Genomic DNA, 72,089 nt, shown 5'->3' on the forward strand with positions numbered 1-72,089 from the left:
AATTAAAATCTGTAGGTGGAACTCCAGCAATCAGACAGGAAACCTAAAAGCTTTTTGTTTTGGGTTTTTAAAAAATTCTTTATTTAAATTCAATGTAGTTAACATATACTATATTATTAGTCTCAAGGGCAAAATTTAGTTAATTATCAGTTGCATATAACACCTAATGCTCATTCTATCAAGTGCCCTCCTTAATGCCCATCACCCAGTTACCCCATCTCCTAACCCACTTCCCCTCCAGCGACCCTCAGTTTGTTTCCTACAGTTAAGAGTCTCTTATGGTGTCTCTCTCTCTCTCTCTCTCTCTCTCTCTCATTTCATCTTATTTTATTTTTCCTTCCCTTCTCCTATGTTCATGTTTTGTATCTTAAATTTCACATGAGTGAAATCAAAGCTTTTTAAATGAACTATTCTATTTATTTTGATCCTGTTGTTCCTACAGCTGTATGAAATAATATTGTACTTATCTTCTGTAGTTAATATCTGTAACCCTTTAAGCTGTATCAGAATTCTCTCAGATCAAACCCCAATGTCTTACCCTGGAAAGTGCATGTTTCCACACTCTAAACCATGTTTTCACATTTCAACTGCTTTCCAAAAACTCTGTGCTACCCGAATAACAACTGCTTTATTACCATGCTCCACCTCTGACCACATGCTAACTTCACATAATTGTGCTGTACTTTTCTAAAAATTTTTATGGTCAAGTGAAATCTCAACTGCCTCCTGGAATTCTTCCCTTCTAATGTGTAACTCTCTCGGCCCATTTTCTCTCCATCCAAAATGCAATCAACTGCATTATCTCCTGATCTAGCCACTAAGCTAACACTATATGTACATAAAATGTAAATAAAATTCATTATATGAAATCTTTCAGCAGGTAGAAATAAAGAACAGGAGGGAAGATGTGTTTTGTATTTCCTTATATTCCCTGTAACGAAATTTACTGCACCTGTCTCCTCCCAACACATAGACAAGAAAGAATATGAAGTCATTGAAAAAGCAAAATACATGAAGAACAGTTCAAATGATCTCAAGCATGTTAAAATTATTCCTTAAAAAGATAAGAAACCAAACTTTTCTAAATAGTTGGTTCCCTGTCTTCAAGACCTACTAAAAAGAAAGCTCCTACTTTTAACAATGTAACATTTTTTGTCCCTTCTCTCCTTTTCTTATCTCTGCTTATTTTTGATTATCCTCACCTTTCTCAAAGCAAAGGCAAATTTAAAAGTTCAAAACTATAATGGGATGGGTAAAGCAAACCATAATTTATATCAATAAATTAACTAAGTAGAGCAGCTCTGAAACTCCACTGAGTTGCTCTTTTTTCTGCACAGAAGCTAAAGGCTAGATTTATAGCAGTAAGATTGATAGAACATCTACATATAACTGATAAAATTGAAGGCTCCGTGTTTGGTCTCTGTTCGATTGTTTCTCATCGGACAGAAGTTTTTTGTTTTTTTTCCTCTAGTCCCTGATCTGCAGCCTCTCCGTACTCTGTCCAGGTTTCAAATGCTCTTCACTGAGCATCAGTTTTATTCAGCGCCCAGGATTCTCTTATCTACCGATTAAGACTAACTTACTTAGCTGCATTTTTTTTTTCTGGAAGAAGCATATCATTAAGGGGGAGAATATAGTTTTTTCGGTTTCCTGTTGGGAAGATAAAACTCAGTAATCTTTTTGCATAGCAGAGATAAAAACAGACAAATGTAGTCAAGACAGAACAATACACAGGAGAATTCAATTTGATGTCCCATGAGGGCCATGGAAGAGAGATGCATGCATTCTCTTTGCTCAATAATTTAGATCCAATCAAGACAAACTGTACATTTACATGAAAAGACATACAAGATAAAACAGAGTATTTACTTTTACTTTTCGGATGCTCCTGATGCAGGGATAACAGGAATATTAGTCACAATATACTTCAAAATACAATCCATTTAACAAACCCTTACCGTAACACACTGAGGCCTCTCAAAGAAGAAGTACTGCAGGTTTTGAAAAATGAAATTGCATCATGCCTTTCATGTAACTCCTACGTTTTATCAACTGCATAGTCCATCACTGACCTTCAGTACTAAAAAACCATGAGTGTCACTACACATCTAACAATATCCTTCCTCCGTCAACCCCGACCCACCTGTAAGTTAAACCATAGCAGAATCATTAACTCATCTGGAGAAAAACAGACCTTTCATGTTTCTTTTATTCCAGATGGGTAGGATCTGAAAAATGTCCATCTCCTCTGCAAGCTTTCTTCCAGGGCTCCTGTAAAGGAAATTACCATAAAAGCCAAACCTGCATGAATCAATAGGCTTTACCCAACATACCAAAAGTGCTGAAATGGAGACAAATAAAAAAGCATCACAAGTCATCAATAATAAATTAGTTTGTCTGCAGTAGTGACATCAGGCCAATGTGAGAAAGAACTTACTTCTGAGCTATTTAGCAGTTCTAGCGTAAGACAATTCCACTGATGCAAGAGATGATTGAAATAACAATAAAACGTTTTCATTTACCCACTGAAACTTTCCTCTTACCTTCATCAACTTACTAATTAAAAAAAAATCTTTAAGTTGTTTCTTCCACTTGACTTTGTTTTGTAGGCACTTCTGACAAAATCAGTAAGACTACACGTGAGAAAAGGATTGTGACACAGTTTCCTACATGAATTTCATCCAAGGTTCCGTGAACCCACAGAACAAATACTGAAGTTAGGGGGAGATTTTGGATTTCAAAATGAAGTAAGGTCTTCAGGAAATGGTGGGTAGAGGGGTGATTTCAAAACTATAAAACAAGCTGTAGGGATCCATGAGTCAGAGATGGGCAATTAAAAGACATTGCTTTGAATGAATTATAATTTTAATAGTTTCTCAGCTGCTAGTCACTCTTTTCACCCTTGTCAGAGATTTTCATTGGCGTTCTATTTAATACTCTGAACACAAGCAGAACGACAGCCAACATAGTTAGGCCTCTGGCACACGGCAGGCACGGACACAGAATCAAGTTGATTAAGTTCCCTTTGGATATGACATCTTCACATGCTTCACATCCATGTAATTTTTTCAACCACAAACAAATCCAAGTCTTTCAGGCCTCCTTGCTAATCATAGCTACTGTCTCCACAAATGTTCATCAGATTTGCCTTCTGTAACCTGTCTCCAGGGTCCGTGAATATCTATTCCACAGCAAAAAAAAAAAAAAAAAAAAAGGCTTGCATACCATAATTTCTAGAATGCTCCTTCCCTCATTGCTTTAACTGACTCTAGTGTTCCCAGAAGACACAACTTTTCCAAGTGTCCCTCAAAAGTAGAGGCTGCCTCCCGCATACCTCACTCCCATAGGACTGTGGTTCTTCTATTGCTAAACTTCTTAATGTCTATTTTCTATTATTATTCATACACCTTCATATAAAAAACCTTAAGACCTTGATCACACCATGTGACAATTCTGTTCATTCTCATTTTACTTTCACCTTTAGAACTTCTTGTTACTCCATTTTTATCTAGGGCTTGTGACCCTTAATGGTAGCCTTTCCACCAACTTGAAATCTTTCCATCAAAACAGAGAATTTCTTTGTTTTTAATTTAAATCAAAGAAAGTTTGTCTGCATTCCAATTTGCCAACATAGAGTATAATACCCAGTGCTCACCTCATCGTGTGCCCTCCTTACTGCTTGCCACCCAGTATTTTATTCACTGGATCCACGTTATCAACTCATTCAGTCCTCACTCAATCCCTTAGAACCTGTCTGGCCAAGGTCACATGCCAAGCGCTTACTGTGATACCCGTGCTTTAGTTACTGTTCTATTCAACTTCTCTGCTCTGTGGATACTGCAGGCCACTCCTGGCTCCTTCAAACTCTCCCATGTGAGCTGCGGAGACATCCTTCTTCTGATTTCTTTCCTTTCCCTCTGAACCCATCTTCTCTTTTGCATTAGTTGACTCTGGTGGCTCCCTATCAACCATAATGCCCAAGCATTCCATCATCATACCTCATCTTTCTCAACCTATGCATTCTTTTTGTTGTTGTTGTTTAATTTATACCCAAGGCTGCAACAATCACCATTATGCTTGCTGTTCCTAAAATATAGCAATAGTCTTTACCTTTTGCTGAGCCTCAGACATACACAGGTACCTCTTCGGTTTTCAAAAGTTTGCATTATGCCACTTTACTTTTATAAAAGACCTACGTTAGTACGTTTTTCCTAATGAAAAGAAATCTGCAAGGGATTTTCACTTTAAGAGAAAAAGCAGAAATAGCATTCAGCATTCATTTTTGTAGTGAGCCCTTCTAGAGGCAGCATACAGCCCAAGTAGCAACAGTGGCAAGGGGTAGCTCCGTCACACACTTAAGGAACCATACTCTGTGTCTCAGCATCGAGTCGCCATAGCTTTGGACTGTGTGTGCATCTGTGCAGTATCTTATTTTGTGCATCCATTTGCAGGACGTGTCCTAAGGTACCAGAAAAGCCTAGGAGAAGTTATTTTTGGGGTCTAGGAATGCTCAATTTTTTCCATTATAAATTAATTCTAATTGTTTCTCCATTTTACACTTTTTTGGCTTATAAAAAGAATGCTCTGGGGGCACCTGGGTGGCTCAGCCAGTTAAGCGTCTGCCTACAGCTCGGGTCATGATTCTAGGTTCCTGATCAAGCCCTACTTAGGGCTCCATGCTCAGTGGGGAGTCTGCTTCTCCTTCTCCCTCTGCCTGTTGCTCCCCTTGCTTGTGCTCTGTTTCTGTCTGATAAATAAATAAAATCTTTTAAAAAAAGGAAAAGGAATGTTCTACTTTTGGAGAGTGGGGGAAACCTGTTTAACTTTTCAAGAGGGCATCTCTATTTGAAGGGATCATGGGAATATAGAAATCAACATATCCAAAACTGAATTCAGCAGCCCGGACTACTATTTCAGAATAATTACTCTGGGAGTGCTAAGCTCATTGAACCATAACATCTTCTAGTAATGAAATAATATGGAAAATTTTGGCAAAACATTGTAGAAATTAGATTTATGCAGTGCTATGTGCACATCATTTCTTAATCGACAGAATAGTAGTCCATTACAAGGAAAAGCAGTTAAATGTTGACCTTCATCAGTAAAACCATTACAGACTTTGACTAACAAAGTCTTAATTAAGTAAATTAAATATAAGAAATACAATGTCTAAATCACAACCAACTCCAGTCTCATTCCCAGAACCAATCACCTATATCTACAAAAGTACCTTCAGATTTATTTTGGCCGCCACTTTAGAAGTGTGGATAGAATGATGACTAGCCTAGTGTGTAAGCAGTTGAAAGATGGGTATTAAAATAGAAAATCTCAAACATGGAGGGGGGTTATTTTGCTTCTGAATGAAGAGAGGGGACCCTAAGGACTAAGGTTAGGAATAGATAATAATATTTTATCAGAAATAATTCTTCCACAAAGTGTACTGCCTTCTACAATGCCATCATCCACCTCATCTCCTACAATTCTCTCTCTCTGAGGTCTTTCAAACAAGGCTAGTTATCACGTGCAAAGCTCACTGTGGAGGAATTTGCCTTTCTCTGTATGAGTCGGACTAAATGGCTTTAACATCATTTCGTAAACAGAGATTTTGCTTCAATTTTGCACATGAAGCAGTATCATTTTACTACTATACTTCCTACCAAATTTAAACAAAATAGGCTTAACTAAACATTTTCCAGAGACTTTTTAAAAAGCTTTCCTTTAAAATTAGAAAATAACTTCGTTTGAACTAAATGCTAGCTATAATTCATGATACTTTTTTTCCCCCTAGCATGTCCAACTTCCCTCAGCAAGACTTTAAAACAGCTGAGAGTCCCTAAATCCAGACTTGGTAATTCCCTCACTTTACTGGGAAAGGTAGAACAATAACAGCTTCGAAAACAGGAAGAAGTACCCTTGCATCTAGTCATCCACTCTATCAGCAATTCCAATATTTCATCAGTACCTATGAACACAACAGAATGCTCAGAGACAGCTGCCCATTTCACCCACTCCCTTTGCACTAAGGCAGAAATGGCTTAACTGAGAGAGACCCCCCGGATACAGTTACAGCCCCACTTTACTGAAACAGTAACTGTTTCATGGCCTTCCTTGACTTTAATCCTCCGTTTCTTATGTACAGTACTTCCTGCACTGTTTACTGGACAGAGAGTTCTGGTTTTGTTTTTCACATTGTTTTTCTTTGCTAATCCAGCATACCTTGCATTTCAAGGTCTGTGGGAAGAACCGCAGCATGTTTTAGAAAGAGGAGCCTAAGTCTTTGGTTGCATATCCTTTTGCCAAATGCATAGCTTTGTCGCCCCCCTGTTTGGGTTACAACTAAAAAAAAAAAATCATTCTCTTACTTTACAAGCCACAGTTTTAAAAGGCCTTCTTTTGTCTTGCGCGAGTTCAACAAACATGAATATTGTCACAGTTCTTACTGTTGATTCAGATAATTCATAGCTAGAGTGGCGGCCACAACATTTTAGCTTCCTCCCATCAGCTCTGTCTTTTTTTTTTTTAGTACAAGGTCTGTTATGAGGCATCAAATATAAATTCTTATATACAAGGAGGAAAGAAGACAATGCCTGAACCCCAGCTCCTCTCCATACAGCCCCTCTGGCTGCTGCCCTCCCCTGCCCCCAAGCCCCTGGGTCCCTGGATCTTCAAACAGCCAGGGTTTGTCTGTCTGTACTGCAGCTCATGGTGGAACAGAGAGAGAGAGGCAGGAGCTGAGAAAGGAGCTGGATATACGGGGCAAGAAGAGGAGCTGGGGCTTGTAAAAAATAGATTTATAATAAATAAACAGGGCTGTAAAGGGGCTGGAGATGCAGCAGACGTTTTGACGGACAGAAGGACTCAGGCATCCTGGCTCCCAACCCCTGCTCTGATGGCTTCAATCTGCCTCAGGAAGGCACATCATGGGCTTATGGTGACCCTCTAGGAGCCTCTCCCTCCAGGGCCGATGCAGGGTGCCCTGCCCCAGTGAGCTGTATGTGGGCAAGATCTGTAAAGTGTATTGTCTTCAGTTGTAGGTGGGGAAGGTTTAAGGGAATGGGGGGGGCATGCAACATGGGTGAGGGAGGGATCTATGGATCTAATCAAGTCCCACCTTTCTTAACGTGTTTCAGTAGCTTTGTATCCCTCAGAGGATCCAAACCAACTGCGGCTTTACCTACCCCACCAGTCTTAACTCAAAGCAACCTTGGCACTTCTGCCATGGTGGCAGGAATTCCTTTTTCCTCCAACCAGTAGCCCTTCTGTTTTGAATCCTCCTTCCAAGATGCCACCCATCCCCTGTTATCTACACAAAAACCACTTAAACCTTGAGAGAAACTGCAGATAACTTCCTCAGAGAGGACTACATTGACCCCAGCTTAGGTCCAGTTTCTTCGCTATGGGCTTGCCTCCTTTCTTTCAAAGTACTTATCTTGGAAGTAACTCATGCATTCAATAGTGGAACTGTTTAATCTATGCCATTTTTATACACCAGTAATGTTTCTCAACTGTGACATCATTGGCATTTTGGGCTCTATAATGCTTTGTTGTGAGTGGCTACTCTGTGCAACATAGGATATGTAGTAGCAGCCCTGCTCTCTATTCATGAGATTCTAATAGCATACTGCTCCCCCCAACGCAAGATTTGACAACCATAATGACTCCAGACACACCAGTGTACATTGGATTAAGGTACAGCTACCAAACCATTAACTCTATGAAAAATACTGACATATGTTTTTGATCACCATTTTATCTCTATGCCAAGCATAGTGCTGGGTTTTAGTGGGTACTTAATATTTCTAAATAAATGTTAGGCCATGAAGTGGTTTTTATAGCAGATTCTGAAAAAAAAAACATTTTACCAAAAGAGGAGAGCCATGAGAAATGCATCTAATATTTTAAAAGCTTTCAAATACTAAGGTAAATATACATTAAATACACAAAAAGAAGCTAATTTAACTCTGCTTTAAGTACTTTCCAAGAATCCAAGTATTTCTAAAAGTGAGATATAAGATATAAAAATAATCTACAATTTAACAATGTTTCCCCCTTTCAAATTACACTACCTCTGCTTGAAAGAGGACCTATACAAGTGCTCAGGTTGATAAAGGTAAAATATTATACTCAACTCCTGCATATTCCTTGGCCCAATCTGATTTTAAAGTAATAAACTGAAACTTATTTTCTACATGACTGCATACAGAGATTAAGTTTGGGCTACTAAAATTAGTAGCTGGTCTTGCCAGTGTTTAATGACTTTAAACATTTAACCACTGAACAAAAGATTGATATTATAGCTCAAGGGAATTATGCCTTTATATATCTCTGCTCTTTTAATTCAAAATAGAAACTCAGCTAATGTCCATAAAAATATTAATAAAAATTCAAATGGCTTAAACCAAAAGATTGTGTTATGATAAGAACAAATTTAGCATCCTATCTTTAATTCATCACACAGGACTCAGCGTTCTGGAGTTGTGTTCCTGGGTACATTATAATTAAGTTAATCGTAGTTATAATGATTGTGACTTATTTGAATGCATCCAAACTATTCTCCCAAGCCTGGAATACCTATAAGAAATTTACCTGTTCTTAGACTTGTTTGGTATTCACAATAGGATTATCACTTCAGATGAGACAAGACAGTTTTTATAAAGGTTACATGAAGCATTCTGGAATAAAACATAGAAACCACATATTTTACCGTATACACTTAACACCAGCCTTTGAAAGGATGATTTCCTAAAATTAAATAATTCACCAATATTTTCTGGGTGTGTTTCTCTAAGTTAGGTAGAGTACTGAAGAAAAGACAAAAGTCAGAAATTATCTTTTTCTTTCCCTGTTCAATGCTTTAACATTTCCTTCCCGAACATTATTTTTCAGTTAAAGTATGCTAACTACCAAAAAATGATCTCTGATATAACTCAACACATGTGTAATGCCCTTTGGAAAGTAAAATATAAAGTAACTGGGTCTAAGGAAATCAAGCTGATTACCAAATGCACTTTTAGCTACACTCCCATAGATAGGTCTATGACAAACTATATACACTACTATAATTATTTTCACTATGAAAATGCAGCTCAATCTTAAAAAAGCAGTGTTCTGAAATTAAAAGAAAAAATATACATACTGAAAATTACCAATAAAAATTCCTTAGGAATGTATCACACTGGGAACCAACATCGTTCAATTATGGCACTCTATTGGGGACAAACATATCACATTAACTGCTACCAGACAAATTTTCCTTCACAATGAGTAGAGACAGCTAATTTATTCAGTGGGGTTCCAAAAGAAATAGTCATTAGGTTTGGTCTTAGGGGCCATGCTGCATATGCCTCACACTCAGAAAAGCTAAGTACTTCCCTTCTGAGGTGCACATAGAAATTCAGAGTTCTGAGCAAACAGCAGATTCACATCTCTTGCCTCAGTTTCCTATAAAGCATGTGCTCAAAAATGGGAAGATGATACAAGGCCCATAATAATATTTCATCTCTGGCTCTGTCCCACAGAATTTTTTTTCATTAAATTCATATTCAGCCTGACTCCAGAGTCACAGAAATGAGTTTATATTCACTTATATCCTCCAATCTAAAACTAAATTGGCAAACTATTTACAAATCATTTACCAAGGTAAGAGTTTAATATAAGTTTTAGGATTTTGGTCTTTTAAAACGTGGCTTCATAAAGTATAACAATCAATTCATTATAAGATTGTAAAATACAACAATCCTACATATTTGGGTTGATTACATTTTTTTCCCCTGGCTTCTGATCTGTGTTCCCTGTAAATCTTACTCCAACTACCTCTGTTATCCAGTAACTTATATATGCTCTCTACCACCCATGGAATCGTGTCTAAACTAGGCCCTGTGGCTTTTTGCCTTCTACAATCTGATCCTCTTTAACTTTTTTTTAAAGATTTTATTTATTTATTCATGAGGGACAGAGAGAGGCAGAGACATAGGCAGAGGGAGAAGCAAGCTCCATGCAGGGAACCTGATATGGGACTGGATCTTGGCACCCAAGGATTACACCCTGAGTCGAAGGCACATGCTTAACCGCTGAGCCACCCAGGCATCCCTGAATCTCGTTAACTTTTAACTATGCATACCACTAGCTCTATATATGTAATAGCTCAGCTTGTTCTAGTCATCAAAGAATGTCATTTCATTTCTTGCATTTTTGCAGTGTGCTTATGACATGCTTTTGATCCCAAATGTCTTCCTATCATTAATTTCCCATCTAGTCCTTACTGACTCTATTATAAGTCATATGTTCTCTAATTTTACAATACTTTTCTTAGCTCGTATGATGACAACTATTAATGGCCCTTCCTTTTTTTTTAAAGATGTATTTATGTTAGAGAGAAAGCACACACATGCACAAGCAGGAGGAGCAGCAGAGAGAGAGGGAGAGAATCCTTGAGCCGACTCACCTCCGAGCTTGGAGTCCGACACAGAGCTCACCCCAGGACCCTGAAATTATGACCTAAGCGGAAATCAAGTCAGACACTTAACCAACTGGGCCACCCAGGTGCCCTGACCCTTCCTTTTATTAAGAATCTGTATTCCAGATAGAGTCAGATATATTTTATATTTTATTCAATGCTTAAAACAGTGGAATGTAAAGATGACTCTTCTTATGCTAATGAATGAAACAGGCCAAGTTAAGAAACCTACTCAAGGTCAAAAAGCTCTAGTATAGAGGAGCTTTGACATGACCCATGAATACTCTGGTCCTAAAAGTATGCTCTTTCCATATATAACATGAGGTCTCACACTCACCCTGTGCCTTCCACTGTGATTTGTTCAATTTGCTTTGTTATTAATTTATTTTATGTGGGCAATCTCTCACAGCTACATTTTGATCAATCAAAGGAATTTTCTAACACTCTTAATCATGGTTCCAAGAGCATGGAAAGTGTTTTAAAAATAACTGAACCATCAACTTTTAAGAAGAAGATATTGAGTTGGTAAGTCTTTTTTTTTTCTTATTTCTCTGATGCCACCAGTAACAAAGTATGGCAATTTATCAAGAAAAAAAAATAGATGGGAAAATTGATACAGAAATGGTTTTACACCATAGTGTGAGAAAAGTTCATTTTTCCCCCTCTAGGCCTCAGGTTCCTTATTGGTAAAATGAACTTAACCCTAAAATCATTTTTACTTTCAACATTCTGAGCCAAAATCTAGAATTATTGGGTATTTCAAATGAGATAAAAATAGTTTAATAGAAAATATCATAAAAAAATAATGAACTAATCATTTTGGTGTAGCTCTAATAAGTAAAAAAATTTCATTTGCAATATGTACTTATAAGTCAGTGGCTTGCTTTATTTAGTAACTCTTTAGTGGCTCTAATTCTCAAAATGCCAGAAATTTCAAGGATTCAAAGCTATTTTTTATACTTAAATGCCCTAAAATTGTATCCCAATCAGATTAAAAGCCAAGAAATTATTACTACATAATAAACTATTATCGATTTATTTTAAATATTTAAAAAATGCATTACACTAAGTACTTAAAATAGTTATTTTTTGCATTGTTTTAATTGTGTATGTAACATTTTGCACATTGACAGAGGTTTGGCTTTTCATATTTCCAATAAGTTTTCATAGTTAGTTTTGGTTTCTGTGTTGTATTTATTTCATAATTTCCTATGGTGGAAAAGGTCCCAAGCCTTCATTGAGATCTTGACTTTTCCCTTTGATTTCTTTTGTTTATGAGAAAAAGAACTACTTCTGGAAATGCGGTATTTCATATTTCAGTAATCAATCAAAAGCAATAAATACTGCACAACCAGCATCTTAAGAATGCACTTAGGTATCTTATTAATCCCCAGAACATTAAACCTCTTACCAGAGTTATGACTCTCTTCTGCTCTTAGATGTATATGCTGTTCCCAGTGATTTGATTTTATGGAGAACTGTGTTCATACAGGCAAGGGTAAAAGTATACCTAAAGATGAACTCTGTAAGTGCATTTTAGGAATTTTTTATTACCTTCATGAGACATAACATATATACTATATATCTCACTTTAGGAACCTTACCACTTTAAAAAAATGAACTTGTAATTCAATATACACGTTTGCTTCTACTACTCTCTTTGAAGTAGCCAAATTTGGTTAATATGAATTATCTGAAAGCAAAATAAAGTACAATAGCCTATACGGATCCTGCAGAGCTATTTCAAATATTATGCATTAAATTTATGTTATTTAGATTTTATACAAGTTTACACATAGTATTCCACTGGAAATATAAATGTAAGTAAAGCATACTCGGTGAATTGCATTTGAAATCTCTCAATATTCAGGAGGGAAAAAGGGAGTTACAATAAGTTCTATTCTAACACTTGTTCTGAGAACATGAATTTGTTTCAGTGCAATTGTAATGTTAGGGAACAATATAAGCATAACACAAATTATTCGCTGCATTTGTGCAATTTTTTCCATGAGAACTACTGGGTAAACTCAGAAAACTGCATCTCACTGAATGGAACAATGCAGAAGCATATAAAACATATGCACACACCTCAGTAATATACCAGCTGCATTAGTTCACCACCATTCACATCTCGTATTATACCTTTACTTCTGCTTTCAGCTAGCTCATCCTCTATCACTTCACAATAACTAACAAATACAAACCCTTCCTACACCCATGTCCACAAGCAAATGTCAGGTCTTTTACAAGGAAAAGTATCTTATTTACTGAAGTATTTATATACATATTAACCATCTAACATGTATAAAATTGTGGTATCATTTTTATTACATCCCTGTGTATTTTATGGGACAATAACAGAGTATTTTTAGTGCTTTTCCTTTATCTTCATTTTCTCTAAGCCCTATGGCTTTTTATTCCACTGTTTTGCACAATGCAATGATTTTTAGAAACACATGTTGTATAATAGCAAAATTGAGTGTACTATGAAACTATAGAAAAATAACTTGATAGCATATAGTGATCTGATAAAGAAAATTATAATTTCAAAAAATATTAATTATTATATATATGTGGCATAAGTTTATGTATAGAAATCCACTGATACTCTGGGTTTTAGGAAAGCATAATTATGAAATGAGTGATCAGCTGAAAATGAATTATAGTAACATTTCAGTCCATCCAATGTAGTAACATTTTTTTACATTCATATTAAGAAACAACAAATGGAAACATTCCATGAATTGGTTTCGTTAAAAATTAATTCTATTGTTGTAGAATAACAACACTTAACATCTACACTCTTAAATAATTTTTAGCATATATTACTATTGACGAGAGATACAATGTTAAAAATAAATTTCTGGATCTTATTTATTGTGACCCAGGGATCTCGATCTGAGCCAAAGGAAGATGCTCACCACTGAGCCACCCAGGTTCCCCTGATTCTGCTTCTTTCACTGGAGAACTTTCTACCTTCAGAATAGAACTCAGATTTTTTTCACACTTGTTAATGCATACATGTTGCCTCCTACTTGGACATCTACCATGTCTGTTTCTGAAAGCAGTGTCCTCACTGAGAAGTGGCATCCCTGCCCTCACTTTACTCTGTAAAAGAAGACTTTTGCTACAGTGAATCTGAATGGAGCTGTTCTAATACATGGCCACTGATGCTCTAGCTTCAGAGGAGGCTGCAAGGTAATTTGCTTCAACCTTGAGGGGATGGGATTCATGTGTGAAGTTCCTCAATTCAGGAGGTTTGATTAAGGAGTGATGGACAGCTACTATTGTGACAAATCACTGCAAAAAGACAAATTAAAAATGTACAGTACTAGTAAGGAATATCACAGGATTCTAAAATCTGGGTTTGTAATACATTGCATTCTAAAAACACAGTTCCTCATATAAAATACTGTTAACAGAGACAAAAAGATACCTGGGAAGAGCACATCCTGGGATGCAGAGTGTTTATATGTAACAACCAGTTAAAGCAGAGCTGAAATTACTCCAATAGTCTTACCCACTCAGTGATTTAAAGTGTGATCTACAGAGATGTGGCATCATCGTCACCTAGGAGATTGTTAGAAATGTGGAATTCTAACCTAGTCAGATGTACAGATAAGAGCCTGAATGAATGAATGAATGAATGAGAGCCTGAATTAAAAAGTTAATTAGGTGATTGATTGAGCTTTGGGGCAGTACTGCTCCATTAGATACTGTTGTCAAGTAGCAGAACACTTTCACCAAATCTTACATGTAAATCAAATACATCAACCAGAGATGTTCTACATCTATATATTCTAAATGAGGCCATACTAATCAAGACCTCTGCTTGTTCCTTGGGGTGGGCCAGAGCATCTTTAACAATTCCTACAGATTCACAGCGCACAGTGTAAAAAATCACTTTTCTAGTGTTAGACCTTTCAGGGTAAGTCTACCTCAGGTCCACAAAATCATGGTGATAAACCTCTGAGACCCTAGTTGATCTAGAAGATGTGTACATCCACCTACATTTCAGCTTTCAATTAAAGACAGGATAATATCAACTCACTGTTGGACAGCAAGTGCCACCAAGGGCATTCCTAAGATCGCGGAACAATATGTCTGGATATTTTCCACTGTTTCATAGGAAAGGATGGATAGAGAAAAGACAGTCTAGTGTCCATGAAAAAGTCTTGAAGGCTTAGGAAACTAATACATTTTAGATATTCAAAAATAAAACTTGTAAGAAGATCAAACTTTTTAAATATACCTAAACCTGGGTTCCATGGATAAATTTTAAAATGGTATTTAGAGATCCTATGTCGAAAACATAATCACGCAAAATATAAGTGGAGAGTAAAGAAACTTCCATAAAATTAAGACTGGAAGGGAGCTAACAACATAATAGTGAAATTAAGAACTATGTCGAGTGCTTATGAAAAAAATAACACCGAGAAAATTCAATATGTAGAGAATAGAATTGAGGAACTAATCCTTTAGCAATGCAGACAAAAAAGGAATATAAACCTGAAAGTAGTGTGGGGGAGAAAAAAAAACCTCAGTGTTTCATTGTACAGTTGTACTTGCCTGAGACAAAACTATAACCAGTTGAAGAGAGGAAAACTAAATTGAGCTGGAAAAAAAAAAAAAAACCCTGTTTCAAAATGTTTTGAAGAATTATCCTGGTATTTAAAAAATTTCAATTTCTGCAAACATCTAACTAGAACAAATCAATAATATTGTGTACTCGAGGACAAAAATCAGCAGGTCTTAGACTTCTCCATAACAGTAGCAGTGTTTGAAGTTTAATTGGTAAATAATCATAAAATTAGGGCAGCCCGGGTGGCTCAGTGGTTTAGCGCCACCTTCAGCCCAGGTTGTGGTCCTGGAGACCCGGGATTGAGTCCCACGTCGGGCTCCCTGCAGGGAGCTTGCTTCTCCCTCCGCCTGTGTCTCTGCCTCTCTCTCTCTCTCTGGTCTCTCATGAATAAATAAATAAAATAAAAAAAATAATTGGTAAATAATCATAAAAATAATTAAAATAAAATAATCATAAAATTAATCGTAAAATTAAAATTAAAGCAGTTATCTGTTTATAAAGGTTGTAAACTTTGTCAGGTACTTAGTGACTCAACTACTATGGAATCAATCCACAGAAATCACAATGCATTGAAGATGATTACAAGATAAATCAAAATGAGTGTTATTTGTAAAAAAAAAAAAAACTACACTAATCAATGCCTTTATAATATAAAATACTCCCCACCAATCAGAAAGTAAAGTACTATGCAGCAATAATGCTGACAAATTTGTTTAGCTAATTGGTAGAATATTAGACATTTTTATACTAAAATCATTTTCAAACAGCTTAAAAAGAGAAAAAAGAACTAAATAAAACTGGGATAAAAGTACATATAAAATTTGAGGCTTGGGGCACTTGGGTGGCTCAGTCACTTGAGCTGTTGAGCAAATGACTCTTAATTTCAGCTCAAGTCATGATCTCAGGCTCCTGTGATTGATCCTCATGGGACTTAGCACTCAGGATTCTGCTTGTCCCTCTCCTTCCCCCTCTGCCACTCCCCTCCCCTCCTGTACTCTCTAAAATAGATAAATCTTTTAAAAAAAATCGAGGCTGACAAAATGGAATTTATTCCAGGAAAATGACTTTAAAAATTAAAAAGTGACAAAATTTTGAATAATGTTTGAGTGCAAAGTACATGATGTTTATATACGTACATATAATCAGTAAGGAAATCAATGTCTAATAAAGCAATCGGATACCAGTTATCTGTTAAAAAGAGGGTTAATAGGTGCCACCTTTACAAAAAAGGATTGAATAATAGATGTGAAATGCCCAACAATTCAAATTACAGAAGCAAGTTAGACACCAAGGTGTTCATCATTGCTTCATTAACACAAGTGAAAATTAGAAAAGGTTCAAATAGGGGAATGTTTTAGAACTATAGTTTTTAAAATGTTTCAATGTTTCTTAAGCTCCTCATTATAAAAAAATAGATTTAAAATAATGAAACTAATTACATTTGGCTAGTCATTTCTGAATTCCTAAACAGGCAGATTTTTTTTTGACACTTCATTATTGTGAAATGCTTTCAAGTTTATAAATAACTTTCCCAAACATATCATTTTAGTCTGAAACCTCCCTTGTAAGCCAAGAAATGCAGGGAATTATTATTTCTACTTTTCAGATGGCAGAATTAATTTATTAGGCAAGATTTTTTTTTTTTTGCTTCCCCTTCCAATTTTATACTCTGCCTTTCTTCACTCTGCTTGGCTTAATACTGGAGAGCCTGATCTCCATGGGCTCTGTCCAAGAGTCTCTGTGCTCCAGTTTCTGGATGTGGCGACCAGCAGGAAATCACTAGTAAGAGAGGAGGGGATTGGAGAAGAAAGGAGTACTTATTGCTCTGGCTCATGCCATCCTGATACAGGGTAATAGTGGCTGAATTTGCTCTCTGTGGCCACAACTGCTGTTATACAGACCCTCATCCGAAGCTCAGCTCTCACCGGGTCCAGTATTAACATTCCTTCCCATTATCCCTTCAGGCTTGGGAGCAGGATAAGGATGTTCTAGTAGTAGTAGTAGTAGTAGTAGTAGTAGTAGTAGTAGTAGTAGTAATGTTCTAGTATTATTAGACCCTGTGTGCTTCACAATCCTTATTGGTTCATTTGACCCTTCCCATCTCACTTGACCTAACCCACTGTGTGGTGTGCCATCTGCATACTGTCAGGGCCGGAAGGATATGGAGACCCAGAGAGTTAATGGCTCTTTCAGTTCTATCCTAGAAGAACATGTCACAGCTAGGTTAGAGACTCTGTGCTCTCTTTCAGGGGGAATTTTTGCTTTAGACACTAAAGATAGGATATCTTATTATGAGACAAAAATATGGTTTGGCTGTTTAAAATCTCTCTGCGGACAGACAGGATTTATTATATACACCTACTAGTACAGAAGTTCTTCTTACCAAGTATGTGACTCAAATTATGTTGTCATGTCACTAGTTCTTTTATAATGAAATATTATGTCAGTTGAGTGCAGCAGAAAGCCTTTGTAAAGGTGGACAACATGAAAAGCAGGGAAATCAGTGACAGGGAACTTTGGTCCGATACTAATAAAAATGAACCCATCTGTAGGAAAGAGCCCAGAACAAAACAAAAACCTTGACTGACAGAATTCCTAAAAAAAGAACAAAAAATTGGACACTACATCAGACATGAGACAAATCTTTGAGCAAATCCAGTGGAAATTATCTGTGATCATCCTTATTTTTAAGTTCTGTATTTAGTATATTTTGTTTGTCCCAGGAGATATGTCCTAGGTGGAGAGATTGTGGGGTACATTTTGTGAAATAATTTGGCTTTTGACCAAACCTGTAAGTTGGCAGACCCATTGGGTTGCGCAATAAAAACGTTAGTATCATAATCACGGATAGTTTATAAGTCAGAATTCAGTTTAATATTTAACTTAGAAGAAACCAATGTGGACATAACTGGTAGGGGTCCAAGGGCAGAGTGAAGAGGCGTCTGGACACAGAATAACACAAATAACTATGAAATTCAGAAGATCACATCATGGCCAATGGGAGGCCATAACATCTAAATACTGTTTGTGAAGTCTAATTGTATGGAAGAGTGATTTTTTTAAAAAGCATGGTCCCCTTTATGAAGGGTAAAATTGTATTATCGTCTTTTCTTGACTAAAGGGTATTTGTACAGGGAGCTGTGGCTTGCCACTGTGTTCACAAAATTTAAGGTCTTTTGGGGAGACTTCAGGACTACAATCAGGGATGGAGGGGCAGTATAGGCAGCAGAGTCAAGCGTTTTGTCCCCAGCATGAGAGTTTGATTTTCAACTTTTATAAATATCTCACAGATAGAGGATGAATGTATGATGCTTCAGAAATGCAACTATCAACTGGGCTGAGCAACCCGTTTGAGGTTGTGTTCCTTGTCAAGTTCAAGTCTAGGATACTGTGAACAGGGAAACCAGATGGGCTGATAGGAAAATTAGCTTTACTCTGCGAAAGTTAAGATGATTCTAAGAATCTGTTTTCAATGGATGAACTTCTCATCAGTACACAGATGAACAGTGGGAGTCCCTAAGTGCAAAGACAAGGCTTTGATCAAAAACATCATAAGAGAAAAGAAGCCTGGAGAAGAATTTTCTGGCAAGGAAATGAAGAGCAAATAGAATTAGGAATTGTGGTGGAAAAAAAATACTGCTGTAAGAGACTGAGACCCAGAATGCAAGTAATTTTCACCTTACATGCTAACAGGAATGTGGTATGGATTTGGATACAGGAAGTTGCAAAAGATAGTGAGTTTTTATCTAGTGTTTCCAGAGAATGTCATGATTCACCAATGGCGGGACCTCTGAGCATGTAGGACATCAGTGCCAGCAAATACGCACTAGCTGTTCCTATGGCAGACTTTTTATCATTCAAGTTTCAGTCCAAATGCTTTGTCATATCCTCAGTAAGCGTTTCCTACTGGAAAACTTACTTAAAAGGATGCCCAACTAGCTTTTCTTCTTTATTATGTAACTTTGATCATTTTATTCTTACCATTTACTAAAATTACTATTTAAAATTTTTAAAAAGTTTATTTATTCATGAGACACACACAAAGAGGCAGAGACATAGACAGAGGGAGAAGCAGGCTCCATGCAGGGAGCCTGATGCAGGACTCGATCCCAGGACCCCAGGATCACAACCTGCGCTGAAGGCAGATGCTCAACCACTGAGACACCCAGGTGCCCCTAAAATTACTATTAAATTATTTTGTCTACTTGGTGTTTGCTTGTTTACTGCCTACCTACTCTCCATGAGGAAAGATATCCCATCAACCCTTTTCTTTTAGATATCTGATACTAACTGGTCAGCAGGAGCTTAACAGTATTACTTGAATGAAGGAACAAATGAATGAATGTTGTATATTTACCAACACTGTTTCAAGTGCTACCATGGTGTCCCTTACTTTGACCAATTCTATTACTTCTTGTGAAGCTTGAATGAAACCTTGTCAGCTATATTCTCTAATAAGCTGCCATTAGTTAAAATAGTGACTCAAAAGTCAGAGAGAGCTTTTCCCTCAAGATGTTCTCTCACTTCTAGAAGGCCCTCATCATCTTTATTATTGTTTATGTACTTTGATATCTTGGTGTGACTCAAAATACCATGTATGATTTCTGCATCATTAATGCAATAGACCATTTCCCTCCATAATTTGTTTTTTTATATGACTGGCATTAAATTTGTTGATGATCATGAAGGGATGATTCTTTTGAGGAGAACTTTCTTCATAACCTGGGAATTCTTTATAAGACACAGAAAGTTACCATTTTAAAGGCAAAACACCAAACATTGCTATTCTTAAAGCTATTTTATACAAGATTTTAACAAGATTGAAAATCCTGTAATATGTCTGTATGATGAACTAAAGCTTTCATTAATACATGAGTTATAGATTTTGTAGTAAAGGGTAGATGCAGAGATAAGATTTAAAAAACCAATTCCTGGGGATCCCTGGGTGGCTCAGTGGTTTAGCGCCTGCCTTTGGCCCAGGGCGCGATCCTGGAGTCCCGGAATCGAGTCCCACGTCGGGCTCCCGGCATGGAGCTTGCTTCTCCCTCCTCCTGTGTCTCTGCCTCTCTCTCTCTCTATGTCTATCATAAAGAAATTTAAAATAAATAAATAATAAATAAATAAATAAATAATAAATAAATAAATAAATAAATCTTAAAAAAACAATTCCTATTTAAATCTGATTTTCTAGGATGGACATTATATACTAGTAATCTAAATAGCACGACCTTAACTATTAATTAGATAAGACTATAGGTTTACATTGCCTGTAGAAATGGGTAGTAAAATATCAATAATAGGTCTCATCCACATATTAGGCAGTACTCTTAAAGTAGAAAGAAAATATATATTATAACTCACATTTTTTTAGCATTTCCTATTAACAGGGTCTTTGCCAAGCACTTGATATACTTAATATACATAATCTTTAGAGTTCTGTAAAAGTGCACCAGGGTGGCTCAGTTTAAGTGTCTGACATCAGCTCAGGCTGTGATCTCATGGTCGTGGGATCGAGCCCCACTTCAGGTTCCACACTCAGTGGGAGCTTGCTTGTCCCTCTTCCTCTGCCCCTTCCCCTGCTCATGCATGCTCTCTCTCTTTCTCTCTTTTTCTCTCATAAATAAAATCTTTTAAGAGAAAATGGTTCTGTGAGGATACTTCTGGTATTTTAATAGAGGAGGAAACTGATGTACAGAGGAGCTATGACCAGAGTCCTAGCCATTAACTGAAAGATCTGGAGTTCACACCCAGGCATTCTGTCAACAGTGTATATGCTTTTTATCCTTGAAAGATACAAGTTCCTGGAGTTTATTTGAATATTTTAATGTTATTTTTATTCACCAAGGGTTTTAAAAGATAGGACAAAGTTAGAACTTGACAAAAATCACTTAATAATTATTCAGTCCCATTCACCTAATAGGGTTGACAGTAGAGAACTTCATTAAACTGGATCAGTGTTTCCAGTAGTACCCAAGTAGGTTGTAGGAATTGAGTGTACCCAGGTATTCATTCTTTGAAAATAGTAAAGCATTGTTATCCCTGCCTGCTGACTTTATCATTTTCCATAGCTGGCATCTTAAAACCATACATCTGTGGTTTTTATATGCTTTAAATACTTGGTAATGCACAATATTAATAATTTAAGGAAACCATATGATTATCTCTAAAATATAACAGTAACAATTTAATAAATTTCATTCAGGGTAAAATTTTTTAGTAAACTGGGATGAAAAGAATATTTTTATCTGAATTATTATGGCAAAACTGAGATGGGGAATATAAGGAAGATGACTTATTACTACCTCTCTTCATCATGATACTAGAAGTACTAATCAGTGCAAAAAGGCTGAAAAAATGAAATTATAGAATTGGAAAGACAGTAACATAATCATCTTTATTTGTAGTGTATAGCATTATATTGCTATAAAAACAAAATAATCCTCAAAGAAACAACTTTAGTTTAAAAACCTTAGCAAGGTTTTTGGGCTTAAAAAATCAATATAGTAAAATTAGGTAGTGACTTCAGTGAAAATTGCAGATTAGGCACTTCCATAAATTCTCTCCTCCATAAAAGCAGTGAGAACATGGAAAACATTCTCAGCATCCAATTTATTTCAAACTCTGAAAATTATGCAAAGGCCTTCAGCAATCCAGATAGTGTTTATTGAAAAACAATGACTGCACTCTTGGGTGTCGACTCAGGTAGTGATCTCAGGGCCACATGATCCAGCTCCATGTTGGGCTCCACACTCAATATGGAGTCTGCTTGAGATTCACTCTCCCTTTCCCTCTGCCCTCTCATGTTCACGCCCTCTCCTCTCCCCCCTTTCTCTCTAAAATAAATAAATCTAAAAAAAAAAAAAACAGTGATTGAATCTTGGTAAGAACAATGACCCTCCACTCCTTTTTCTGAGGTAACTCTAAAAACCAGCAACCTGGGGGTAGGAGTATAGGAGTAAGTTTGGAACTCCTTCAAAGCCCCATTCCCAGGAATTGTCATTGTTTTCTCTGTCTAGTTGGTTCAAGGAAGACCTTACTCTTAATACTGTCCTTGTTTGAGCTGATTCAGAGTTCACAATGTGTTAACAGACTTCTATGAGGATGATTCTTGAAAACAATAAAAGGCAATGTATTTAACATTGCAATTGCCTATAGTAGAAGATAAAAGTTGAAAAAAAAAACAATAGGCTCATCGGCAAGCTTGAAAGTGAAATCCAGGAAGCAGGATGTATATGCAATGATTTGAAAAGCTCCAATCTTTCTCAGAGTCAAAAAGGCCATGTGCATGCACAGAGCTTTGTACATACCCAAAACTGTACACAGCATAAGAGAGCCCTGAGAACATTCTAGTCTCTAACCTCAGGCTGAACTTAAGGTTTTGTCAACACAGGAAGCAAAGGTAAGAGTTATACAGTACCTTGCTGAGTTTGGTATCACCACATGCACACACAGCCCCTTAGGAAAGAATGGAAGATTTATTGGTTCCAGAAATTTAAGGAATTCTCCATCCAATCACTAGCTGGCCTGTTAGACCCTGAGGGGAGACCTCAGTGGCCACATGTGACAAAGACTATGAGCTGTCTTGAATTCAGAAAAGCAACTAAACAAACAAAATAATAACAATGAGGCATAACAACAGACTTTGGAGAGAGAATACAATCTAATTTCCAGAGTTGCCACATTATGTTAGTTATAATGCCCAGTTTATCTTTTAAAAAGATTTAATTATTCATGAGAGACACACAGAGAGAGAAGCAGAGACATAGGCAGAAGGAGAAGCAGACTCCCTGTGAGGAGCCTGATGCAGGATGCAATCCCAGGACCCCGGGATCATGACCTGAGCTAAAGGCAGATACTCAACCACGGAGCCACCCAGGAGTCTCTAATGCCCAGTTAAAAAGAAAAATACTAGTACTTGCTTTGACAGCTCATATACTAAAATTGGAATGATAAAGAGAAGATTAGCATGGCCCCTGCACAATGATGACCTGCAAATTTATGAAGCATTCCATAAAACAAAAACTACCTTGTGGAGGAAAAAAAAAAGAATGTATGGTCCATGCTCTAGGAAGAAGAAATAAAAGCCAACAATTGTCTCTAAAGCCCATGTGTCAGACTTAAAGGAAAAAAAATTAAATCCGATATTTCAACTATTTTCAAAGAACTGAAAAAAATGTTTAAAGAACTAAAGTATGTGTCTCACCAAAACAGAATATTAAAAATGTGACAGAAATCACATGAAAATGAATAAAATTTAGAATTTCTGGAGTAGAAAAATAAGATAAAAATATTAAATATTGGGTTCTACATGTAAGGAGCTTGGAAGTCACTGTTCTGTCCTAACATCCAGTAAGAAAAAAATGAACAGATTGAAAAATGAACAATTCTCCTGGGATCTGTAAAGGAGGAAAGGGCAAAAAGAAAACTATAATTTCTTAGATCGAAGAAACATAGACAGATAATGGGGGTCATAGCTCCTCAGAGTTGACCTGTAATTGTTGGAGGCTCAGTGTGACACCCCCCACACCCAATTTTGTGGGATTTACCTTCAGGAGCTTTACCAGTTTCCCACAGTAAACATCACAGAAAATTGCCTTTTTGCTTTTGGTAGACTGATGGAAAAGTAACCTTTTGATATCTGCCAGAGACATATTGTTTTTAAATAACACCTGCCTTCAGGAGAAACTATTTAACCAGAGCCTAACTAACTTGAAGGAAGAGAAATAACCAATCCAGTCAGTTCCAGACTGGCATATGGAGGAAGGGAAATGCTCAACTCCAGCCCCCTAGAGCCATCCTGTTATACTTAAGGAAGGCTACATACTGTATAATTTCAACTTATGTGACATTCTGCAAATGGCAAAACTATGAAGACAGTAAAAAATTCAGTGGTTGCCAGTGGGTGGGGTGGGGTCAGGGGATGAATACATAGAGCAAAGAGGATTTTTAGGGCAGTGAAAATACTTCTTATGATACTAAAATGACGGATACATATCATCATACATTTGTCAAAACACATAGAATGTCCAATAGCAAGAATGAACATAAACATAAACCATGGACTTTGCATGCTAATGATCTGTCAAATATAGGTTCATTATTTGTAACAGATGTACCACTCTGGTGGAGGACTTGATAATGGGAGAGCCTGTACATGTAGGGGCAGGAGGTACATGAGAAATATATGTATATTCCACTCAGTTTTCCTGTGAACCTAAAATTGTTTTTTAAAGTCTTAAAAATACTAACTGTAGATGATCAATATGCTTTTTGAGTGGGCAAAAAAAAAAAAACATTAGCCAACTTGAAGATAGAGCAATTGAGATAATAAGGTCTGAACAGCAAAAAGACAAAAGAGTGAAGAAAATTGAAATGAGTTTCACAAATCTCTGAGACACCCTCAAGTGTACTGAGATATGCATAATGGACATTCCAGAAGAGATAAATAAAAGGACAAAAAACCAATATTGAAAGAGATAATATCTGAAAAATTTCACATTTGATGAAAATATTAATCTATACATTCAAGAATCTCAAAAAATTCCAAGTAAGATAAACTGAAAGAGATGCATACAGGGACACATCTTGAGAGAGTTAGAGAAGCTCTCATAAACCTCATCTACAAATGGTCCTCAATCTGATTAGCAGCTGTTTACTCTTCAAAAACCATGATGATCAGAAGGCAGTGGGAGAACAGAACTAAAAATGGTGATGGAAAAGTGAAGTCAACCAAGAATTTTATATCCAAGAAAACTATACTTCCAAAAAGTGGGAGAAATTAATATATTGACAGATAAATAGTTAGAGAATTCATGGCTAATAGATCAGCCCTACAAAATACATTATAGGAAGTTCTCCAGGATGAAATGAAAGGGAAATTAGACAATAACCTGTGAGAAGGAAGGAAGAGTAGTGGTTGGTCTATCTAAATGGATAAACAAAAATGACAGTATAAAGATTTGTTATTCTGTATGTTGGTAAATTGAACACCAATAAAAATTAATTTATTAAAAAATAAAAAATAAAATAATAAAGACACTAATTTGAAAAGATATATATACCCCCATGTTAAATTGCAGCATTATTTACAACAATCAAGATACAAAAGCAACCTAAGTGTCCATTGATGGATAAATGTATAAAGAACATGTAATATTATTCAACCATAAAAAAATGAAATCTTGACATTTGTGACAACATGCATGTTCCTTGAGGGCATTATGCTAAGTGAAATAATTCAGACAGTAAAAGATAAATCCCATATATCTTTCTTATTTGTGAAATCTTTAAAAAAAGCTGAAAATAGATTGGTGGTTGCAAGGGAGTGGGAGAAATGGGTGAACTGGTTTTTGTTTTTTAGTTTAATAATTTAAAAAAAAAGATTTTGAAAAAATCCTTCACGAGACACTTGACAAGTGAAGGCACTAACATTAAAAAAAGGAATTATAGATAATGATCAAGTGGAATTTATTTCAGGAAGGCAAAGTTGGTTCAAAACATGAGAACCAGTGATCTAAATCACTTTGTTAGTAAAGATTCAGAAAACACATGTCAAAACAAATGCCAAAAAAAGCAACTGACAAAATCCAACTTTGTATGATAAAAAAAAATACTCAACAAACTGGAAAGAGAAAGTGCATTGCCTTTCTATAGCTGTTGGAACAAATTTTAACTTTAGTGGCTCTTAGAATACAACTTTTTTCATACTTTACAGTTCCATAATATAGAAGTCCAAAATGGGCCTCCCTGAAATAAGCTGAAGGTAGCAGTTGTGCTGCATTTATTTCTGGAGGCTTGAGAGGAGAATCCCCTTTCCAGAGTAATGGGAAAGATACCCCATAATCATAAATTGGAAGACTTAACGTTTTTTTAAAGATTTATTTATTCACGAGAGAGACACACAGAGAGAGACAGAGACAGAGAGAGACACAGGCTCCATGCAGGGAACCCGACGTGGGACTGGATCCTGGGTCTCCAGGATCACGCCCTGGGCCGAAGGCGGCGCTAAACTGCTGGGCCACCGGGCCTGCCCCCAAGTCTTGACGTTTCTAAGATGGTAATCTCCCCAAAGTGCATCTACTGATTCAACACCTTCTCTATCAGAACTCTGTCTTTGCTGTTGCAGAAATTGACAAGCTGATCCTAAATTTCATAGGGAAATTCAAGTGATGCAGGATAAGCAAAACAATGTTGAGAAAGAATAGCAAAGTTGGAGGATTTACTTTCCATTTAAAAGTAACCACAAATTTTCATAATCAAGACTATTCTGAGTACAGACATATAATGGAATAGAATTGAGAGTAGAAAAATAAACCCATAAATTCATAATTGATTTTTTGTTGTTGTTGTTGGAGCTCCAAGGTTTTGTGAGGGAAGAGTATTAATCTTTTCACCAAATTTGGTGGAAACACAACTAGATATGAAACTGAGATGCCGTCTCTCACCATTTACAAGAATTAATAATACTGTATGAATTCACTGATGTGGAATTTAAGGAAGAGAAGGAAAAATAAAATAAGATGAAAATTGAGAGGGAGGCAGACTGTAATAGATGCTGAACTTTAGGAAACAATCTGAAGGTTGCTGAAAGGGAAGTGGGTAGGAGAAGGGGTAACTGGATGATTGGCAATAAGGAGGGCACTTGATGTAATGAGAACTGGGTGTTATGCAACAGATGAATCACTAAATTCTACCTCTGAGGCTAATGAAAAAAATAAATAAAAATGAGCTCAATAATACACTGACACAAAATAAGGTTATTTTTTCTCCTTGTTAAAATGACAGTTTTTTTAGGTTATTGGTCTGCTTTTAATAAGATAATATTAAGGGTTTTCTTTATCTTTTGTATTATCTGCCAAGGAAATAAAGATTCTATGTCTTACCCTCCCCCCAAAATATAAAAAATGGATCCAAAAAAAGTGTAAGAACTGAAATTATAATATTTCTATCAGAAAACAAAGACCCAAATCTTGCTTATGCTAGATTAGGCTATAGTTTCTTAAATGTGACCCCAAAACCACAAAGAGCTAAAGAAAAAAATAGATAACTACACTAAAATAGAAAACATTTTTGATATATTGAGAAAAGTGAACATACAAACCACAGAATGGGAGATAATATTAGTAAATTGTATATTTGATCAGAGTCTAGAATCTAGAATTAATAAACAAGTCTCATAACGTAATAATATGAAGGAAATTAACCTAATCAAAAATGAGGATATACTTTGAATAAATATTTTTCTAAAGAAGATCTAAAAAGAGCCAATAAGCACATGAAAAATTCCTCAACATTATTAACTATTAGGGAAATGCAAATCAAAATAAGAGAGACCACTTCACACTCCCTACAGTAGGTAGAATAACAAATCACAAATTAGTAAATTTGGCATGGATGTGGAGAAATTGGAACCCTCTTAACTTGATGGTAGGGATGTAAAATGGTGCAACTCTTGTAGAAGGCTGTTTGGTCATTCCTCAAAAAGGTCATTGTATAGTTACAATATGGCTCAGCAATTTCACTCCTAGATACTGAAAAAAATTGAAAGCAAAAAATAATTGTATATGAATGTTTATGACAGTGTTGGTCATAATAGCTGGAAACTGGAAACTGTAAATATGTCCATCAGTTGGTAAATGGTTAGACAAAATCGTATATCCCTACAATAGGATATTCCATCATGAAAAGTAAAGAAGTACTGGCACGTGCTACAATATGGATGAATCTTTAAAATATGCTGATTGAAAGAAGCCAAACACAAAACTATACATATAATTTCAATTATAAGGTATCTAGAATAGAGAAATTTATGGAAGCAGAAAGTAGGTTAGTGGTTTTCAAGAGTTGTGGGTGGGCATGGGAAGTCTTTCTTTTTGAAGTGGTCAAAGCGTTCTGGAATTACATAATGGTGACAGTTGCCCAACTTTGTGAATATACTAAAAATTAGTCATTGTACACTTGAAAGGGGTAAATTTAATGGTATGTGAATTAAAGCTCAATAAAAATTAAACACATACTAGTAATGAATATCTAGAAAGTGAAGTTTTAAAGAGCCATTTACAATAGCATCAGAATCAAGTACCTAGAAGAGAATTGAACGATGTATACAACCATCACAGAGGAAATAATAAAACTTTATAGAGAGATAAAAGACTTTAAAAAGGACAAACCTCTCCTGTTCATGAATTGGAATGTTCAGTATTAAAAAGGTGAAAATTCCCTGAAAACTGACTGTAAAACAATCAAAATAAAAATCACAACAGGTGTTTTGTTTTATTATGTTTTGCTTTGCAATTCAGCTAGCCAATTCTAAAATTTATAGGAAGCTGTAAATGGCTAAGGAAAGCAAAGACATCCTTAACGGGATACAAAAACGTAGAGCTTATATATATATATATATATATATATATATATATATATATATATATATATATAAGCCTATATATATATATATATATATATATATATATATATATCATGGCATATAAAACTGTGGTAAACAAGACCGTGTATTACATGCACAAGGATAGACAAGTAGACCAATGGAGCAGCATAGAAAGCATGGAAACAGATCTTGGCAGGATACTAGAGGTGAAGAAATAAACTGTGATCACAGCAAGGTTTAGAACCAATTCTGTAGAGGGGCACCTGGGTGGCTCAGTGGCCAATTCTGTAGAGGGGCACCTGGGTGGCTCAGTGGCCTTTGGCTCAGGTTGTGATCCTGGGGTCCTGGGATGGAGTCCTGCATCACACTCCTTGCAGGGAGCCTGCTTCTCCCTCTGCCTCTCTGTCTCTCATGAATCAATAAATAAAATCTTAAAAAAAGAAAGAAACAGAATCATAATTTGCATACTGCCCCATACTACACATCCTCAAAGCCTCTCTGTCCTGTTCCTCTCACGTTCTACAATCCCACCCAGGAACAACTTAGGAAATACCCAGTATGTTTTCAATAATCCCTCTTCCATTTTAACTAGCTAGCGTGATTTTCTGTTGTGGAAACTAACAGTCCTGAGCAATACAGTCTTCCCCCAGATAAATATTTCCTTTTTAAAAAAAATTTTTTTCTCTATTAAACAATGACTACTATAATAAAAAATACATTTTTTTGTATTAGAAGGCATACTGATTTCACGAGCAAGGGAAGGACATCATGAACAGGTTAAGTTTGTCCCAATGCTTAGTTTTCAGCAGTCTGTGAAAGATGATAAAAATAAAAAATAGGAGAAGAAACTGCTTATAATATTAACCAAAAAAAAGAAATTAGATATATTTCCATGTATAAAATTTGTACGAAATCAGTGGAGTCTGCCACTCTATAATGCATTTTTTTTTCTGAAAAGGGGTATTCTGCATCGTTAAGGGCCGCAAGTCCAAGAAACATAGTAACTTTCTTTGTTTTGCAATAATATTGATGGGTTCTTCCTTCCCATTCTAGTCTTTTCTTAAATTGGCAAAAAAATATAATTGGAGATTGTTGAAAAATCAGCACACTCCAACTCTGTAACAATATTCCTATAACAACTACATTTGTAATGATTTTATATATAAAATGCATGCCAAAGAAATTCAGAAAACCAAATTATAAACATTTCCTTTTGTGCTTTGAAAAATAATCAAGTAGGTTTAGGTTGAAAAAAAATACAAAAACGAAGTATTAATTTTTAAAATTTTTTCCTCGACATCTCTCACACATGTGCTGGCATTTTTTTCCTCCCACGAAAGTAGGGAGGGCCTTTTTCATGCCTTCAGATTTTCCTGAAATTCTGCTATTTCTAGTCAGAAATCTAAGAAATGGAGAGTGAAGTTAAAATATTTCTGAGGCAATGAACAATGATCTCCTGCAATGAAAATAAAAGACAGAAGATACTTATCACATTTCACTCAGTTCACGTCCACCTTCAGTTTTCCTTAAGTCGTGTGTCAGAGACAAGGTAGAAAGAAATTATAAAGATGCATCTAGTCTTTTTTATTAAAAATTTAATGCATAAAATTTTCTTTTATTTAGTTTCAAAGGTAAAATTTAGTGATTAGTTGCATATGATACCCAGTGCTCATTCCATCACATGCCCTCCTTAATGCCCATCACCCAGTTACCCAGTCCCCCCACCCATCCCCCTCCAGCGACCTTCATTTTGTTTCCTAAAGTTAAGAGTCTCTTATGGTTTGTCTTCCTCTCTGTTCTCCTCTTAGTTTTTCCTTGCCTTCCCTTATGTTGATCTGTTTTCTTAAACTCTACATATGAGTGAAATTGTGTGGTATTAGTCTTTCTCTAACTTATTTTGCTTAGCATACTACTCTCTTGATCCATCCATGTTGATGCAAATGGCAAGATTTCATTCTTTTTTGATGGCTGAGTAATATTCCATTATAAATATATACCACATCTTCTTCATTTATCTGTCAACGGACATCTGGACTCTGTTTTTTGCTCTTGTGGCTAGTCTTATTTTTAAAGGCTGTAATCAGGAACATCTGCAAATTCTTACAGCTTTCTGAACACATAGGATATTTAGAGCAAAATTTGTATTAAAGATGACACCTGTATATATCAAAGAATCATATTCCATTGTAAAATGATGCAATTTAACATTTCTCAAGTGGGAAGAAAGATATAGCAGGAAAAATATTTAACCATATATGTATGCCTATTATGGCTCTTTCTCAAAGTGAATGGGAATTTTTTTTTGTGAATGGGAATTTTAAAATTGGGCAAAAGTTCACTTTTTATGTTATTTTCTGTATCTTTTAAAGTATACAACATATAATCTAATCATTCCAGTTTTTGCTATTTTCTATATATCAAGGAACATTAAAAATATAAAGTTTCATGAACAATAAAGATAAACACCCATGCTTCATATTCTGCTTTTTGGTGATTTTTTGAGGAACATTTCATTTATGATACCTCCACAGTGCTACTGTATGAAACACATAGTAATACTACTTCTTCTGGGGATTCCACCCATAGATAATTTCATTTAAGAAAGGTTTGTACCTACTGGACTATGTTACATCACTCATTCCTCCTTCAGGTCTCTCTTAGTATGTATTCTTTGCAGAACACACACATGAAATTCCACCTTCAGATTCAAGACAAAAGTCTCTGTCTAGAAATAGTCTCACCTAACTTAAATTATATATGTGGGGGGGGTGGAGGGAATGAGGAATTTATATCCAGTAAGGTCACATCTCAGTCTTCAGATGTCTAGAAATAGGACAGAAAACTACACACAAGGAAGGAAACGTTCACAGAGCTCAAAGTGAAATATTATTTAGTTTTTCAGACAATTTAATGGGTGTTTTCATCTTCACTCCTTCAACTGAAAGCACTTGGACTTAAAAGAATGTCAACATATTCCCCACTTCTTTGATATTTGATTTCTACTAGGATGTTGAGTACAAAAGGGAGGCCCAATAAATGCCCACGAAATGTGCAGGAAAGCTTTATAGGCCCATGAAACTGTAAAATAGAGGTTTCTGGATCACAGAAGGGCAAATAGATACAGGTCTTAAATGTACACATGCTGTTTTTCCAAGAAAGATCTGTGACAAAATTCATACAGATTAATGACCCACTGACTATACTCTTAATTTATTACTAATGTTACAAATAGGTAATAACTATGAAATGGTACATCTAAAATTTTTTTTTTAAATTTATGATAGTCACACAGAGAGAAAGAGAGAGGCAGAGACATAGGCAGAAGGAGAAGCAGGCTCCATGTACTGGGAGCCCGACGTGGGATTCAATCCCAGGACTCCAGGATCGCGCCCTTGGCCAAAGGCAGGCGCCAAACCGCTGCGCCACCCAGGGATCCCCTGAAATGGTACATCTAAAGGTTATTTTTTTTCTAAGAATATTTTATCAACTACAGAAGCTCTACTAGCATTTAGGTTAATTTACTTTTTAAAGATTCAGAAGTAAAATACATCAAGCCAAATTATCAAGTTCTTGCATTTAAAGGGATTAGTATTCCAAAAGATGGAAATATTTTTACATTATTCATCCAATTTAGGATTGTGTAACTACAAATAAACTCAAATGTGTCATTTTCTTCTGAAGTCTTTGTTTCCAATTAAGCATAATTTTTATCTCCAATTTTGCTTTGTTACTTTAATGATACATTATATTCTTTCCTGTAATATTTATATTACTTCCCTGATCAACAATCAGCTCTCTGAAGGCATATCATGGATCTAATTCTTTATTCCATTTCTACATCACCTGGTTGCAGTAGATTCTAGGAGTATCCAAGATTCATTACCTCTTCCCTATACCCACACCACTTGATATGTAACTTTGCATTTCCCTGCAATCATGAGCAGGATAACATGCACTGTCAATTGACCTTCCACTCAACTATGAGACTTATTTTGACAAACTGTATGGTAACAAACATGGTATAAGCAGAAGCTTAAAACAAACTTGCACATGGGGCTTACTTGAAACATGTCATTGACTTGAAACATGTCCAGGCCTACTTGCTAGAAGATCAGAGAACTATATCATCCAAGTCATCAAGGCCACCCTAGTTAGAATGATAGCCAATTGACCTTCAGATTGGTGAAGAAACCCACTTAAAAGGAGCAGAGCAACCCAAATGATTCCACCTTAGAAGAGCTAAACCCTGCAGGGGTACAAGAAATCAATGTTGCCTTGAAGCCAAGTTTTAAGATGAAAATTTGTTTCAAAGCCATAGAAAACAGATTTTAGTTTATGTTGTAAATAGTCTGTGCTACAAGAAAAAAAAAGAATTACAAATACTTTATTTGGAAATTTGTCATAGAAAACAACATGGATGTACTAACTAAAATGAGCTACCAAACCTAACCAAAAATTTGCATAGTATAGTGACTTGAATCAGTTGTCAATACCATACAATACAGTATGGCTTGGGCGCATTCAACTACATGATATCCAAATGGCACACTCTGACCAGGGTATGCAACACCTTGGATATACTCACTGATTTCTGGCAGGGGTAGGAGGCCGGAGTGGGGAGGGAATAACTTAATAAGGGTCAGGGCTTGTTTGTTTTGAGAGGTACTTTTCTCTTTGAAAGTTAAAAAAAAATGGAAATTACAGATGCTAAAAGTAGTTTTTGCAAATTCAAGGAAGATACACCAATAAACCAGAAATACCCAATGTGCCCTCAGAGAGCTGTTTAGTCGTTGAATAGTATTAGTAGAAATACGGCTATAGTACAAGAGGGAATCTGATGTATTAGAGAGTTATAGAATATAATGGGAGGCAGGAGAAGAAATGACAAGGTACAAAGAGAATCAGCGTGAGTAAAGATGAGACACACATAGACTTTTCATATCATTTGATGCACCGTATCCAGCCTTAACTGAATTTTCTTTCCAGTTCTGTGAACTACTATATCCCTTCTTTTCATGAGTCAAATTCTTAAGTGATGAGTATTAATGAACAAATGGGTGATTTATATTAAAATGAATTGTAGTCCTGGAATGCCTGGGTAGCTCAGTGGTTTAGTATCTGCATTCAGCTCAGGGCAAGATCTCAGGGTCCTGGGATTGAGTCTTGTATCAGGCTCCTCAGAGGGAGCTTGTTTCTCCCTCTGCCTATGTCTCTGCCTCTCTCTGTGTCACTCATGAATAAATAAAATATTTTTAAAAAATGAATCATAGTCCTGTTCTGGATTCTTTACACCATAACAAAGTGACAGGATATTATGTGCCAGGCTATAGTTCAAAGGACTAGTCCCTTGTGAAAGTTTCAGTTTCAATCTGTTACATCTGCAATTAGAAGAGGTAAGCACAGAAAAGATGAATTTTGCTGCAAGAAAAGAATCTGGAAAAGGTAAAAGCACAAAATTCAGCCCCAGAATCATAAAACATAACTGACTGATGCAGGGCCCTGTAAGACATATATGAAATATTTCAACATTAGATTTTATAATCTAATCGTACAGAAAAACACTATAAATCCATCAAATAAGAATGCAAGGTTACAAACTTTAAAGGATTTATTCTTGTGTAAGATAATATGAACATTGTAGATAGCAGCCTAATGGGAGAGAAAAATAAAATTAATTTGATGTGGGCTACATAATAGAAATGTAGTTATACTATTGGGTCCCAGTATCCAGAACCTGATTTCTAATGCTTTCTTCAATAAAGGGAACAAAGGTCTCTTGGGGAAATGGCTTCATCTAGGTATGACTGAGGTGGGGAATATTTAAGATGAGCCTGGAAACAAAAGGTAAAAAAGTGTTGCCCCCCCCACACACACACACACGAACATGCACAGATATGGGCATGTGAAAAGGACACAGGAACCAAGTAAAGAACTTCCAAGAGCCAAAACTTGAATAACCTGGATAATAGAAATATATATTAGATCACAGTTGACTCTTGAATAATGACTCCCCCCACAGTAGGAAATCTACATGTAACTTTTGACTCCCCAAAAACTTTACTACTAATAGCCTCCTGTTGATAGGAAGCTTTGAAAATAACATGAAGTGTTAGTTAACAAGTATTTTGTATATTTTATGTATTTATACTGTTTTATTACAATAAACTAGAGAAAATATTAAGAAAATCATAAGGAAAAATACACTTACAGTATTGTATTTATACATATATATAAATCTCCATAAAAATGAAACCTGGGACACCTAGATGGCTCAGCAGTTAAGCGTCTGCCTTTGGCTCAGGTTGTGATCCTGGAGTCCTGGGATGGAGTCCCACATCAGGCTCTCTGCATGGAGCCTGCTTCTCCCTCTGCCTGTGTCTCTTCCTCTCTCTCTCTCTCTCTCTCTCTCTCTCTCTCTCTCCCTCCCTCCCTCCCTCCCTCCCTCCCTCCCTCCCTCCCTCCCTCTGTGTGTCTCTCATGAATAACTAAAATCTTTAAAAAAAAATGAAACCACTCAGTTCAAATCCATGTTGTTCAAGAGTCAAATGTATAAACAAGTACATAACATACATCCATGACTTCAAAAATTATATCAATGACTGAATAAATAAATGGAGAATAGAGTAATATCGCATGCAGTAGAAAAATTTATGTGCACTTCATCTTTAAGGAGGTGGAACATAATTCCTCTGTTAGTGTGAGGTGCTCACGATAATTTCCTCTCCAAGAGGACAGTATGGAAAAGGGTAAAAAGAGTCACTTTGCAATAGAGAAACTGGACAAGCACTACCTCAGCAAGCTAATCACGGTCAACATCAATAGCACTAAGTCATGATGACAGAAAGTACCCTTGATATTATGTGATGAGAATGGCACTTTACCTCGGGGATATGTCTCCAAAAGCCCATGATCCTAGCCTCAAAAGCAACAGACAAATCCTAATTTAGGAAAATTCTACAAAACATCTACCAACTAGTACTTTTCAAAGTTGTCAAGAAAATAAAACATAAGCCAAGTCTGAGAAACTGCCACAGCCAAGAGAAGTCTAAGGAGATCTAAGAATTAAATGTAATGTGGCATCTTATATAAAATCCTGAAACGACAACAACAAAAAAAAGTCAAATGGCCAACAACCGAGAAAACCTGAATAAAATGTGGACCTTAGTGAATAATAATAATGCACAGTGTCCTGTTATTTGTGACAAGTGTACCCCACTAATGAAAAAATAACAGAGGAAAGTGAATATGGGGTATATGGGAACTCTCTGTACTAGCTTTTTAAGTTTTCTAAATATCTAAAATTACTCTAAAATAAAAAGTGTATATAAAAATATAATGCCATGAAGCTCAGAAGAGAGTGTGACCACCTCTTTGCCTGGGACAGATCAGGTTAAGGAAAAACCTTTTCTTGTACCCTAGGTAAAGCTTTCAGAGGTGGAAAAGTTTGAATTTGGTTTTACAAGATAAACTGGAGCTTGCCAGAGAGAGAAAGGAATTATAGACAGAGAAGTGCAGAATAGATGTTTAGAGGCAGGTGTTCAGAGGCACAGTGTTCAGACAAGGAGGACATATTCATGACCATGAGATTTGTGAAGGATGCTGTAAAAGAATCTGAGAAAAATCTGACTGGAATACAAAAAAAACTTTGCATGCCATGATATGGAGTTTGGATTTTATCCTGACAACAGTAGATGAGAAAGAGATATTGAAGCAGAGGTGGAGAGTTTGTCTGCTTTGGGGATAGTAACCCTCATGAAACTGGTAAAGGTAATATGAGAATCTGGAGGCTGGAATCCATTTAGGAAGTTTATATCGTTTTCTGAGTGACAGCTACAGAGAACATAGTACCAATAAGCTAGATTTGGGACTCATTTCATTAAGAGCATTAGAGTAAGATTTGTTGGCAATCTGAGGGGCAAAGGTGAGGGAAGAGAGAAGTGAACTTAAGAGAATTCTCTGTTTCCTTGTTTGGTGTACTGGGTAGACAGTGTTACAGTTACCTGAGGGGAAATAGAGGGACAGTAACAGTAAATTTAAAACAAAAGTAGTGATTACAGTCTCAGTTATGAGAGCCACAAGGTTTATTTGATATGCATTTCAATTTTTCCCTGTGTGCCTCCATGTTGGATAACATTCATTTTTATTCAGTACATATTTGCCTTTCTAAAATTAATTTCAACAAATAGTTTTTGAAGTAACTGCATGTGAAAAAAAAATCTCATCTTTCCCATGAAAGTCTGTCCTTCCGTGGAGGTCAAGAACTACAGAATCTTAGTAGTAGGACTTATGTAAGAGTACCTTGATTACAAACATCAAACCAATCTAACACATAATCAACTTTATCTAGACTGGCAGTAGAGTGTTTGGTCAAAAACTGCCCTGTATTGCCTGGGTTACTATCATAGCCTTACTATCTTGTTACTCAGGGTTTGTTACCTTCTCTCTTAATGTCCCCTATTTTCTTACCTGGTAAATAGAGCAACTTAAATTGGCTGTTGAGATGATTACGATATTGCCAGGCACATAAGAACTGCTCATTAAATATTAAGCATTTATTACTATGAGCATTAATCTTCCTTGAAACTTCCTTCATTTGGCAGAGAGCAGAGGTACAGCAGTAAAAGAAGGTTTAAAAACAAATTTTGACAGTTTCAAATATAAAATGCACATCCATATACGTAGAATTGTTAGCTTCTTTTCTAACAGCCTTATTCGATATATAAGATAGGTTATATTACCTCCAATTTATAAGTATAGAAATTGAGCTCAGAATACCTGGGCTACTATTCCAAGGTTGCAAAGACAGATTCTGAAGCCATGCAGAGACCCTATGCCTGCTGCGCCTCATTCTACCCAGCAATCTCTCCATGTTAGAATTTTGCTTATTTGAATAGTAACTGAAATACAGTCGAGTGCATCAGTGGTATTTGTTTAGACAGATACAGATTCAGATTGTAGCTTTGTCACTTATATCTGGGTGACTCTGGAGGAGTTACTTCTATTACTTAATCTAAAAAATGGAGTAATATTTGCCTTTTAAGGTATTTAGGCATTGATTAAGGCTATGCATATAAAGCACTTGGCGAATTGTTGGCATACAGGAAGAACTCCTCATAATCTATTTATTATTCTTATGCAAGTGTTCTAACATAAATTTTATCTCTAAGGAAGAACACTAATAGATTTGCTGAAAAAGGAGAGTTGCTTAGTCTGCAAAGCAAAGTATTGTTACCCAAAGCACCAATATCCTTCACTGGATTAATGCATTCTCAAGTGGCTAGCCAGGTATTCTGGTTATGATAAACCATAACCGTTATCACTTTTATTGCTATTATTATATACAAAAAATTATAGAAAGCTTGTATCTAAGAAAATCACCATAGATATTAAGATCACAAGATGCACAGTACATGGCCTCCAATTTTATACTTCAAGAAAATAGCAGAAAAGTCACTTTGGTTCATTAGCTTCCCTGTTTGTATCACTAGGAACTTTGCCACCTCAATTACTCTGATGAGATGTCAGCCTAAAGGTGGCATTCTATGTATTATAGTTATACTTCTTTCAGGATAATATCTACTACTCTTTTCCCCAAACAAGAGACACAGAAATGGGGTTACTTTAATTCTTTTGACAACTGTTGACAAGAACACCAGATTAAAAATTTAAGAACAGTAGCTTTGCACATTTTATCTCCTCTCCCTCCTCCCCAACTGTGATTTATGTAAGATACGTGGTGAGGAGCGCCAGGGGGTGGGGTGCTCAATCAGTTAGCCTCTGCCTTTGGCTCAGGTCATAATCCCGGGGTCCTGGCATCAAGCCTCCCATCAGGTTCCCTGGTCAGTGGAGAGTCTGCTTCTCTCTCTCTCTCTCTCTCTCTCTCTCTCTCTCTGCCCCTCCCTGCCACTCCTGTTCTCTCTCAAAAAAAAAAATAAATAAATAAATAAATAAATAAATAAATAAATAAATAAATAAAATCTTTAAAAAAAAGATACATGGTAAGCACCTCTTACATACTGGGGATTATGCTACCTATTGTTTCAAAGTTGCTTAAGACTTGTTCCCTGGACTGAAAGAGCTCACTACTTAGGTGGAAGAATGGAGTGGGTGTGGGGTGGGGAGTATACAGTGGGTATAAGGGCAAAGAAAAATCAATTTAGTTTACAAAGGAATAAATATCTCTATGACATGTTAACAGATATGAATGTATTTATTTTTACAGCTATAAATATTTGAGAACTCACTATGTATCAGGTACCATTCTGAGTCAATCATTATCTCATTGGACTCTTACAACAGCCCGATGAGGTATGCATCCCCAGCATGTTCATGTTACAGATGAGTAAATACAGGATTAGATGATCAAATAACTTGCTCAAAGTCTCACAACTAGAAGATTAAGGAGTCAGGATTAAAAATCACAGCACAATTCCAGCAGTAAGAGATTTATACTCTAGTCAATAAAGAATCTTTTCCCAAATGGGGAAATATAAATGTAAGAAATTAAGCAGATTCCAAAGCTATTCTTTCTGAACTCACAGATGATTACACGGGGGACCCAGACTGCCCTGGCTTTCCCTGCTTGTTCATCAATAGAAGGGATATGGTTTTTCCCCATTTCTCCTTCTTTCATCTCCACAGATCTTTTAACAGACCCAGGAATAACATTCATGCTGTATTATGTTCTTCTAATACTTCATCATCTAAACCAGTAATTAACCTGGGTCTTCCACAGGTTACTAATTCCACAAGATATTTATTGGTATATGTAAAAATAGAGCTGTGTTTTAAGACATACTTGGAAAACACTGAGAAATAATCAGTTCTACATGCTTCCTCCTAGCAGCATTTCTCAGAACCTTTATAAACACTGTGAATTTCCAATAGAGGGGGTATACTATGCAACACGTTCCAAACTTACTTAAACAAGGAATTTCTATTTCTATGTGGACAATTAATGGACCTGGTGTTCTATAGGATGCATTTTGAAGGAAACCATTCTGGAAAGTTCAATGTAATTTCAGAACATCATAAAGATCAGAGCATGCATTCATATTTCTCTCTCTTGAGTAAATCAGGTGTCTTTCTATAGGCCTGTTGCTTAGCTACAAAGTAACCTGAAGAGCTTAATGAATCATCTGAAAATCAAATTATCAATAAAGTACATTATCACATTCTATTATTGGGATAGGCATTTGGCTTTTTTCATATTAGGAAGAAAGAGTCATATTTAAAACCTACAAGGTAACACAAGCTGCCTGATAACTTGATTAAATAAGCATTAGAGCACATTTTAGGATTGCTTTATTGTAAATAACAGAATTGACAACTGTATTACAGGATCTACATGAACGATTCCTGTAAAAGCGACTCCCTAGGGACCTCAAGTAGCTACTTACCCAAATTCCGAGGAGCACACATTTTCTGAAAGGGGGGATAACCTATCAGAAGCTATCCTGCAAGTAAAATATGACTTATTTGCTTCCATTAATTTTTTTTTAACTTGTCAGCAGGGTTTCCCTTAAAAAATTCTCCTACGGTTCCTAGTTACAGCATTTGGATTTGTTTTTGCTAGTTTGATCATTTCTCTGCATCCTATATCCTGCCATAATTTCTAAGCTCAGTATCTGACATAGAGGAGGTACCTAATAAATATTTTTTCTAATAAACATTTTTTGAAATAATGTATTGATTGGCATTTTTCCAAGCACAAAAGTAAACCTTCAGTAACTACCATTAACCAGGTGTATTCTTCTTTTCTATTCTTACTACCCTGTACTCAATCCTTATGCTTTTTTTTTAATCCTTATACTTCTTAATGCTTACCAAAGTGCTTCCCCCTCTTTATATTCAGTAGCATCATTATTAGCAGGTGTTCTCAGCTCCTGCCAGTAGCCGCCACCACAGCCAAATCTCTTTAAATACTAGTAATAGCAGCATTCTTCCTAACAACTAAGAAATCAAACCAACCTAAGCACCCATTGACTGGTGAATGGATAAGCAAAACTGAGTTATATCCATGTGGTGAGAGACTGTTCACCATAAAAAGAATGAAGTACAGGCACATGCTACACCATAAGGAAACTTGAAATCATGCTAAGTGAAAACAGCCAGCCACTGAAGACCACATTATTTCATTAATTCACTTATAGGACACATTAAAAAAAATGGCAAGTCTGTAGAGATAGTAAGTGACTACATTTAGTGACTGCCTACGACTTAGGGTGGGAAAGGGGATTAACTATAAACTGGCATGAGACACCTTAATGTGGTGACAGAAATATTTTATTTCCTTTTAATATTTTATTTTCCTTTTCCTTTTATTTAAATTCCAGGTACTAAACATACAGTGTACCATTAACGATGGCAGTATTTTTTTCAAAAATCTTTATAGCATTGATGGTTATATAACTTGGTCATCTTACTAAAAAAAATCACTGAATTGTACACAAGTGAATATATTTTATGGCATGTAAGTCACACCTTAATAATAGTGTTAAAAAATACTAATGAGTACCAGCACTGTACGTGCTCAAAACAAGGATTGTGCCCATCTGCAGCAGCTCATAAGCTAACAAACGTTCTCTATAAAAAATTTTTTTTTACAGAGACGTTCATTTTGGAATTCTTCTGACATTTTATTCTAGTAACTATTTTAGAAGAGCACTCATCTACTTAATATGCTTTTACCATCAGGAGATAGACATTTCATTTTCAGCATAGCTGACTGGATTGCCATGGACTAATCCCTTTTTGTTTTTGATTTCTTTATCTTAAAAAGAAACCCACAGAGAACATCATCCTCAATGGGCAAACACTGAGAGCCTTTCCTTTATGTCACAAACAAGACAAGGATGTCCACTCTCAGCACGTATATTTGACATAATACTAGAATTTCTACCCACAGCAATCCAACAACAAAAACAAAAGGCATCCAAATCATAAGAACTTTGCTATTAGATCACACACACACACACACACACACACACACACACACACACTATATCACAAAAACCCTTAAGACTCCACCAGAAAACTGCCAAAGCTGATAAGTGAATTCAATAAAGGTGCAGGATACAAAAATCAACGTACAGAAATCTGTTGCATTTCGATACACCAACGAAGCAGCAGAAAGAGAAATGAAGGAAACAATCCTCTTTAAAATTGCACCAAAAATATTAAGATACCTAGGAATAAACCTAACCAAAGAGGTCAAAGACCTATACTCTGAAAACTATCAAACACTGATGAAATAAACTGAAGAGAACACAAACAAATGGAAAGATATTCCATGCTTATGGATTGGAAGAACAAATATTGACAAAATGTCCATACTACCCCAAAAATCTATACAATTAACATGAATCCTATCAAAATACCACCAGCATTTTTCATGGCGCCAGAACAAACCACCCCAAAATTTATATGGAGCAACTGGAGACCCTCAATAGCCAAAGCAACCTTAAAAAAGCAAAGCTGGAGTCATCACAACGTTAAGATATAGTACAAAGCTGGAATGAACCAAAAAACGTCTGGTCCTGGCATGAAAATAGATACATAGATCCTTTGATCAGAAAAGAAAATTGAGAAATGACCCACAGCTATATGGTCAACTCATCTTTGACAAAGCAGGAAAAAATATCCAATGGAAAAATGACAGTCTTCTCAACAAATGGTGCTGGGAAAACTAGACAGCCACATGCAAAAGAAGGAAACTAGACCACTTTCTTACACCATACAAAATATAAATTCAAAATGGATGAAAGACTTAAATGGGAGACCTGAAACAATAAAAACCCTAGAGAACACAGGCAGTAACCTCTCTGACATTGGCCATAGCAACTTCTTTCTAGACATGTCTACCGAAGCAAGGGAAGCAAAAGCAAAAATAAGGTATCGGGACTACATCAAAATAGAAAGCTTCTGCGCAGCAAAGGAAGGAATCAACAAAACTGAAAAGCATCCTACAGAATGGGAGGAGATATTTGCCCATGACATATATGATAAAGGGTTAATATCTAGAATCTATAAAGAACTTAAAAAAGTTAACACAAAAAAATAATCCAACTGAAAAACAGGCAGAGGACATGAATAGGCATTTCTCCAAAGATGACCTATTGATGGCTAAGAGATGCATGGAAAATGCTCAACATTACTGATGATAAGGGAAATACAAATCAAAACTACAAGGAGCTATCACCTTATATCTGTCAGAACAGTTATAAGCAACAACACAAGAAACAACAGGTGTTAGAGAGGATGCAGAAAAAGAAAAACCCTCTTACACTGTTGGTGGGAATGCAAACTGGGGCAGCCAGCCTGGAAAACAGTATGGAGGTTCTCCAAAAAGTCAAAAATAAAACTACTTTATGATCCAGTAATTGCGATCTTGAGTATTTATGCAAAGAACACAAAAATAATAGTTCAAAGGGATACATGCACTCAAATGTTTACAACAGCATTATCTACAACAGCCACATTATGGAAACAGCCTAAGTGTCAATCAACCGATGAATGGTTAAAGGTGAGTACACATACACACACACACTGGAATATTGCTTAGCTATAAAAAAGAAGAAATCTTGACATTTGCAAGGACATGGATGGAGCCACAGTACTATGTTAAGCAAAATAATTCCATCAGAGGAAGACAAATACTACACGATTTCACTCACGTGGAATTCAGGACACAAAACAAATGAGGAAAGGGGATAAAAAAGAGAGGCAAACCAAGAAACAGACTCTTAACTACAGTGAACAAACTGATGCTTGTCAGAGGGGAGGTGGGGTGGGGGGATGGGCGAAATAGGTGATGGGGATTAAGGGAGGCACTGGCTGTGATGAAAACCAGGTACTGTATGGAAGTGTTGAATCACTATATTAGTTTCCCTGAAACTGGTATTACACTGTTTGCTTCTGAATTTAAATAAGAGCTTTTTTTTAAAAAAAAAAACTTCCAAGAATAAAATGATGCCTCTTCCTTATAATGTATTTAAATATTTGAACTCAAATGGAGTATATTCTAACTACAGAGTACCTTCAATTAAGTTATTTAAATAATGTACTGAGATGATTATGCTCTAAAGAAATCTGGCAAAATTTAGTTCAATTGGATTTTTTGGAAATTGAAAGCTACATTGCATCTCCTCCCCCAAAAAGGGGAGTATATCAGTATATCACTGCATCATAACAAATTGTACCTTTCTATAAGAAAGAAAAAAACAAAGAAAAGAAAGAAATCAAGATATAAAACTGTGTGTGGGGGGTGCCTGGGTAGCCCAGTCAGTGGCTGTGGTCATGATTCCAGGGTGTTGGGATCAAACCCTACTTTGGACTACCTGCTCAGCCTCTCCCCCTGCTTGAACTCTCTCCTTCCTCCCCACCTTCTCAAATAAGTAGATAAAATATTTTTAAAATATATAAAAGGGAAACTGATATTCTTTTATAATAGTATATCCATCCATGGTTACTGAGGCATATTCACAATGCAAAATATAAGTAAGCACTTGAAAGTTACTGTTTTCCTATATACACATAAAATGAAAAAAAAAATCCACATGATTTATGTGTGCAATAAAATTCTTCACATGTATGCAAAGAGCTAATCTGAAAACTAGATTTTTTAAAAATCAAGTGATAACACAATATTTTTCAGTTAATGTAAAACTGCAAGCTTTTTGCAGATACAATTTTTTAGAGCTTGTAAGTGAAATGTATAGATTTTTTCCACCATTCTTGTGATTTTATTATTATTTTTTTATCAGGAAGAGCTGAATGCATTTGTCTTTTGGTATATGTTATTTTTCTAAGAACACCAATTCTCACTATAAAATATTTTCTCACCTTTTTAAATTTTTTTCTTAGCCAAAGAAATATTAATGATTGCAACTATCTGAAGGTTTTTTGACAGTCACTGAATACTTCTAAATACAAGAGAAAATTTCAAATTCACTATCTTAGAGAATAAATACCAAGAGATTTATATCTTTAGTAATTCTATACAACTCAAAGATTAACAAAGCTATATTTTACAGGGGAGACATTTAGCTGTGTTTTTAAAGATTTATTTATTCATTCATGAGAGACACAGAGAGAGAGGGAAGGGCAGAGGCACAGGCAGAGGGAGAAGCAGGCTCCATGCAGGGAGCCCGACGTGGAACTTGATCCCGGGACCCCAGGATCACGCCCTGGGCCGAAGGTAGGTGCTAAACCGCTAAGCCACCCAGGTGCCCCATTTAGCTCTCTCTAAGCAACCTCCAGTTCTCACCATTTCATCAGCCCAATTTCTGCCTCTTCTGTACCTACTCAAAGCCCCAGCCCAACCAATCAAGCTCCAGTGACTTTCATACAGAGCAGGTGACATTAAATGACAATATTTTGTCCCAAACATAGTTCATCTTACTTTACCTTATAATTCAGGAATCAGGAATCACACACTTCATGAAATGTATTATTAGAAATATTCAGCAATCTTTAAAAGCCACAAGTCCATGGTCACTCTTTACTTCCCTATCACTGAAACACCTAATAAAACATTTCAGAAGAATCCAAAGCCACTGCCAGGGACTGAATGCCATGATGAAGTATTATTGCATATGCCTTCTCTAGCCACTCATTTTATTGAATGATTAAAAGTTTATGTGAACGATATGTCTCACAACCATAAAGAAATGAGAAACTGCATGCTCTTAATTTATGATCTGTTATCATAATGTAGGTAGGATACACACATTTGCAGTAAGACTTCATGCCAAGTGAGAGATACATGGTTTTAAGGTGTCCAAACGGAAGGCCATTTATGGTAAGTCTATTTGCTCAGAGTGATACATTGACCCAGAAAAATCATCCACTGCTTTAAAGATCACTTTAGGATTGTTAATGTGATTTATGCACCCTTTACTTCTAAATCTGAGAGGAAAGTTTGCACTTTCTACATGAAATGACTGTAATTTTGGTTTAATTGTCAAACGAACTGTGTATTGAAAGCTTATGTGACTGAACTTTCTAAGAGTCTTATGAGGACACAAATGGTCTCTAATTCAGAAACCCTGTCCCTCAGACCAGGGCTTCTCAATGTCCATAAAAATCAATGGTGATCTTATCATCTGTCATATTCTGATTCCATAGATTTGGAACAACGCCTAAGATTCTGCACTTCCAATAAACTGGTGATGCCAAGGCTACAAGTCCCTAAACCACACTTCAAGTAGCAAGCAAGGGTTTAATATTACCGTTTTATTAACAAGGTAAGTCCTAAAAATTGGATGAGAAATTAGAGAGCCCATCATGACATCAATCTTAAATCCTGTAGGGCAAGTTAAAAAAAAATGAATTCAATGACAGGAGAGAGCTTCGTATGCTAGAGTGGCTGGAAAACCTTTAGGGGTTAATCATCACCCTGCAGGACTAACTTCAGATTACTTTCTCTCTGCTCACCTGCAACCTACCTTACCTAAAATCTATTATGTAAATTCTACATAAAGCTGGATACAAGTCTCAAGGGAGGGATCTGTAAACTTCCATGGGGATAAAAATGTACATTTATATTAACCTCTAACACTTCAATTATGGATATAGACAACATGCTTTCGTAGTAGTAGCAGTGACTGCAACTTTACCATATCAACCTCATAGATATAATACATAGTATAGGCTACAAAATTATGAGTTATTAAATCTGAGTGGCAAGACAGTTATATAATACCATAAAAACACACATCACTGCATTAGGGCTTAATATTCTACTACTGTATAATTTAATAGTCCTTTGTATTTTATTTTATGCACTTAAATATATTTTTCTTAGAGGAGTCTCCTGAGCTGCAATGGGACTACCAAGGGGATTCACACCACAATCATCTCGACCACAATACGCCTACCTCCTGTTTATCACTTCTATCTCTGATTAGATTATGATTCTCCCAGCAACAATCTGATGCCCCTCCACTCCTCCTCAGGTCAGGCTAGGTTTCTGCCCTTGATTTTCCAATAGAACACTCTGGGTATCTTCATCATTGTGTTTATGACTTTCTTTTGAAAGTTTATGTCCTTGCAAGTATTTCTACCACACTCCAAAAGCATTGGAAGGAAAGGAAACATGACCTCTATGTATCTTTCACATCTGACACATAAAAATTATTTTGTACATTACTGTTGAATACTCTAAGAAAGGAAACAAAATGATGTGTAACTCAAAGTAAGCATAGGAATTAAATATGATGCAGAGGAAGACTTCCAGTAAGAAAGAACATAACCAAACTGGCCTTTGCAACATATAAGGGCTTCAAATCAAAACACTGTATAACTTACACAATGCACAATATTACATTCCCTTTATATCTCAAAAAAGCTGGAAAAAAAAGTATAGAGAAGACTGTTGAGTCAGGCCTGCTTGAGAGATCAATAGTATATTTGTAAAATCAGACAAGTGGAGGCAGGATGGGTCCCACTCAAAATGAGAGGTCTTGTTTGGGTGTTGAGTGCTGTCTTGTCATAAGAGCTCCTTGATCTGATTCCTACCCAGGAACTCAAACACCAAAAGGAGCTCCGTATGAATTCACTTGTCAATCTGCTCTAGGAAGAGCTAGGAATTTTCATTGACGTATTTGGCACCTACAAGGTAGCTATAGTTTTGTACCTTTTCCAGGTACTGTTTAACTTCAAAGTTTTCAGATGTACTGAAAGCACAAATGTTTGCTATGACTCAATTGATTATGATTCATGTGATTGGAAGACCTACAGCATTCTAAATAATTGATAATATATTGATGAACTGAGAAAATCAGCCAAAAACCTACCCAGTGCCAAACTGGTATCTTAAAGCATGGATCCTGAATTCTATAGGGAAAAGCTGCTCTCAGCTACTACTAACTATTCACATACTAGAAAGTATAGCTCAACTCTAAAAAAGTCTTCCATAGCCCTCTTCTATGCTACCATCAGGGATTGTCTGGTTGCAAAAACAGCCATCTAACTACACTTCCTGATTCTTCCCTTGTCCCTTTTCATCTTAACCAAGTTTCCAGGGTTATTCCTGAAAAACCAAGGCTGATCATGTCACTCCTTAAACTCTCCAATGATTTCCCCATTGAATCAAAACAAGTCAAAATCTTTACAATGTCACCCAAAGCCCTAAAGTACCTGGCCCTCTATCACCTCCTCCTGTCATTTCTTCCCCTTGCCTCACTGTACAAGAACAAAGACCTTCTTGTTCCTCCTTGAACCCACCAAGCTTGTTCTTCCAATAGATTCTTCTTTCACTTGCTGTTCCTTCTACATAGAATGCTCTCCCATCTAATCTCTGCACAACTCCTTATTTCACTGCCATCAGGTATTTGCTCACATCGGTATCTGAACAAAACCTTTCTGAAATTGAGCTTCTCTAAAATTTATAGGACCTTATCACCATGGAACCCCTTTGCACCCAACATGCCTTATTTTTCTCTATTAGTACTTATCAGTACTTGAGATACCATCTCTATTTTTTTGGCAAATGTCTGCCTTACTATATATGAATGCAAGCTTCCTAACAACATGGGTTTCTGTTTTTGTTGTTCTTTACTACTGATCTACCAAAGATAGAACAGTGCCAAGTCTTTATATAGTAGACTTTATATTTTTTCACAGAAATGAATGAAGGTGATAAGAAAGCAAGGGTTTTATGTGTGAAGCACTAATATAGACATAAAATATATTAGTGGTTCTGTTTCTCAACAATCCTAACATACTTCCTAAGACAATACATACAAACTAGACCCTTACAGTCCATCCTCCATTCTACTACCAAATTAAATTAAAAAAAAACTTTATTTGAATCATCCAGGGCTCATCACACCAAGTACACTCTTTAATTGCTATCATCTATTTTATCCATTCCCCCACCTCCCCTCTGGTAACCATCAGCTTATTCCCTATAGTTGAGAGTCTGTTTCTTGGTTTGCCTTTTTCCCTTTGCTAGTTTGTCTTGTTCCTTAAATCCCACGAATGAAATCATGTTGTCTTTCTCTGACTTATATTGCTTAACATTATACTCTCTAGCTCCATTCATATTGTTGCAAATGGTAAGATGTCATTTTTAGGGCTAAATAATATTCCAATGTGTACACACACACACATACACATTCTTTATACACTCATCAATTGATGGACACGAGCTATTTCCATACCTCGGCTACTTTAATGCTGCTTTAAACGTAGGGGCCCATGTGTTCCTTTGAATTAGTATTCTTGTATTGTGTGGGTAAATACCTAGTAGTTCAATTCCTGGATCAGAGGGTAGTTCTATTTTTAACGTTCTGAGGAATCCCCATACTGTTTTTCAGAGTGGCTGCACCAGTGTGCATCCCAACCAAAAGTGCAAGGGGGTTTATTTTCCTCCACATTCTTGCCCACACTGTTGTTTATGTTGTTAATTTTAGCCATTCTGAGAGGTATGAGGTGATATGCCATTGTAGGTTTGATTGTATTTCGCTGATGATGAGTGATGATGAGCATATTTTCATGTGTCTGTTGGCCATCTGCATGTAGGTCTTTGAAGAAATATCTGTTCATGTCTTCTATCCATTTTTAATTGGATTATTTGGTCTTGGAGTGTTGAGATGTATAAGCTCTTTATATATCTTGGATACTAACCCTTTATCAGATATCAAAAAGAACTTTAAAGCATTAAAGACCTTTGAAATACCTTTAAGTTTTAATTCCCAAAAATACAGAACAAACATTCCTACTTAATAGACTTAAAGTTTGAATTCTGAAATGTTCAGTGTGGCAAGGTGGACTGAAGAGGAAGAAAACAGTCCTAGAACTTTCTCAACATAGTGATAAATGAGGTCAGCTAGGAAACAATACAAATCATTTCCTTTCTGTACACATTTTTATATAGTTTTCATGTGGTACATTTTAAGACGGCACATGCCAATAACTATCATATGCAGAGAGCAATCCTTTTATAATCCTTTACATCTATATATTCCCCAGGATATCAACGTTAAAGTGTTTACCACCTTGAGCTCAATCAAGGTATGGTATCATTTCAACGTGAATCCTGTATTGTCCCATGAGGTCATGGCATAACTGATTTTATGGAGAACAGGTAGTTCTCCTAACTGAATTAGTTGCTCTGCTGTCTTCCACACTGCGAACAGTATCCACAGTTATTCCTGTGTCCTGTAATAACCAGTGACCCTCTGCTTCCAGAGGCCTTCTGGGAAAGAAAGTGGAAAAGGCATATAGGGATATGTGTGGTATCGAATTTTCATCATCCAGTCAAATAAGAACTGTGAACTGCAAGATTTAAAATCTTCTCAGAACACTTCCACTTGGACATCGGAGAGCAGCAACTACTTGTTCGGCTGTTTCAAGAGGCTCTTCAGGTAAATCAAGAACCACCTCCTGTGGGGCACCTGAGTGGCTCAGTGGTTGAGCATCTGTCTTTGGCTCAGGTCATGATCCCGGGGTCTTGGGATCTAGACCCGCATCAGGAGAGCCTGCTTCTCCCTCTGCCTATGTCTAGATGTCTATGCCTCTCTCTGTGTGTGTCTTATGAATAAATAAAGTCTTAAAAAAAATCCTCCTTCTGCATGGGCTACTCAGCAGATGGTGAAATTTTGGTTAAAGGCTTAGGCAAGTTTCCGCTCTTTGCTACTTCTCTTTGCTGCTGCTCTGCATGATGCATTAAAAGATGTCTGACTCTCATTTTCAAGCAGTAAATCTTCATCAGCCCCAAGTTCACGACCACTGCTTAAACTTCCAGGTCTCACCTATCACCTGATAAACGTGCTCTTAGAGTTTTCTTCATGTCATTTCCTGGTGAGGTTTTAGAACATTTTCTATGTATCTGCTGGCCTTTTCACCCTGTGCCTATTTTTTTTTGGTCTGTTCTCATTCTTTTCTTCTTCTTTCAGATATACTTGGGATGATTTAAATGAATTAAGCCACGAGGTAGTCAGAGAAATAACTGAAGGAAGAGTAAGCAGTAAGGAAATCTGGCCACACAGCAAAATTAGGTCTTTAACTCCTAGATTAGGCATCCCATGCCAGACAAAGAGGGAGAGAGCAGAGAGGAGGAAATGGCAAGGACCCCCAAGAGAAGCCATGGCTGCAAGAGCCCCACCCCCTTCCCAAATTAACCTTTCTAAAAAGTTATTATTATACAAACCCCTTGGGGAGAAAGAAAACTCAGTGGCTTCCTCAGAATTTCAGGGTAAAGTGCTTAGCAAACACAATTATTCACTGTCCTGCCCCTGTTCTGCCTCTAACTCTCCCTTACGCATTTCACACCCACAGAGGTATTGCTCCAGATGTATATTTGTAGCTCTGTGAGTAAAGACTGGTATTTCGAACATCCATGTCTTGACATATGCCATTCCTTCTTCCAGAAATGCCACTTTCATCTTGCCACTCAGTTCAAGAACTTTTATGTGTACGGTTCATCAATTCCCCTGGTAAGTCTTTAGAACTCTTTACACACTACCAGTAAGATGGTATCCTCTTACCTGTATCATAGTTTACCTCTGTCATAGCATTAACACTGTCCTGAACTCATTTGTCTACCATACTAGCTAGTAATAGGCTCCCTTTTAATCACATGCTTCCTTTTCTTTCAAATTCACTAGTCCAACTACAATTCCTGAGATATTTAAATCAGTTTACAAGGTTTGCTAAATGAATAAAGAATTAAGTAAAAGGATTCAGGATAACAGAGTTCGTACAGGATAAATATGGCATTTCTTACCCATGGGGAACATAGAGATTATTTAATAAATATTACCCATTTAGGGAAAAAACAGCTCTATGTAAACCAGTTTTGGAGATAAAGTACATGTTAATTAAGGATTTTAATGTAAGTAATGAGCCCATGAAAACATTGCAGTAAAGTGTAAAAGAGGATTTTTTAGAAATTTAACAGTAGGGACTATTTTATGATAATGACACCAAAAGGAAATTCCATAAAACAAAGTGATTAATGGATTTAACTACATAAAACTCGCACACATCAAAAAATAAAAACACAAATATCATGTACAAGAAATAAAAGATAAAAACTACATACATATATAAGGAAAAAGCACAATAATCTTATTATACAAATACCTCATACTAATCAAGTTTAAAAAATAACTCAGTAGAAAACAAAATTAAGGAGAGAGAAATTTAAGTATAAATGGTAGAATCAAAAGGTATGCTCACTCTAATTACTTACCAAGAACATACAAATGTAATGAGAGTTCTGTTCCACCTATCAAACATATCTAACTCTGGGCATAATACAGAGGAAGAGTCTATAAAAAATGGTAGATGGTGCTCAGAATACAATTCAGTAGTATTTGTCAAGTCTTAGAAGTATGTATTTTCTATGAATCCCAAACAGAAATTTGGCTTAGCTTATGCATGTGCTCAGAGATCACAAAGGTTTAACATGCTCCTATTTATAACAGAGAAAATTTTGAACTGAATCGTCCAACGTTACTGTATTCATTAGATGACATATTCACCCCATAGAGTAGTAATGAGGGAGCTGCAATGTTGTGGTTAAGAGTCCCACAGACCTCTGATTCCCAGCTGTACCATGTGGCAGCTAGTCACTGTACACTTTTTTTCTCAGCTTTAATAGTCCCATCTGTGAAATGGAATTAACACTAGAACTCAATGTGTATGTCAATTATATAAAGCACACAACATAGTGTTTGATGCATAAGCACTGGAATAATCCTATTAAAATATTGAAGGATATTTTTAATCTACAAAGGTATTTACACTTCAGTATGAGAAGAGCATTATGAGACAAACACATTTCAAACACCTAGAAACAACCTAAATGTCCACTAATGGTTGAATAAAGAAAATGTATGTGTGTGTTATTATTCATCCATAAAAAAGAATGAAATCTTGCTCTTTGCAACAACATGGATGCATGATTGGATCTGGAGGGCATTATGCTACATGCAACTCAGACAAAGATAAATATTATATGATCTCACTCGTATGTGGAATGTTAAACCAGCAAAAACTGAGCTCATGGATAGAGAAAATAGATTGATGGCTGCCTGAGGTGGACATTGGGGGGCAAAATGGGTAAAGGGGGTCAAATGTTATGTTTCCAGTTATAAAATAAGTCATGGAGATGTAATATGCAGTATGGTAGCTATAGTTAATATCACTGTATTGCATAATTAAAAGTAGGAGAGTGGCTCTTGAAAGTTCTCAACACAAGAAAAAAAACTGTATGATGATGGTTAACTGGACTTATTGTATCATTTGCCATACATATACATATTAAATTCTTACATCATACACCTGAAACCATGTTATTTCAATTATACCTCCATTTAAAAAGGAATGATATATAGGTCTTAAAAACTGTGAGACTGGGCAGCCCCGGTGGTTCAGCGGTTTGGCGCTGTCTTTGGCCCAGGGTGTGGATCCTGGAGACGAGGGATCGGGTCCCACGTTGGGCTCCCTGCATGGAACCTGCTTCTCCTCCCTCTGCCTGTATCTTTGCCCCTCCCTCCCTCTCTCCCTCTGACTCTCATGAATAAATAAATGAAAAATCTTAAAAAAAAACTGAGATTTTTTCTTAATTATCTAAAATGTTATTTTTTGATGATACTTTAATAAAGAAAATATTGAGAAACCTCAATGCATTTCCCTTTTGTTTTCAACAAGGGACAACTCATCCTTAATAGGCTATTAAAAATCACAGGGCAGCCCAGGTGGCCCAGTGGTTTAGCGCCACCTTCAGCCTGGGGTGTGATCCTGGAGACCGGGAATTGAGTCCCACGTCAGGCTCCCTGCATGGAGCCTGCTTCTCCCTCTGCCTGTGTCTCTGCCTCTCTCTCTGTCTGTCATGAATAAATAAATAAAATCGTTAAAAAATGACAGTTGAATTTTATTAAATAAAGTTAAATTTTTACTTATATTTACATAATTTATTCTAATTTACAGAACATTTGACATAAAACTAAAAGGTAAAATTGATCAAGTATCAAAATAAGCATGTATTCTACAAGTTTATCTTCTAACATAAAAATAGTAATTTAAGTACATTGAGAGCAACTATTATCCCTCTGTGCAGAAAGAATAATTTTTGCTCAGCTCATGAAAAATCACGATGCAAACCTACAAGAGAACCAAATAAACTGAATGTATAAAAAATATTTTTAAAAGATACTTTTGATGGGTTCTTCTCTAAGAAATTACCACCAGCTATTATTTTATATTACTGTTGAAAAACCAGCGAGGTCTCCAAGGGTATTTTCTATTACAAATGCTGCATTATGTTCCTCCCACTTCTTCAAAATGACCTCAGAGTTTTGTGTTTATGGATGACCAAATCTCACTTAAAAATAGAGAACAAAGAGCTGAGCAAACACTAGAATACTGTATTCTATACACTATTCCACAAAACATTAAAGCTACAAAATGTGTGAGGAATATTTTATGCTCAACTGATTATGAGAATTATATACTATATACACCACAGTATGTATTACATACTATCTTCTAAGCCCAGGGGTAAGATACATTTTTTTTTGAAAAGGGCCAGACAATATTTTCAGCTTCAAAGGCCATAAAGTCTTTGTCACATTCTGTCACAAGCTCTGTCATTGTAACATGAAAGCAGCCACAGGTCATATATCAACGAATAGGTATTACTGTGTTCCACTAAACCTGCATTTGTAACAACAGATGATTGGCTGGATTTGGCCCATTCTGGCCAATTTGCCAACTCCTAATATAACGTTACTAAAGGAGCAGAAAGTTATGTAGGGGAAATATTGATTTTTTAAATAATGTTCTCAAACATATTTGAACATGGATCAATTTTTCTGTTACACCTAGGAACACACATCAGGACACAGTATTTAAAGTATTTAATAATTACGTTTTTGTGTGTGTAGTAGGGATGAGGGATGATACGGAGTACAAAAGGTGACTCATAAAATGACTTTTCTCTGAAACTGCATTTAATACAGACCTTAAGAGTATCAAGTCTACTGCTTGAACAAGCAGTATTTAATTTAGCTGGTCAACATTATTGTAAAAATTAAGTGTGTGTCTCTTTGAATTTGCTTTTCTATTTCCATGTGCCTACTCAGCAGTTCATAAATTTAAGAACACAAAAACAGTTTGAAGTCCTATCTCCATGTGACATAAAACATGTGTTCACTTTCTTAGTTCTAAAATCAGGATCCGATTTAGAAAAGTGTTATGCAGGACAGATTGAAGGAGTAATGGATTTCACCCCCACCACACACACACACACACAACTCCTATATCACCAGACTTGTCCAATACCCATGGATTTCCTCAAGATCAAACAGCTGAATCCTAGAAAATGACTCCTTTCTCACCTCAGAGCCTCCCCCACCAATATTTTGCCTTGCCTAGTCTCTTGATATTTACATCTCTTGTATCTTTGACCTAATTTCATTTAAATGAAGTGAATTGCCCTTTAAGAACACTGTTTAAAGACATGTTCATATTCTTCTCTGTTCTCAGTGAAAGTCAAAAAAATTATATGGCATTTTTCTGCCTTAACGTGATGTCACATTTTAAGTTGCCCAGTTTATTACAAATTGTAAACACACCCAGGCCAGCTGCTTCCACAAATGTGTTAGAGTACCTCCAAAAATATTTGTCCCTGACAGGAAACATCTGTCTGGATGATGCCTGATAGCTAAAGCATTTTCTCTGCCTACTAACCATTTAGACTAAAGCAACATCAAAACTCCAATTCAGGGAGTAGTATAATCCAGGTATATGAAACCACGTTTCTAAGTTCCTAAAAATCTCAATTCATGCTGACATTTGTCTCCAGAATTAATATCCTCCTTTCTGTTTTCTATCCTTCTCCCTAGATTCTTCATGCCCTTTTAAACAAGTTTGCTTCTCATTTGGATCTTTTGAGAATCTAGTTTCCTCTCCATGAAGCAGTATGGCTCTTAAAAAAAGAAACAGGAAAACCAGTTTCAGGTGCTTGAGATTAATCAATTAGGACTTTTTAATCAAGTGCCCATTATATACAAACTGTTTCTGGGACTTGGAAGGTGAAAAAGGAGGAAACAAGAGTCTTAATGTTCTTATGATGAATGCTTTCAGAAGAACACATACCACAATTTTAGCTTTCAGAAGAGCATGGTATTAACAGGATATGCGTGCTAAGTACTGTCTTGGTTTAGGGAGACCTAAAAGAAAAATGTGTATACACAGTTGATTTGAAAAATACAGGGAACGCCAATGGATACAGAAAAGGGAAGGGAGCTAGGTAGTATGGGGCAATAAGCAAGGATTCACAGTAGTTGAATGGAAACTCATCTTGTGTGAAATTCTGAAAAAGATGTAAAACTTGCATCTCTCAATGTTTGCCCTAGAATTGTTCAGTAACTTGCAAGAACCATGGGTTGAGGTTGCCAAGCCAAAAGTTCCAATTCTTCAGCTCTCTGGCTTCTTACATATGTGAACAAAGCAACACGGGTTCAAGAGGTACGGAGTGAGGCACAAAGATGGAGATCCTGACCTGAGAGTAGTACTGCCTGACTAGGGAGGCTTACAAGGAGGAGCAGCATCAGACAAGAAGAAGAGAGTTTTATCTTCAAGGATCTGTGAGAGGTTACTATGAGAAGAGGGGCAACCAATATATGAGCAAAAGAAATGGAAAACATCATATAAAAGCAGGGGTTCATTCTTCTTCATGTTTGGTTCTTGATGCCCTGGAAACTCTTCCGTTTGATAGTAATTACAGGTGATAGGTCACTTAAGAATACTGAACAGTTGATGGCCACAGATCTGGTCTTTGCTCCCATTTGTCTTTTTGAGAATGTTATAGGAATTGAATCACATATTATATATCCATTCGTATCTATATTCTTTCATTTGGCCTAATGCTTTTAGATTCATCTATGTTCTTGTAAACATCATCATTACTTTGTTCCTTTTTATTGCTGCGTAGATAAATTATTTTTAAAGTTTCCTTTGGGGTGCCTTGGTGGCTCAGTCAGTTGCGTGTTCAACTCTTGATTTCCACTCAGGTCATGATCTTAGGGTCATGAGTTCAGGCCCAAAGTGGGCTCCATGCTGGAATGGAGCCTACTTAAGAAAAATTAAAAATCAAGTTTAATTGAAAAAGATATCATTGAAGTAAAACAAGAAAATTGCACAAACGTGTACAATTCTATGATTTAATGCCGAGGTGACAGGTCTATAAAATATCACTTATGGAGAAAAAAAGTAGCCCATTACCAGGACAGCAGAAACATCAGTAGCATATGGAATTTCAAACTTAATCTTTGTCCTCTGCAGAGGTAACCAAGAGGCTGATACTTAAAACCATATTTGCCTTGTAGGGTGACATCAGAATAGTGGACTAGAAAGCTCCAAGATCTCATGCCTCCACAGAAACAAAGCTGGAAAATTTATCCTGCCAGGTCTCAAAATTTTCAATTATTTATACATATATACACAATGTAATATTATTCAGCCATAAAAATAATTAAATTCTGGTAACATGCCATGACAGAGCTGAAACTTAAAAACACTATGCTAAGTGAAACAAGCCAGACACAAAAGATCAAATATTGTGTGCTAGCACTTACATGAAGTCCCTAGAACACAGGAATTCAGAGACAAAAAGCAGAAATAGAGTTTACTAGGGCCTGTGTGAGATTAGGGGATATACTGTTTCATGAGCACAGAGCTATTTAGAATAGTAAAAAGTTTTGGAAATGGAGAGTGGTGATTACTGCACATGATGAATTTACTTATTGAGACTGAAGCATACACTTAAAAATGGTTAAATCAGTAAATTTTACAATAGGTATTCTTTACCTCAAAATATCATAGTTGCCTTATTTAAAATTTATGTAAGGGCTGCCTGGGTGGCTCAGTCGGTTGAGTGTCCTGCTATTGATTTCTGCTCAGGTCATGATCTCAGAGTTGTGAGATCAAGCCCCAGGTCAGTTCTACACTCAACAGGAGTCTACTTCTCTCCTCCACCCTGCTCACATTCACCTTTGTTCTCTCTCTCTAAAGTAAGTCAGTCTTTAAAAAATAAATAAAATGTAAATTCAATCACAAAGCATCTACTTTGTTGTAGCTGAATTAGTCTTATTTGTCCAGTTCATCCACGTCAGTACATAGAGTTGTAGTCCATTCACTCTCATTGCTGTATAATATTCCACCCTGGATACAGCACTACTTACCTATCTATTGTACACTAGCAGGGTTGACTGTTTCCAGGGCTGGACCTTATAATGATGCTGTGAAGCAATATTTTATCTTCCGTAGTACCAGAAAAACCTTAACTTGCTTTTGTCATCACCAATTGTTGATAAATGGGAGAAAATACCAGAAATCACAGAGGTTATTAAGCTAGTGTGAGAAATTTTAAAGTGTTGTACCTATAGTCTATTCATGGCATAATTCAATTTAAATATTCCCCACTTACCTTCAACCTACATGATTTTCATTAATTTTCAGCTTTCTTCATACTCGATTGGTTTAGGAGTGAAAAAAAAAAAAAAAAGTACATACCTCCCCAGAAACTTGTTTTGCCCTAAGTATTACATGGTGTTCTAAAAATGAGGTTCAAACTTCAAAAAGAGTGTGGATATTTCACTGAATTAAGTCAAATTCTTCCTGTTTCAAGATTTAGGTTAACAACTACATCTAGGAAATATTTAAGTATTGTAATAGAAATTTACATATACATGTATGCATATGCACCCACAGCTTTACAATTAAGCATAAAGATTTAAATAGATCTGTCTTTTGAGCTAGAAAAATTTCTTTATAGTATCTTGCAATTTTTAGAATTCTTCTAAATTTTGATTTCAAGATTATATTTTAGAAGACAGATGGTCAGGGTGCCTGTGTGGTTCAGTGGGTTAACCATCTGCCTTCGCTCAGGTCATGATCCCAGTGGGATTGAGATCTAGCCCCAGGTCAGGCCCCCTGCTCAGTGATGATTCTGCCTCTCCCCCCATTCCTGTGCACACTAATAAATAAAATCTTTATTTTTTTTAAAAAAAAGACTGTCAATACAATCTTGTCAAAAAAGATATGTATAATGACAAATCCATTTTCATTTCTTCCAGGTTGTCATGAAGTTACCTCTCCAAAAGTGAGAAAATACCAGCTTCTTAGAAAGCATGTTAAATTAGCTTTTGAATCTTTTTCCCTCCACTTTAGGTTAAATCTGCTAAGTTAACATTGGCATGTCTTTGCAAACACTTCACTGGTGATAGTTTGGATAAGAGGTGTTGACTTTCAATTCTGAAGTTACTCAGCCTGGAATCCCTGATCTGCCTGGTATCCATGGATACTGTAAGCTAACCAAGGTGACGTCCATCAGTAAGTAAATACACATGAATGGAGATAACTATGTTAATTACCAACACAGAAAAGTTTAACCAGAGTAAGCAAAGAGTAAGTTAATATTACACGGTATTTTAAGATCAAGCTGGTAATTTATATAATGTTAGAAGTTTATACAGTACATCATACAGTACTAAATATATGAAGCAATGAGTTTAGAGGATGATTAATTTTTTCTCACTATTAGTACAGGAGATAAAAATGATTAAAGGTAAATGGTCAGGACATGAGCTGTAATGGCTAACAGAATAAAAAAAAATACTACTTTAACCTTTTCCAACGGAATGAAATTTAATTTCAATACACTAATTACCTTGTACTTTTGTGCAAATCAAAAAGTTTCTCACAGGGAAGAAGTTTAAATTGTCCATTTATGATATCTCTACCTCCCTATGGTTCTGGGATTAATTATAATTTTTTATAATATGTAATTTAATGATGTTATTCCTAGTTTGGTGATACTTAAAAAGATAGAAATGAAATCCATTATCATCCTTTGAGCATTTTCTTAACCCGAATTTTAAATAACTATGAAATGGCAATAAATTTTTCAGTCTTAGAATAAAGTGGTCATTAATTATCTTCTCTAATAATCTGATTTCAAACACTCAGCCTATTGGTAAATATGTTACTGTTGAAGACTGTAAGAATTATTAATGTGAATTGCTAAATAACTTTTATATTAAACAATTCTGTGACACTTTCAAACTTTACGAATTAATTTTATCAGCTATTTATCCAAACCAAGATGTTACAACCTCTACAAAGTATGCAAAGGAGGCTGACAAATACAGCGACAGGGCTTGTGTTGTGGACAAAAGGTGTATTTAGTGATGGAAATAGCATAGATCTGAGTAAATATTCTACACTCTCCACTTCAGCCACGACTTTACGTGGAAAACAGCTCTGCTTTCTTCTCATTGTGTCCTATTATCTTGTGTATCCACTGGTTTTTCATTAAAGGATGAAAATGAAAGTCTTAAAAAATTTATATTACTATATATCTTGAAGCTTGTTGAGTTTTCTTAGTTTTTCTCAATGGCACAGCATTTTTAGCCTGATATGGGGGCAGGGAATACAACAAGGATACTTTTAAGAGTAAATGGGATTTTTAATTATTCTGCTAAGTGATCCAGGAATAACCTTAACTTCTTAAACTATGTTTAGGGAGATGTTACTTGTTACTTATTATTTCTATTAATGTTAGTTTTCTGATATCAAATCAATCGAAAAATCCAGCTAACTCTAACTCTTTGACATTAACAGGACTTAATAAAGTCTCTAAATAGTTTGTAAATGTAATTTTACTTAACACACGTATTCTCAAACATACATGATCTTAGATTCCTCTTTTACCAAATAGCTATTGTCCTTTTGTAAAACACTAGAGAACTCTAGTTTAGATGAATATTGTTTTTTTCCAATTTATAGTCATGTTCTTAAGATAATTAACTTATTTAAAATAAGAAAAAAATTTCCAATTTATAGTCATGTTCTTAAGATTATTAACTTACTTAAAATAAGAAAAAAATACAAGTATACCTCAGTACTTACTGGCATAAAATAATTACCATACATAGGTTAGCTATGCTTGTGCTGGTCTTGTTCAGAATCAGATATATCCAGCTAGGCTCCATGTGGCTTTTTTTCCATTAGCCTTTGTAGACTAATGGGTTAGCAGAGACAAGTTCACTTCATGTTGATGGAAGAAGGCAAAAGGCAACAAATACCAAGGCATGTTAAAGCCTATGTTTGGACCTGGCACACTTTTATAACTGTTTCATTCTGTTTCTAAGTCATATGACGAGGTGCAAGGTCAAGGGGGCAGGGAATAGAATATGCCTTGAGGGAGGAACTATAAAGTCATGTGAAAATTGTATGGAAATAAAGGGTGAAATATTAGGACTAATAATATAAGTCTTTTCTTCATTTCAGGCTGTCATTTGTCAATTCAAATTGGTGTCCTTGTTATTTCTTCTTATGTACTTCTAATAAAATTTAGCCTGGGAAAATAAATCACAAAAATGTATGTGAAGTAAGAATACACAGGTTCTCAGCAGAGGCTCTACGGGTGTTCTCTTATGAATAAAATCTACCATGTGTAGTGAATAAACTTGGTGGCACCTATTTTGGGCTACCCAGGGTATCTATTTGTTTATTGCCTGGTTCCTGACACCAAGAAAGGAGATGATGTGTGAAGCTTAGGTCCAAATAAGTGGAATTTTTTTAACTTACTATTTTTCTCTGCTTTATTTTTATTATTGCTACTGCCACTACTACTTAAATGAGGATTAGTCAAGAAAGAAATTGATGCATGGCATATTTTAAGAATAATTTTAATCAGGAGATATAAATCAAACAATTCTGGAAACCACAGGGATAAGGTATAAATTATTTTTTTTAAATTATTCACTTTCTCTTTCCATGCAGGAATAGTTCTAATTTCTCACTTTCTTGACTTTGGCCTTGTTTTGACCAATGCAATTTATTTTGGCCAAGAGATGGTAAGGAAACACAGTTCTGAAACATCCAAAGAAAAACTTTTAGAAGCATTACAAATTTCCACCCACCTTCTTCCTCTCAGTCCTCTACAGAAAATGTTTAAATTCCGAATTGGAACTCACCCTTCAGTCTGGAGCCTGAAACTGAAAGACCTAGGAAGCCTACCTGATCCTAACCTACAGTCTAAAGTGAATAAACACTAATTTGAAAAGACATATGTCCCCTTGATGTTACTGCAGCATTATTTACAATAGCCAAAATACGGAAGCAGTGCCAGTGTTTCTCAATTGGCTAACAGATAAAGAAGATGTGTTTTATATGTACAATGGAATATAACTCAACCATGCAACAGAATGACAGACATCTTGCCACTTGTAACAACGTGGATGGATTTAGAAGGTATAATGCTAAAAAGAAATCAGAGACAAATACTGTGTGATTTCCCTCATATGTGGAAATTAAGAAACAAATTAACAAAGAAAAAGAGATACAAAAAAAGACTCTTAAATATAAAGAACAAACTGGTGGTTGCCAGAGGGGAGATGGGAGGGATAAAATAGGTGATGAGGACTAAGAATGTACTTATCTTGATGAGCACTGAGTAGTGTACAGAATTGTTCAATCACTATATTGTACACCTGAAATATTAAACTGTATGTTAATTATATTAGAATTAAAGGAATAAATTAAAAAATAAAGTGAATTGACAGTTATTTTTCTGTCTTGTTACATGACTATCTATTGGTATGGACTATTGAGAAATGCTTATTACATATCATGAGCTGCAAAACAAATACATAAAAATCTGAGTGTGTAGGAATATATAGCATCTGAGTGCTAAATGAGTATAGAAAACAGCAAGCCAATCGAGAAATCCCACTAGACTAAAGAGAACATATACACCTGTCCTAACCACTTCAAAGGTTTAGTGTCATGCTTAGGTTTTGCTATTATCAACATTTTGCTCGCAACTGAAATAAGAGCTCAACAGACCATATATCAGGATTCCTGGGAAATACCGTTTTCAAAACACTTTTGTCTCATTATACCAAGAAAATGTAAATACAGCCTAAGAATTCCAGTGTTCTAGCTGTATATTCCATATTTTAGGCTTCTTTCTTCCAATTAGAAATAGACTAACATAATTAACAGACTTGGTTTTTGACACACTGCTTACGCAATTTGATATCTTTGTAAACTACAGCCTACTAAAAATCCCATTCCATATTTGTCATTTCTTTCATCTAAAATAACTGAACTGTCTGGCTTCGGTGTTTCCTAATCTTTTTTTTTAATATTTTATTTATTCATGAGAGACACAGAGAAAGGCAGAGACATAGGCAGAGGGAGAAGCAGGCCCCCTGCAAGGAGCCAATGCAGGACTCAATCCCAGGACTTCGGGATCATGACCTAAACCGAAGGGAGATGCTCAACCACTGAGTCATCCAGGTGCCCTGTGTTCCCTAATCTTAAGAAACAAATAACTCAACCACCTTCCATTTACTGTGTACATAATCCACACTACTGAAGGGAAAATGCAAGTATAGTTTTCAATTTGGGCTTGATGTAGTTCCATCTACTTTTCTACAAGGTCAACTTTTATGAGCATTACTAAGCAAAAGGTAAAGCATACTGTTCATTAATTTATATACACCCAAGATTTTTAATTAGTACATACAGAGCTTAATATATTTTGCATTGCCTATTACTGTTATTGGTGAGCAGATTAAGTTTGAGTGGTCCCAAAAGTCAATAGTTTTTAACCTTAGGAATTAGCCTCCTTTAAAAAAAAAATAACAGTAATACACCTCTTCCCTAGCCATGGAGTCAGAGCTAGAGGGAAAAAAGAGAGCATGGAGAAACCCCACACAGTGTTAGATTAGAGCTCAGTAGACACTTGGCTGGCTACTTCCTGGTTGAATGAATACTGCTTACCCCTTATTACAAAATCCCAACCAGTTAAGTTACCATATGCCCCTATGAAAAGGTACGTTATTTTCCCTACTGGATTCTCTTGTAAAATGAAGAAGAGATCATTTTAACCGAAAAACACACAGATCTATCACCTATTTCTCTAAAACTCACGGTTATGGTACACAGAAAAATCACCAAGTTAGTTACCATTCCAGCTTTTGAGGCCAAGCAGCAAGTCCACACCCTTATTCATTGTATCTCTACATAAATATATGTAATTAGCTGCATACATTATTTTGAACTGAATTATAGGAGATTATACTGTATTACTGCTCACATAGCTTGAAAAGCATGTGATTCATTATAATTCACTATACATAAGAAAATAATGATTTTAGATAAATTTCTTGCCAGTCTAAGTCATTATTGAAAAAAGAACATTTAAACTATAACGGCAAACATTTGTTAATATTCTCTAAGCATAGGCCCTCAAAATAAATTATACAATAATTTATTCTTTAGAACATCAAGTCTTAGAATTAAGGAGAATATTCCCTGCAAACTGAAAGAATTTATCTTCAAGTATCACTATACACATAGACAGCAATGCATTTTAATTTTACAAAGTCAAAATAATTTATGTTAATAAATCTGTGTCCAAAGTTACTTAACACAATCCTGAATAAAAAGTTATCAATAAAACATCTATACCCATAACGTTCACCTGAATATCAACGGGAGCCTGCATGTATGCCCATTTGTTACATTCAATAAGAGACATGGAGTATCACTTAAAGAATTTTATGGATAAAACCATAAAATATCCCTTGAAACCAAGGGAAGATTTCTCAACATAAAAGACATGAGATCCATTCATCTACAGGTTACGTATGTTTGTTTATATGTGAGCTGCGGAAAGACTCATGTTAAATAGTGTCACATGTTAAGGTTTCAAAAAGTGGAATAGCTGTATTATTAGAGAAACAGAAAAATCTAAGTTACAATACACTTTTGAGACTGACTAGCTTTGAGACACTGGGTTATTCAATACCAAAAAGTAAGGGAAAATGATGACTTGAAAACGTTGGGAATTAACGTTTGTCTCATCACAATATGGTGGAAACTGAAGTCATGTCACAGACATCACATGTTAAAAAATCAGATCCAATCCAATGTATGGCAGGGCACTTGGCAGCAGAGGTAAAAGAATTGAAGACTTTGACTTTCATTTTTATTCCTGTCTAGAGTACTTGCTCACTCTTCCAGATCTAATAAATGTGCCTGATACTCTGGTTCATACAAACCTGTGGTTCTGCCTTGGAACTTCTCAAACAGGAAAATGAATACCAAGACTGAGATTTGGGTCCTTACATCAGTTAAAATTCCTAAATTCCCCCATGAATATGCTCTACCCACCTGAAAGGATGCTTTTTCTTCTCTTTTGCCATGAACCATCTGGATCCTCCTCCTAGAACATAGTATTCTCCATTCTGTACTATTCAGCTGTCCATCTAGGCTCCTGACAATTATTTGTTATAGAATGTGCCTCATCATCTTTATCCCCCAAATCAGTGAAGATTTCCCATTACAGAACCACATCTGAGTATACTTATATTCAAAGATACTCTGGTCCATGCCTGCTTGCCTACTCAACCATGATTTTGGGAAATGGGGGTTTTACTACTATGCTTTGGTTGAATTCCTCAAGCTTGTTTGTCCATGTAACTACCCAAGGATGTAAGGATGTAAAGCTGTAAATATTAAACGTTAAATCATTATCCTGATTTTACTGCTAAATCTTGTTATCTGTCAGCCTATTTTGACATACCTCAGTGCCCAGGAAAGTTGATTAAAGCAGGCAAAATCACAACTGATCATCACTAGGTCTACTAAGGTACAATTTAAAAGCTAAAAAAGTAATCTTGATTTGAATACCATCTCTGCTACTAACTCCCAATGATGATTTTGAGGATTAATTGGCATTGCTAAGGTGAAAAAGAGTAGCCCAGAGACTAGCTAGTGTAGTTAGGTTATCATAAAAAGAAAAGATGTGGTCCATACCTGAAAGTACTTAAAATCCTCCTGTGTTATTTGTAGCCCATGAATCAACTGGATAATAATGTGGTAAGTCAAGTTCTACACGATAAGCTATAGGAGCCATGCAATAATAGACACTGAGGCAATTGCTCTTGTAAGATAAGCCTACATACTAAGAGCTTAAAAATAATGCTAAAAATAGAGTAGGAAAACACAGATGATAAAGCAGATGTTACAAAGGGTAAGACAGGACATTAAAATCCCAAGAAATGTAGTGTTTTCATTCTCATTCCTCAGAGCAAAATGACAAAATGCATAATCTGAAAGGATAAGAGTAATTATACATTAAGACAGATGATAATTTTAAAAAATTAAGAGAAATGAAAATAATGAATATAGGAATAACCAAGGTATCAAGAAGATAACATCAGTTAGGTTAGAGGCCTAAGGAATACATTAAAATTAACTATCATTCCATCTTCTGGATATGGATCTCAAGTTTCTGGCAAAATAAAATTTATACAAACATTCCACATATTCATACATTATACACACACACACACACCACTAGAAACCAATAGAAACTCTGTTGTCATAGTCCCCTAAGTCTTTTACCATCTAAAATTTTTAATCTTGTTAGAAAATAAGAAGACTATGCAGTACTATCTTGAAATGAAAAGAACACTGAAATGTATGTGCAACTAAAATCACAGACTCAAAGATCTGTTTCCAAGCTTCCAAACTTTTCCTAATCCAAGTTAGGGACAATCATTTTAATCTTGAAAGGCCAAAATAAATATATTATTTTCTTGAATTCAAGTAGGTTTTCTTCAGAGTTTTAAGTTCAGGTTGATTTGTCTATTTAGCTTTAATTTTGTATAAATGGTTTTTAACTACTGCTAATGGGTAGATCACTTCAAATTTGTTAAAAAAAAAACCCATGTCACTATCTATGAACACAAATCTGCAAATATTAAAAGTCATAAGGTTATCCTATTTTTAATGATTTTTTAAAGATTTTATTTATTTATGAGAGAGAGAGACAGAGACACAGGCAGTGGGAGAAGCAGACCGCATGCAGGGAACCTGACGTGGGACTCGATCCCGGGTCTCCAGGATCAGGCCCTGGACTGAAGGCAGCACTAAACCACTGAGCCACCCGGGCTGCCCTATTTTTAATGATTTAATGCAATCCACTTTAATCTTCTGTGGCAATCAACTCTAAATCACTCAAGAAAGCATCAGTTCTGTTGACTATAAATTACAAAATCACTGCACTCAATTTTCTTCATACCTATCTACAGATTTTTTTAACTTAAATTTCTTTATTCCTTTATTTTTTAGATATTTATTCATGAGAGACACAGAGAGGCAGAGACCTAGGCAGAGGGAGAAGCAGGCTCCCTGCAGGGAGCCTGATGTAGGACTCGATCCCAGGACCCTAGGATCATGACCTGAGCCAAAGGCAGATGCTCAGCCACTGAGCCACCCAGGTTCCCCTTTTACTCCTTTATTTTGCTCATCCCCCTACATACTTCTATAGGCTTCTTTTCAAGAGGACATTAAATATTTCTAATACATTCTTTATAAACATATCCCGTTCCAAAGAGGATGATTGCTGATGTCCAGTGGAAAGACCTCACACAAATGTTTTGATTAAAATGATAGAGATGAATATATAAACACACATATCTATATTCATGCATTCATGTGCCTTTTTATATATGTATATGTATCAAAGTACTATAACTCAGACTTCCACTGGTTCCTTATGGAACAGTGGGAAACATAAGGAAACATAAGTCTTCCTTATGTTTTCCTTATAATCAAATGCACATAAAAGTAGTATTCCAACATGCCATAAACCTTTATGCATAGCTCCTAATTTTAGGAAAAATATTTCTCACTTGAATAAAATTGGCCTGGGACCTTTCTATGGTAACTCACTGACACAGAACTGTACCTTCTATCAGCAGTAGAGGGTTTTAACACAAAATTTTCAGACTGACATGAAAATGTATTGTTTGAATATTATAATACCACCAGGATTAAGCCTAAATTGCCAAAAATGGAAATTCAGCACGGTTTAGTAATATGAAATTTTTAAACATATTATCCCATAAGGGGTTAATATCCAAACTATATTAATAACTCCTACAACTCAGCAGCAAAAAACAATCTGATTAAAAAGTGGGCAGAAAATCTGAACATTCTTTCCTAAGATGACATACAGAGGGCCAACAGGTACATGAAAAGATGCTCAAACATCACTAATCATCAGGGAAATGCAAATCAAAACTACAATGAGATATGAACTCATACCTCTTAAAATGGCTGTTATCAAAAGGACAAGAAAAAAATAAATGTTGGCAAGTATGTAAAAAAAAAAAGGAGGGGGAATCCCTCATACACTGTTAGTGGAAATGTAAACTGTTGCAACCACTATGGGCAAACAGTATGGAGGTTAGTCAAAAAAATAAAAACAGAACTACCATGTGATCCAGCAATCCTACTTCTGGGTATTTATCCGAAGAAAATGAAAACACTAATTCAAAATGATATCTGCCCCCCCTATGTTCATTGCAGTATCATTTGCAATAACTAAGATGTGGAAGCAACCTAAGTGTCCACTTATGGATAAAGAAAATGTGGTGTGTGATATATAGATATTATAAAATATTATTTCAGTCATAAAAAACAATGAAACCTTTCCATTTGCAACAACACAGATGGACCTCGAGGGCCCTATGCTAAGTGAAATAAGTCAGAGAGAAAAACATACACTGTAAGATACCACATATATGTGCCATCTAAAAATGAAAACAACCAGAGTCATAGGTAGAGTGTAGACTGCTTGTTGCCAGAGGGGAGGGGAATTGATGAAATGGGTCAAAAGGTACAATATGTCAGTTATAAAATAACTAAGTCATAGAAATGTAATGTACAACACGGTGACTACAGGTAATAATACTGTATTGTCTATTTGCAAGTTCCCAACAGAGTAGACCTTAAAAGTTATTATCACAATAAAAAAATTTATTTGTGGCGATAGATTTTAAATTGACTTGTGGTGATCATTTTGCAATATATAAAAATATTGAATGATTATGTTACATACCCCCAAACTAATATAATGTTAGATCAATTACACATCCAGTTTAAAAAACTAATACAGGCATACAGGGCCAATGAATTAAGTTCTAGTCAATTTTCCAAATTTCTTATAGTAATCTATCATCTAGGGCAAAACTTCTATTTTCACAAGCGCAGAAAGCATTCAGATCAGGTCTCTGAAGATCAAAGAAGTAAGAGGGAATAGGCATAGCTTAGTGATGAAGCTCACAGTGAAGACGACCATAAATTTTGTTCAACTGGGCACCTGGGTGGCTCAGTCAGTTAAGCATCTGCCTTTGGCTCATGTCATGATCTTGGTGTCCTGGGATCAAGCCCCACATCCCATGCCAAGCAAGGAGCCTATTTCTCCCTCTTCCTCTCCCTCTACCCCTCCTCCTGCTCATGCTCTCTAATAAATGAATAAAATCTTAAAAAATACTGTATTAAAGTTATATATCAGAAGTAGCCAGTTCAACACTGTTGAACAAGTTACTTTGCTTCTTTAACTCTTCACTCACTTAAAAAAAATAGATCCTACCCATAATAAGCTTTGTCCCTGACTACTTTATCCTTATGGCTCTAAATACCAGTACTAATTTTATGGTACTGTCTATATATCCTTCAACAAACTCTTTTTCTTGCCTAAATAACAGCATATGTGCCATCGTGATTTCATGATGATTTATTTCTAGGTTAGAGAAGGATCATAATACACTTCTTCCAATTTCATGTCATGTCACACCACTTCTCTGAAAACAGGTTTTAATATTTATATTAAAATATTTTATTTTAATATTTATATTATTTAATATTCATTTATGCATTGCAAAAATTCATAGAAGAGACCTAATACATTTAAATTGATGGTTAAATATGGTGAAATTTTAGGAAATAATTCTTTCTCCTCAATCACTATGGGAGAAGTCTAGTTCCTCGCCTGTTTGAAATCAGACTTGGTGTCTACGGCCATACCACCCTGAACGCGCCCGATCTCGTCTGAAATCAGACTTGGCCATGTGACTTGCTTTTGACAATGAAATATAAACACAAACTTTCAATGTTTTGCATGGTTTGGTTGCATTCCTTGTAATTCTCTCATCTGTTTTTGGCAAAAGCACTGCCCAAATATCCCATTTTCAGAAAGAGGAGTTCAGTGGAACAGAAACACACTCAGACTGAGAAAGTGATGTTTGCCGTTACAAACCACTGAGATTATTGGTTATTGTCATGCAGCATTACTTCAGTAATAGCTGACTAATACATGAAGAAAATTAAAGACCACAGAAGATCATTTAAGATTCTACAACTAAAAAAATAATGAAGCTGAAATATAAACTCAGGGATATTTGCCTCTACAGCCCTGCTATTAATCTCCAATCTATATAATCCTGTATGCATGGAAATATTCTTAGTTTAGAATAGACTTTGGACATCTACTTACTAAAGAAGAAAAATGTGAATGAGTAAAATTACCATCACCTACAAAAAAAAAAAACAACATTTGCTTACAATACCATCAACTCTCGATGTTCTAGGATAAACATTTTTAAAAATTTTTAAAAAGATTTTATCTATTCATGAGACAGACAGACACCCACATACACGCACGCATGCACGTGCACAGGCAGAGAGAAGCAGGCTTCCTGCTAGGAGTCCGATGTGGGACTCGATCCCAGATCCCAGGATCAATGCCCTGAGCCAAAGGCATCTAGACGCTCAACTGCTGAGCCACCCAAGCATCCCAACATTTTTATGTTAAAATATTAGTACAGATTTTTGTGTATACACAAGATACTTTCCCTATTATTTGTCTGACTAAGCTTCATATAAAAAAAGCTTACTTTCTGCAAGCACAGCTAGACAATTAAGTGTTAGGTAGACTATGGCAATACTTTGATAAGAAGGATGCAAGTCATTTACTGATCATTAATTTTTTAGCCTGGTGAGAGAAGCTCCTGAATTTTGCAAAAGTAAAATGGCTGAAGGTGCCTCAAGTACAACAAGATGTTATATACATACTTGATGAATAAACTTATGGGTTGTGTTTTTATCCAAGTCATAAGCAAAGCGTACATGATTCTGCTTTGGGGGTCAGGGTGTTAGCCTTAAACTCAACAAAGGTTTTTGTTTCTGTTTTTTTTTTACTAGTCCTTGAGAAATATCTATGTTTGTGGACTAAGGAATACTCACCTAATCCAATGGCAGATATACCTACAGGACATTCACAGCACTGGTCTTTCACACAGTGCTACATATGTTCCCTCTCTCTTAGAATAAGCCTGAGCAGAGTGGAAACTTCTACTTTGGTTCAATGCTGTATACACTGTGCCCAGAAAAATGAAAGTATCTTAACGCCACAAAAGTAGAGAACACAGAGTCATCAAAATATAGTACTGGAGAGAAGGAAACTGAGGCACAGACATATAAAGATAGTAGTTTGCAAACAGAATTAGGGCTATACCCAGGACCCAAACTTAGGTTTCTTCAGTATCCACTCTAGTCTTCTTTACACCATAAAGATATAAAATGGGAACAATGGTATACACAAAATGGTTTAAAAATGATGTCAAAGGCTTTACTGGACCACACATAAAACAAAAATAATTTTCACGATACAGCATATGACACACGGGATTGTTCTGAGTAGATGAGGGAAGGTAAATACCTAAGATACATGTGATACCAAGAAGTATTTAACTTAAAATGTAATTTCAATGGAAACTTATAAAATGCTGCATTTGGACAATGTCAATACTCAAAGTCTCATACAAATGTGCATGGTAAAATAAAAAGCTTCAGAAATATCAGATATTCTGTATCAAGACATGATAAATAATCAGCAACATTATGAATAGCTACTAATATGACATTTTAAGGCAGATAACTAGGACAATCCACTAAAAAAGAAAACTTAAATATTTTCCTATGTTGAGACTGCCTGTAAAGATTACTAATTTTATTCATTAATACTTAGGAAATGAGTTAGGTGCTATCCCTTTTTAGCCTAAAAGATATAATCTTGTAAAAAAGGATGAATGAACAAATGGATGCATGGATGATCAGAGACAAGAGTGATGTGGTCAGAGCTATTTCCAGAACAATATGAAAACCATGGAAGAGGCCTCTAAACCAGACACGGAGTAATGGGTATTTGTTAAGTTTTCTTCAAAGGTATGAAGGTTGAACTGAGGCTTGAAGGGTAAATAACCATTACCTGAGGGAGGGAAAAAACAGATGAAAGACAACTCAGAGGATTATAACAGGTGTTCATGCATACTGATGCAGGCATGGAATAAGACGGTCATATTCAGGAGACTTCAAATAGCATGGCATGAGGAACATGTGATTTGAGTTGGATCATGTTGAAACAGGAGACTGAAGCAGTACGCTAGAGTCAGTCCATATCATACACTATGCTGAGTTGTTTGGACATTATCTACACACCAATGGGGAGCAACAAAAAAAAATTAAATTTTAAGTGGAATTCCAGGAAAGATGGCTGAGTAGAACGACCCTAAGTTCACTCCATCCTACAGAGTCAAGTAGTCAACAGCCACATCTGTGTAAATAACCCTAAAAATTACACGGCGGGAAAAACAGACACTCCACAGCTAAACATAGAGAAAAGGCCATGGACCAGAGGCTAGGAGGGGCAGAGATACAGTCAGAAGCTAAGTGTGCCTGGGGACTGTCTGCAGGAGGGAGGGATGCATCTGGGGACTAATCTG

General features: G+C 35.9%; 1 non-coding gene and 1 pseudogene across 1 annotated transcript; one reads left to right on the top strand and one right to left on the bottom strand.

Moving 5' to 3' along the window:
• Positions 1 to 22,949: 22,949 nt before the first annotated feature.
• Positions 22,950 to 23,056, top strand: LOC129518923 (U6 spliceosomal RNA). The gene has a single exon (XR_008666261.1). It is a non-coding gene; the product is annotated as a U6 spliceosomal RNA (small nuclear RNA).
• A 26,444-nt stretch (positions 23,057 to 49,500) lies between these two features.
• On the bottom strand, positions 49,501 to 50,516 carry LOC129517861 (UBX domain-containing protein 8-like; annotated as a pseudogene).
• Positions 50,517 to 72,089: the final 21,573 nt, after the last annotated feature.

Source organism: Nyctereutes procyonoides, unplaced genomic scaffold (assembly GCF_905146905.1).
Source record: "Nyctereutes procyonoides isolate TBG_1078 unplaced genomic scaffold, NYPRO_anot_genome, whole genome shotgun sequence".
Classification (NCBI taxonomy): Eukaryota; Metazoa; Chordata; class Mammalia; order Carnivora; family Canidae; genus Nyctereutes; species Nyctereutes procyonoides.